This window comes from Rutidosis leptorrhynchoides, chromosome 2, assembly GCF_046630445.1.
Source record: "Rutidosis leptorrhynchoides isolate AG116_Rl617_1_P2 chromosome 2, CSIRO_AGI_Rlap_v1, whole genome shotgun sequence".
In the NCBI taxonomy this organism is placed as follows: Eukaryota; Viridiplantae; Streptophyta; class Magnoliopsida; order Asterales; family Asteraceae; genus Rutidosis; species Rutidosis leptorrhynchoides.
The window spans coordinates 1,078,480-1,150,568 of NC_092334.1; the positions used below are offsets into that span (position 1 = coordinate 1,078,480).

Genomic DNA, 72,089 nt, shown 5'->3' on the forward strand with positions numbered 1-72,089 from the left:
AAGTAAATATATTATTAAGTGTATTAACAATGAAATACATATGTAAAAATAAGACTACTAACTTAATGATTTCAAAACGAGACATATATGTAACGATTATCGTTGTAATGACATTTAACTGTATATATATCATACTTAGATATATTATATATCATAATATCATGATAATATAACAATTTAACATCTCATTTGTTATAATAAACAATGGGTTAACAACATTCAACAAGATCGTTAACCTAAAGGTTTCAAAACAACATTTACATGTAACGACTAACGATGACTTAACGACTCGGTTAAAATGTATATACATGTAGTGTTTTAATATGTATTCATACACTTTTGAAAGACTTTAAGACACTTATCAAAATACTTCTACTTAACAAAAATGCTTACAATTACATCCTCGTTCAGTTTCATCAACAATTCTACTCGTATGCACCCGTATTCGTACTCGTACAATACACAGCTTTTAGATGTATGTACTATTGGTATATACACTCTAATGATCAGCTATTAGCAGCCCATGTGAGTCACCTAACACATGTGGGAACCATCATTTGGCAACTAGCATGAAATATCTCATAAAATTACAAAAATATGAGTAATCATTCATGACTTATTTACATGAAAATAAAATTACATATCCTTTATATCTAATCCATACACCAACGACCAAAAACACCTACAAAAACTTTCATTCTTCAATTTTCTTCATCTAATTGATCTCTCTCAAGTTCTATCTTCAAGTTCTAAGTGTTCTTCATAAATTCCAAAAGTTCTAGTTTCATAAAATCAAGAATACTTCCAAGATTGCAAGTTTACTTCCAAGTTTTCTAAATCCATTCCAAGTAATCATCCAAGATCAAGAAACCTTTGTTACTTACAGTAGGTTATCTTTCTAATACAAGATAATAATCATATTCAAACTTTAATTCAATTTCTATAACTATAACAATCTTATTTCGAGTGGAAATCTTACTTGAAATTGTTTTCGTGTCATGATTCTGCTTCAAGAACTTTCAAGCCATCCAAGGATCCTTTGAAGCTAGATCTATTTTTCTTATTTCCAGTAGGTTTATCCAAGGAACTTGAGGTAGTAATTATGTTCATAACATCATTCAATTCATACATATAAAGCTATCTTATTCGAAGGTTTAAACTTGTAATCACTAGAACATAGTTTAGTTAATTCTAAACTTGTTCGCAAATAAAAGTTAATCCTTCTAACTTGACTTTTAAAATCAACGAAACACATATTATATATCTATATGATATGCTAACTTAATGATTTAAAACCTGGAAACACGAAAAACACCGTAAAATCGGATTTACGCCGTCGTAGTAACACCGCGGGCTGTTTTGGGTTAGTTAATTAAAAACTATGATAAACTTTGATTTAAAAGTTGTTATTCTGGGAAAATTATTTTTATTATGAACATGAAACTATATCCAAAAATTATGGTTAAACTCAAAGTGGAAGTATGTTTTCTAAAATGGTCATCTAGACGTCGTTCTTTCGACTGAAATGACTATCTTTACAAAAACGACTTGTAACTTATTTTTACGACTATAAACCTATACTTTTTCTGTTTAGATTCATAAAATAGAGTTCAATATGAAACCATAGCAATTTGATTCACTCAAAACGGATTTAAAATGAAGAAGTTATGGGTAAAACAAGATTGGATAATTTTTCTCATTTTAGCTACGTGAAAATTGGTAACAAATCTATTCCAACCATAACTTAATCAACTTGTATTGTATATTATGTAATCTTGAGATACCATAGACACATATACAATGTTTCGACCTATCATGTCGACACATCTATATATATTTCGGAACAACCACAGACACTCTATATGTGAATGTTGGAGTTAGCTATACAGGGTTGAGGTTGATTCCAAAATATATATAGTTTGAGTTGTGATCAATACTGAGATATGTATACACTGGGTCGTGGATTGATTCAAGATAATATTTGTCGATTTATTTCTGTACATCTAACTGTGGACAACTAGTTGTGGGTTACTAACGAGGACAGCTGACTTAATAAACTTAAAACATCAAAATATATTAAAAGTGTTGTAAATATATTTTGAACATACTTTGATATATATGTATATATTGTTATAGGTTCGTGAATCAACCAGTGGCCAAGTCTTACTTCCCGACGAAGTAAAAATCTGTGAAAGTGAGTTATAGTCCCACTTTTAAAATCTAATATTTTTGGGATGAGAATACATGCAGGTTTTATAAATGATTTACAAAATAGACACAAGTACGTGAAACTACATTCTATGGTTGAATTATCGAAATTGAATATGCCCCTTTTTATTAAGTCTGGTAATCTAAGAATTAGGGAACAGACACCCTAATTGACGCGAATCCTAAAGATAGATCTATTGGGCCTAACAAACCCCATCCAAAGTACCGGATGCTTTAGTACTTCGAAATTTATATCATATCCGAAGGGTGTCCCGGAATGATGGGGATATTCTTATATATGCATCTTGTTAATGTCGGTTACCAGGTGTTCACCATATGAATGATTTTTATCTCTATGTATGGGATGTGTATTGAAATATGAAATCTTGTGGTCTATTGTTACGATTTGATATATATAGGTTAAACCTATAACTCACCAATATTTTTGTTGACGTTTAAAGCATGTTTATTCTCAGGTGAATACTAAGAGCTTTCGCTGTTGCATACTAAAATAAGGACAAGATTTGGAGTCCATGTTTGTATGATATTATGTAAAAACTGCATTCAAGAAACTGATTTCGATGTAACATATTTGTATTATAAACCATTATGTAATGGTCGTGTGTAAACAGGATATTTAAGATTATCATTATTTGATAATCTACGTAAAGCTTTTTAAACCTTTATTTATGAAATAAAGGTTATGGTTTGTTTTAAAAATGAATGCAGTCTTTGAAAAATGTCTCATATAGAGGTCAAAACCTCGCAACGAAATCAATTAATATGGAGCGTTTTTAATCAATAAGAACGGGACATTTCAGTTGGTATTAGAGCGTTGGTCTTAGAGAACCAGAAAATTTGCATTAGTGTGTCTTATCGAGTTTGTTAGGATGCATTAGTGAGTCTGGACTTCGACCGTGTTTTCTTTAAAAATGATTGCTTAACATTTTTGTTGGAAACTATATATTATTAACATGTATATATTATGTGATATATTAATCTCTTAACATGTTTGATATTGTGTGATAGATGTCTACCTCTAGCACAAATCCCCTTGACTCACCTAATAATAACGAAGAGTCGAATATATATTGGACTGATTCACAAGTTCCCAAAGAAGAACCGGAAGAAGAATCAGAACCGGAAGAGGAGGAACCGGAGGAGGAAATAGAACCGGTGGGGGAAATAATAAAACGGTTAAGTAAAAGAAAATCTTCAACCAACCGACCAAGGTTAATTATGGTCAATGGTGTTTCCGCCAAGGAAGCAAAATATTGGGAGGATTACCAATTCTCCGATGAATCGGATTCCAACGAGAATTCTGATGATGTTATAGAAATTACCCCAACTGAATTTAAAAAGGCAAAAGAAAATAATAAGGGAAAGGGCATAAAAATAGAGAAATCTAATTCCAACCCCGATGAACTTTATATGTATCGTCAACCCCCGAAGCCCTTAAGTTGTAACAATAACCAGGGAACCTCTAAACCACCAGGTTTTTCTAAACCGTTGTGGAAAACGATAGCTCGTATTAGGGGAACATCATATATCTCTAGAAACTTGGCAAAACGAACCAAAACCGAAGAAGAAGAAACGAGCGAGTCGGAATAAGATAGTTGTATTCGTGTTGTGTAATATATGTAATATAGTGTGCTTATGCTTTATGATATATGTAAAAATTGCTTGTATTAATAAGTATATTTTTTTTTTATGAATCTAACTCTTGTCTATTTTACAGTATAAAAACACAAAATGGATAGACAACCCGATATTTTAAGAGACCTACCCGGAGACGTGATTGATGAAATCTTGTCTAGAGTCGGTCAGAATTCTTCGGCACAACTATTTACGGCGAAATCAGTTTGTAAGACATTCGAAGAACGTTCCAAGAATGTCTTGGTTTATAAGAGACTTTCGTTTGAAAGATGGGGGATATCACATTGGGAAACCCATAAGTTACGATGTGTTTACTTTGACGCATATATTGCGGGGAACCCAAATGCTATTTTACGCAACGGGTTAAGAAATTATTTTGACTCAATGTATCCGAATATAGGACTTCATGATTTAGAAAAAGCGGCTAACATGCAACATAAAGAAGCATGCTATGCTTACGGGTTAGTAATGTTCGCTTCTCACCAAAGTGAGAAAAAGAACATCGGGTTACAACTATTAAACAAAACGTTCCCACAAGTGACGGAGTCGGTAATTGGGGTAAGAAATGAGGTTTTTAGGTTATTACGAGACTGTTGGTCATTACGTAACCCTCGTCCCTTTGACGACGTTACAACACGCTGTCTTATCAACGGCCATAACGGTTATGTTCCACAAGACCAAGGATTGGAAGTAGTCCTAGTAAAACCAGAATGAATGACTTGTTTCTGGACGTATGAATTACGTGTCTTTATTGCCTTTGCTGAACGACTTGTGTACTAGCTAGAATTATCTTCACAACTATCTTGTATCAAAGTTATTATGTGCTATATTTCATGCTTTATGTAAAATAAGCGGTATTGTAAGTTTGTAAAATATTGTATAAAAGTTTGAACGCGAAATATTATTATAATCAGTTTTTCATATAGAATTGTAGTAGTTGAATTGTATATTAGCTACTACGTATGAACTTAACGGGTATGTACTACCCGAATTTAAACTTATAAAACGCTAACATGAAGAAAAAGCTTTTATAAATGAGTTCATATTATGCTACGAAATACTATTAACTACTCTTAATATTCTGTATGATTAACTTGTTCCATTTGACTATTTTGAAGGAAATGGCACCGACTACTCGACACACCGTGAATATGAATGAAGAGGAATTCCGTACTTTTCTAGCTTCAAACATAGCCGCAGTACAGGCTGCGCTACATACCAACAATAACCTTGGATCTAGCAGTACAGGAAATCGTGTAGGATGCACCTACAAAGAATTCACTGCCTGCAAACCTTTGGAATTTGATGGAACCGAAGGACCGATCGGATTGAAACGGTGGACCGAGAAGGTCGAATCGGTGTTTTCCATAAGTAAGTGTACTGAAGAGGACAAAGTGAAGTACGCTACGCATACCTTCACAGGTTCTGCGTTAACATGGTGGAATACCTATCTAGAGCAAGTGGGACAAGATGATGCGTACGCACTACCGTGGTCAGCATTCAAGCACTTGATGAACGAGAAGTACCGTCCTAGAACCGAGGTCAATAAGCTCAAGACAGAACTTAGAGGGTTACGAACCCAAGGATTTGATATTACCACGTACGAAAGATGATTCACAGAATTGTGCCTATTGTGTCCGGGAGCGTTCGAAGATGAGGAAGAGAAGATCGACGCGTTTGTGAAAGGATTACCGGAAAGAATCCAAGAAGATATAAGTTCACATGAGCCCGCCTCCATACAACAGGCATGTGGAATGGCTCACAAACTAGTGAACCAGATTGAGGAAAGAATTAAAGAACAGATGGCTGAAGAGGCCAATGTGAAGCAAGTCAAAAGAAAGTGGGAGGAAAATGGTGATAAGAATCACCAATACAACAACAACAGCAATTACAATAATAATCGCAACAATTATCCCAATAATCGCAACATCAATCGCAACTACAACAAACGGCCCAACAACAACAACAACAACAACAGCAACAACAACAACAACAGCAACTACAACAATCATCCCAACAACAATAACAACCGCAACAACAACAACAATCAGAAGCAGCTATGCCAAAGGTGTGAAAAGTATCACTCGGGGTTCTGCACCAAATTTTGCAACAAGTGTAAAAGAAATGGTCATAGCGCGGCGAAGTGTGAGGTCTACGGACCAGGGGTTAACAGAACGAAAGGAACAAATGGTGTCGGAACGAGTAATGGCGGAGCAAGTAGTGTCGGAGCAAGTTATGCCAATGTAGTTTGTTATAAATGTGGAAAACCGGGCCACATTATTAGAAATTGCCCGAACCAGGAGAACACGAATGGATAAGGCCGCGGAAGAGTTTTCAATATTAATGCGGCAGAGGCACAGGAAGACCCGGAGCTTGTTACGGGTACGTTTCTTATTGACAATAAATCTGCTTACGTTTTATTTGATTCGGGTGCGGATAGAAGCTATATGAGTAGAGATTTTTGTGCTAAATTAAGTTGTCCATTGACGCCGTTAGATAGTAAATTTTTACTCGAATTAGCAAACGGTAAATTAATTTCAGCAGATAATATATGCCGGAATCGAGAAATTAAACTGGGTAGCGAAATATTTAAGATTGATTTGATACAAGTAGAGTTAGGGAGTTTTGATGTAATAGTTGGCATGGACTGGCTGAAGAAGGTGAAAGCAGAGATCGTATGTTATAAAAATGCAATTCGCATTGTACGAGAAGAAGGAGAACCCTTAATGGTGTACGGAGAAAAGGGCAACATGAAACTACATCTTATTAGTAATTTGAAGGCACAAAAACTAATAAGAAAAGGTTGCTATGCTGTTCTAGCACACGTCGAGAAAGTACAAACTGAAGAAAAGAGCATCAATGATGTTCCCGTCGCAAAAGAATTTCTCGATGTATTTCCGAAAGAATTACCGGGACTACCTCCACATCGATCTGTTGAATTTCAAATAGATCTTGTACCAGGAGCTGCACCAATAGCTTGTGCTCCTTATAGACTCGCACCCAGCGAGATGAAAGAACTGCAAAGCCAACTGCAAGAACTATTAGAACGTGGTTTCATTCGACCAAGCACATCACCATGGGGAGCTCCTGTTTTGTTTGTCAAGAAGAAGGATGGTAAATTTAGGTTGTGTATTGACTACAGAGAGTTGAACAAACTTACCATCAAAAATCGTTATCCACTGCCGAGAATTGACGACTTATTTGATCAACTACAAGGCTCGTCAGTTTATTCGAAGATTGATTTACGTTCTGGATATCATCAAATGTGAGTAAAAGAGGATGATATTCCAAAAACTGCTTTTAGGACGCGTTATGGTCATTACGAGTTTATGGTTATGCCGTTTGGATTGACTAACGCACCAGCTGTGTTCATGGACCTTATGAACCGAGTGTGTGGGCCATATCTTGAATAGTTTGTCATTGTTTTCATCGATGACATACTTATTTACTCAAAGAATGATCAAGAGCACGAAGAACATTTGAGAAAAGTGCTAGAAGTATTGAGGAAAGAAAAACTGTACGCTAAGTTTTCAAAGTGTGCATTTTGGTTGGAAGAAGTTCAATTCCTCGGTCACATAGTGAACAAAGAAGGTATCCAGGTGGACCCGGCAAAGATCAAAACCGTTGAAAAGTGGGAAACCCCAAAAACTCCGAAGCATATACGTCAATTTTTAGGATTGGCTAGTTACTACAGAATATTCATCCAAGATTTCTCCAAAATAGCAAAACCCTTGACTGCATTAACGCATAAATGGAAAAAATTTGAATGGAAGGATGAACAAGAGGAGGCGTTTCAATTATTGAAGAAAAAGATAACTACGGCACCTATATTGTCATTGCCTGAAGGGAATGATGATTTTGTGATTTATTGTGACGCATCAAAGCAAGGTCTCGGTTGTGTATTAATGCAACGAATGAAGGTGATTGCTTATGCGTCTAGACAATGGAAGATTCACGAGAAAAATTATACGACGCATGATTTGGAATTAGGCGCGGTTGTTTTTTCATTAAAGACTTGGAGGCACTACTTATATGGGGTCAAAAGTATTATATATACCGACCACAAAAGTCTTCAACACATATTTAATCAGAAACAACTGAATATGAGGCAGCGTAGGTGGATTGAATTGTTGAATGATTAAGACTTTGAGATTCGTTACCACCCGGGGAAGGCAAATGTGGTAGCCGACGCCTTGAGCAGAAAGGACAGAGAACCCATTCGAGTAAAATCTATGAATATAATGATTCACACTAACCTTACTACTCAAATAAAGGAGGCGCAACAAAGAGTTTTAAAAGAGGGAAATTTAAAGGATGAAATACCCAAAGGATCGGAGAAGCATCTTAATATTCGGGAAGACGGAACCCGGTATAGGGCTGAAAGAATTTGGGTACCAAAATTTGGAGATATGAGAGAAATGGTACTTAGAGAAGCTCATAAAACCAGATACTCAATACATCCTGGAACGGGGAAGATGTACAAGGATCTTAAGAAATATTTTTGGTGGCCAGGTATGAAAGCCAATATTGCTAAATATGTAGGAGAATGTTTGACTTGTTCTAAGGTCAAAGCTGAACATCAGAAACCATCAGGTCTACTACAACAACCTGAAATCCCGGAATGGAAATGGGAAAACATTACCATGGATTTCATTACTAAATTGTCAAGGACTGCAAGTGGTTATGATACTATTTGGGTAATAGTTGATCGTCTCACCAAGTCAGCATACTTCCTGCCAATAAGAGAAGATGACAAGATGGAGAAGTTAGCACGACTGTATTTGAAGAAAGTCGTCTCCAGACATGGAATACCAATCTCTATTATCTCTGATAGGGATGGCAGATTTATTTCAAGATTCTGGCAGACATTACAGCAAGCATTGGGAACTCGTCTAGACATGAGTACTGCCTATCATCCACAAACTGATGGGCAGAGCGAAAGGACGATACAAACGCTTGAAGACATGCTACGAGCTTGTGTTATTGATTTCGGAAACAGTTGGGATCGACATCTACCGTTAGCAGAATTTTCCTACAACAACAGCTACCATTCAAGCATTGAGATGGCGCCATTTAAAGCACTTTATGGTAGAAAGTGCAGGTCTCCGATTTGTTGGAGTGAAGTGGGGGATAGACAGATTACGGGTCCGGAGATAATACAAGAAACTACCGAGAAAATCATCCAAATTCAACAAAGATTGAAACCGCCCAGAGTCGACAAAAGAGCTACGCGGACAGTAAAAGAAAAGATATAGAGTTTGAAATTGGAGAAATGGTCATGCTTAAGGTTTCACCTTGGAAAGGCGTTGTTCGATTTGGTAAACGGGGGAAACTAAATCCAAGGTACATTGGACCATTCAAGATTATAGATCGTGTCGGACCAGTAGCTTACCAACTGGAGCTACCTCAACAACTCGCGGCTGTACATAACACTTTCCACATCTCAAATTTGAAGAAATGTTTTGCTAAAGAAGATCTCACTATTCCGTTGGACGAAATCCAAATCAATGAAAAACTTCAATTCATTGAAGAACCCGTCGAAACAATGGATCGTGAGGTTAAGAGACTTAAACAAAACAAGATACCGATTGTTAAGGTTCGATGGAATGCTCGTAGAGGACCCGAGTTCACCTGGGAGCATGAAGATCAGATGAAGAAGAAATACCCGCATTTATTTCCAGAAGATACGTCAACACCTCCAACTGCTTAAAATTTCGGGACGAAATTTATTTAACGGGTAGGTACTGTAGTGACCCGAACTTTTCCATGTTTATATATATATTAAATGAAATTGTTATTTACATAATTAAGTGTTTCCAACATGTTAAGAAATCAAACTTGTTAAGACTTGATTAATTGAAATAGGTTTCATATAGACAATTGACCACCCAAGTTGACCGGTGATTCACGAACGTTAAAACTTGTAAAAACTATACGATGACATATATATGGTTATATATATAGTTAACATGATTTTATTATAAGTATGTATCTCATTAGGTATTTTAACAATGAGTTATATACATAAAAATGAGACTATTAATTTAAGAAACTCGAAAACGATATATATAACGATTATCGTTATAACAACGTCTTACTAGGTACATATGAATCATATTAAGATATTCATACACTTGGTTAATTATGTTAAATGATAAGAAAATATATTATTAAGTGTATTAACAATGAAATACATATGTAAAAATAAGACTACTAACTTAATGATTTCGAAACGAGACATATATGTAACGATTATCGTTGTAACGACATTTAACTGTATATATATCATACTTAGATATATTATATATCATAATATCATGATAATATAACAATATAACATATCATTTGTTATAATAAACAATGGATTAACAACATTCAACAAGATCGTTAACCTAAAGGTTTCAAAACAACATTTACATGTAATGACTAACGATGACTTAATGACTCAGTTAAAATGTATATACATGTAGTGTTTTAATATGTATTCATACACTTTTGAAAGACATCAAGACACTTATCAAAATACTTCTACTTAACAAAAATGCTTACAATTACATCCTCGTTCAGTTTCATCAACAATTCTACTCGTATGCACCCGTATTCGTACTCGTACAATACACAGCTTTTAGATGTATGTACTATTGGTATATACACTCTAATGATCAGCTCTTAGTAGCCCATGTGAGTCACCTAACACATGTGGGAACCATCATTTGGCAACTAGCATGAAATATCTCATAAAATTACAAAAATATGAGTAATCATTCATGACTTATTTACATGAAAATAAAATTACATATCCTTTATATCTAATCCATACACCAACGACCAAAAACACCTACAAACACTTTCATTCTTCAATTTTATTCATCTAATTGATCTCTCTCAAGTTCTATCTTCAAGTTCTAAGTGTTCTTCATAAATTCCAAAAGTTCTAGTTTCATAAAATCAAGAATACTTCCAAGATTGCAAGTTTACTTCCAAGTTTTCTAAATCCATTCCAAGTAATCATCCAAGATCAAGAAACCTTTGTTACTTACAGTAGGTTATCTTTCTAATACAAGGTAATAATCATATTCAAACTTTAATTCAATTTCTATAACTATAACAATCTTATTTCGAGTGAAAATCTTACTTGAAATTGTTTTCGTGTCATGATTCTGCTTCAAGAACTTTCAAGCTATCCAAGGATCCTTTGAAGCTAGATCTATTTTTCTCATTTCCAGTAGGTTTATCCAAGGAAATTGAGGTAGTAATAATGTTCATAACATCATTCGATTCATACATATAAATCTATCTTATTCGAAGGTTTAAACTTGTAATCACTAGAACATAGTTTAGTTAATTCTAAACTTGTTCGCAAATAAAAGTTAATCCTTCTAACTTGACTTTTAAAATCAACTAAACACATGTTATATATCTATATGAAATGCTAACTTAATGATTTAAAACCTGGAAACACGAAAAACACCGTAAAATCGGATTTACGCCGTCGTAGTAACACCGCGGGCTGTTTTGGGTTAGTTAATTAAAAACTATGATAAACTTTGATTTAAAAGTTGTTATTCTGGGAAAATGATTTTTATTATGAACATGAAACTGTATCCAAAAATTATGGTTAAACTCAAAGTGGAAGTATGTTTTCTAAAATGGTCATCTAGACGTCGTTCTTTCGACTGAAATGACTACCTTTACAAAAACGACTTGTAACTTATTTTTATGACTATAAACCTATACTTTTTCTGTTTAGATTCATAAAATAGAGTTCAATATGAAACCATAGCAATTTGATTCACTCAAAACGGATTTAAAATGAAGAAGTTATGGGTAAAACAAGATTGAATAATTTTTCTCATTTTAGCTACGTAAAAATTGGTAACAAATCTATTCCAACCATAACTTAATCAACTTGTATTGTATATTATGTAATCTTAAGATAACATAGACACGTATACAATGTTTCGACCTATCATGTCGACACATCTATATATATTTCGGAACAACCATAGACACTCTATATGTGAATGTTGGAGTTAGCTATACAGGGTTGAGGTTGATTCCAAAATATATATAGTTTGAGTTGTGATCAATACTGAGATACGTATACACTGGGTCGTGGATTGATTCAAGATAATATTTATTGATTTATTTCTGTACATCTAACTGTGGACAACTAGTTGTAGGTTACTAACGAGGACAGCTGACTTAATAAACTTAAAACATCAAAATATATTAAAAGTGTTGTAAATATATTTTGAACATACTTTGATATATATGTATATATTGTTATAGGTTCGTGAATCAACCAGTGGCCAAGTCTTACTTCCCGATGAAGTAAAAATCTGTGAAAGTGAGTTATAGTCCCACTTTTAAAATCTAATATTTTTGGGATGAGAATACATGCAGGTTTTATAAATGATTTACAAAATAGACACAAGTACGTGAAACTACATTCTATGGTTAAATTATCGAAATCGAATATGCCCCTTTTTATTAAGTCTGGTAATCTAAGAATTAGGGAACAGACACCCTAATTGACGCGAATCCTAAAGATAGATCTATTGGGCCTAACAAACCCCATCCAAAGTACCGGATACTTTAGTACTTCGAAATTTATATCATATCCGAAGGGTGTCCCGGAATGATGGGGATATTCTTATATATGCATCTTGTTAATGTCAGTTACCAGGTGTTCACCATATGAATGATTTTTATCTCTATGTATGGGATGTGTATTGAAATATGAAATCTTGTGGTCTATTGTTACGATTTGATATATATAGGTTAAACCTATAACTCACCAACATTTTTGTTGACGTTTAAAGCATGTTTATTCTCAGGTGAATACTAAGAGCTTCCGCTGTTGCATACTAAAATAAGGACAAGATTTGGAGTCCATGTTTGTATGATATTGTGTAAAAACTGCATTCAAGAAACTGATTTCGATGTAACATATTTGTATTGTAAACCATTATGTAATGGTCGTGTGTAAACAGGATATTTTAGATTATCATTATTTGATAATCTACGTAAAGCTTTTTAAACCTTTATTTATGAAATAAAGGTTATGGTTTGTTTTAAAAATGAATGCAGTCTTTGAAAAATGTCTCATATAGAGGTCAAAACCTCGCAATGAAATCAATTAATATGGAACGTTTTTAATCAATAAGAACGGGACATTTCACTATCTCTCCTCATAGGGATAGTGTACGCACCCGCCCACCTCACCCAAACTATATGCATGTCACCGATACACTACCATTACTCTATATATACTCTAAAAAACGGAAATCCTATATCTTAATAGGTCACTTGAATCTATTTCATGTGTTAATGTTTGTTTATGTACAAGGATCCCTCACTTCGTCCAAGATACGGTGAAAAGACAACAAAGGGTGTTGAACATAATTACCTTATCCTTATTATCAGGACAAATGTAATGTGCACAACAACCTTACCCTAAAACTCTGGTGTCTTGCCCACCTTGCCTCTTTTAACCCGAAGTGAATTTGTTAGGGCTTGATACTTGCACCATACCGCTAGTCATACATCAGACTACGCTATGGATGATACATTTCTTTTACCCTTTTTCATGTGTATTACTCATCTTGCTCTTAACCCGTAGTGATTTTATTAGAACTTGATAGTTGCATCGTATTGCAATCTTTAAACTTAGGATTCGTTGTGGATGACACATTTCAATACCTCAACTCATATTAGACTATATCCACGAACCCCATACACTTGTCATCATATTCTAGATCATAAGAATAGCCGGCATCATAAGAACAGTCGGCGTCAGAACATGTGAATGTTGTGACGCTTTTCTAAAACACAAGGAATAAGTGTGATTTGAGTATATTCATTCTATTGTAATTACACAAAATATAATTTTCAGTTATTGTAATTTTATTCTTTGTAATTTTATCAACTCATGTACATAATATATTAAGTTTCACAAAAAAACATCATTAGGGAAGAAAAATGATATAATTGATACTTACTCAAGAGAAGATTCTATAAAGATGGCAAAGTTGACGAATTTCAAGCTCGGACTTCAAACGAAAAGAATTTATAATCAAATCAAAGTTGTGCAACATGATCATCAAAGTTTTGCAACCTTATCTACATCTGCGTCACCAAAGTTTTGAACTGATATGAACAAGACAACCAAATATCTTCAACAAATCACAAGATCTTAAACAAGACAATACCTTCACTAAAGTAAATCACATCTTCAAAGTAAACCAAGAACTTAGAGATTCAAATTCATAATCTTGTTTTGAAGATTTAAGACTTAAAGATTCTTGAGCAATTTTAGTTCAAGACTCGTATTTCAACGACAAAGGATCTTGAACAAAGTCTTTCGCTGTGATAAATATGAAATTCAAGAATTCTTTCAAAGGAAGATTATTTTTTTAAGGGGAGTAAAAAATTCTATATTTGAGAGGACACCAAAGATGTCAAGGCCTCTCAAAGTCCCAATTATTTTTCTCTCATGTCAGACAATTCAAGAAATGATCAAGAGATCTAGAATCTTCAAAGAAGAAGATAGATAGGCTCATCTGCAATAGTTCAAAATCAACAACGACACATGCTTAATCAAGACTAAGGAAAAGGTTGTTGGAATTATCAATTTCATTAGTTTAGATTTTGTATGCAATTAGAAAGGAATCTACTTTAGCAAACAATTGACGCAAATGGGAGATTGTTAGAACCTGAAAGTGAGTAGATTGTGTCGTTAGCCTTAATTGTAAGGGAATATTATTGAAGGCTAGAAGTATCCCCATGGCTTCCTTAGTGAGTAACCCTTCACACAATAGCCAAAGAAATCTAATGAAATCAAGAGAGTCGTGAAATTGAAAATTTTGACTAATTGACTTTTTCTCTCTAGACCTTCATTCAAACCTCATACACATCCATCCACATCCATAAATATTCTTTATATTTAGGGCCAACACAAGATATTAGATACAAGTTTCCATCTTTACAAGTTCATCATTATATCTAACCTCAGACCCATAAACCTTAACTTTACAATTTGAGTTAAGGTTTGAATAAAGCTAAAAGCTCCAATTAAACACTAACATAACCATATTAACATAAAATTTCCGATTTAAAGATACAGTAGCTCATACCTTAAATTTGAGGTTTATAAAAACCCTTAAAATCTCCAACTGAAGATGGTTGGTGAAGAATCTATGGTTCTAAGTGATCTAGCAAGTATTAAGGATGCTGGTTACACTCTCATAACTACATGCATGTGAAAAAAAATTAAATATTCTTGATTCTTCTTCTCCAAATCGACACACACTCGATATTTCATGCTTTAAATGAAGGAAATGAAGGTTTTGAACATATTTGACTTATTTATATTTAGTCAATATTATAATTTTTCACCCTGAACCACTTAATACTTTGCACACAAGGTCCTCATTTTACTACAAAACAAATCCTTATTAACCCAATCCATTAACTAACATTAACAGTTATATAAAAATAATTCAAAACTGGGGTGTTACATTCTAATGAATTGGTAGTGCCATAAGAGAACTCGGTGCCCGTCGTTATTTTGCACCGTCCCCTTAAATCAACGCCGAGATCGATCGTCGACCGAAAACGAACCGGCGTCAAACTCGTCATCGGTTGCCGAAGTCAAGCCACAGACGATGGATAAAATGATAGTTTGAAGTTTGATTTTAAATATTGAGCCGTTGGTAACGAATAATTTCCCTTTTTTTTTATTTACCTTATATATACAACCATATATTTACATCTTTATTTCATATATCCAACATCCCAACTATTTTCTCTTATTGATTTCAATCTCATTTTATCATTAGCCATTTTAATCATAAATTTAAACTCAAACAATCCAAAACATCTCAATTACATAAACAACGACACCAACGCTTTCAGTCACAATTGGAATTAGTTTCAAATTAACGATACATATCCAGTTCCAAATCATCCAACTACGCCTACTTCATTTGGTGTCCCGCCACCACAAACTTAGGTACCACAAACTCAAATCCACCTGAAGAGTGCTCAAATTACATGGCTATGAGGAGTATGCAATCAAATACCAATCAACCAAACGCTCCATCAAATGATCAATCATACACTCACTTGGTTGAAGACGAAGTCTCTACACCAACTTACGCTAGGGCTAGTGCAAAAGGAAAAGGTAAACAAGTTGGAGAAGGCGGGTCTAACCGAAACACACCGACAAATATTGTGTGAAACTAGTGGAACGAATGGGACGAGTTATGATTGGCGGAAAGTTGGATTATGATTTCGAAAGATTCGGTGGACGGAAATGCAAGGACGAGTATATATATATGTGTGTGTGTATATATATATATATATATATATATATATATATATATATATATATATATATAGTAGAGGGATCAAATGAGAACTTTTTAACCCTGAGAACTTTGAGAACTCAAAAATACACTGAATTCCGAACACAAAAGGGAAATTCGAACAAGAAAGTGGGCGGGCGAACAAAAAATGTGATATTCGAAAAAAAAAGGCGGGCGAACAAAAATGTGAAATTCGAACAGATTTGTGTTCTATATTTTTGAAATTCGAACAAAAAAATGTAGAACACGTTGATAGTCGAACAAAAAACATGATATTCGAACAAAAATGTGTTCTACATTTTTGAAATTCGAACAAAAAAAACAAATTTTTTTTCGTCTGTGTTTATTTTTTTTGCTCGAATTTCTTGTTTTTTGCTCGCTCGCCACTTTTTTTGCTCGAAATTCAGTGTGTTTTTGAGTTCCTAGAGTTCTCACACTAAAAAACTAAAAACGTTCTCACTGGATCCTCTACATATATCTATGTATACATATAAATCAGTAAGCTTGTGTCCAAATGTCATCAAACCCGTCAATTTCGGTCCATGTAGGAGAGAAGTTTGTCTCACAAAAAACCTATACATATACACCATTTGTTGCTATATTTTTTTTACCTCACACCAAACCTATACATACAATACATACACCACTTCATCATCCTACATGGCATCCGAATTTCTTATCAGTTTTATTTCAAAAATACCTTTTTATATAGAAAGTGGTGTCAAGGTTGTTTTTTTTCAAAAATAAACTCAAGTGCACACACTTACCAACATAACTCTACTTCACACCTCTTTCACACAATTAACCCGCCCATTATACTATTATTTTCAAAATCATCTTTGCTAATTTGAATTCAAATTCTTTCTCGGTTGCCAAACGAAAAATTTCCAGGTTTAATTTTTACATTCAACTTCCATAATCTTGATGTTTTTTGAATGATTTTTTTCTAACTTATGTTTCTTTTCATTATAGTTTTAAATAATGGCCACATCCAAGAACATAATTCGGGTTTCAGAGATTGACGGACGAAAAGTTAATTTTACCATAAAAATTCAAGTCGTCCGTCTCCTTCAAAAGCTTGGATATGGTTACGATGAAGGCAAGCCAACTATGGAGCTAATCATTTCGGATGAGGAGGTTTGTGTTCATATTTTTATATATATAGATTTCTTAATTCTCTTTTCATTTTAGAGTTTGTTTAAATATTCTTTTCTATGTTTAAATTCTCCATATTAGGGCGCTAAGATTGTCATCAACATCCGTAACTCCCTTAAGGACAAATTTGATAACCTCATTAGGCAATGGGGCTTCTTTTGTATTTCTAATGCTGCTGTAGTTGATAGTCCGCTACAATTCCGGACCAAACATATCCAACATGAGTACAAACTCATGTTTACTAAGAAAACAACTGTTGTGCCATTCCCACCAATCGAATGGAGAGGAACTAATGGTTTTAGTTTCATCCCTTTCGATGTTTTGAGATCTAAAGGCCTTAAAGTTGGAGTTTCAGAAGGTTAATAAATGTTTATTATATCAATTTTTTTGAATTTTTTTTAAAGTATTTATTTTCCTTTGACTTAGAACACTTTATATTGTCACACAATCTTCATTAGTTTTTTGGTTCCTATAGATGTTATTGTGTAGTGACCCGTCCAAATTCATCCGGACGAAGTCTTCAACATTTGGTACCATTGCAAGGTACTGAACCCTATATGCCATGAATGACTCCAAATAATATCTCTAAAATGAGCAAATACACAGCGAAAGATTTCTTTCATACCTGAGAATAAACATGCTTTCAAGTGTCAACCAAAATGTTGGTGAGTTCATAGGTTTATCGTAAACAATAAAATTCATCATTTTGATAGACCACAAGATTTTAAATACAGTACACCTATCTCGTGTACGAAACCATTTTTCATAATGCTTAGCAGAGTAGATTCGTATCTTTTTCTCCCCCGTAGGTTGCCTCGCGATTTTTAAATAACCGTATACATATCTCTTGCACAAAAATAACATACACATAACCTGTGTATAAAATCATTCTCTTGATACATAACATTCACTTTACATTCATTGCTTGGCTTGGTAACCGACCTTAACATATAATGCGCATCAATAAAATCCCCAAAAAAGAACATCTCGTCTGTATAAATATATAAACTACGAAGTACTAAACACCACGCCCACTAGCCCTTCCGTCTAGTGAACATTCTGGGTGGGGGTGTTAAACCCGGTAGCTACCTTTAAGATTCGCGTGAATTAGGGTCATACCCGATTCTAATTCTTAGGTTACCAAGCAATAATAATCAGGGGAAAATATTCACAACAATTAGTGGCAATTATAACGTCCAACTAATTCAATAATAATCCACAGAACTTCTGTCTGCATAATAATTCATTCGAGGAATGTTTTGCTTGTGTCTATCTCGTCAAACATTTATAAAAGCATTTCAGTCCAAAAATATAGATTTCAAAGGCATTTAATAAAGCAGTTGTAAAAACAGCGCATGTATTCCCAGTCCCAAAAATGTAAAGAGTAAAAGGGAATCAAATGAACTCTCTATACGATATTTTATAGTAAAAATATGCATACGACGGCACTGAACAAGTGCAGGGTTGGCCTCGGATTCACGAACCTATACCAAGTATGTATATTAACACATATAATAATATTCAAATAAATATATATTTTGATATTAGTAATATACTTGTGATATTAAATTTAATAATAATAGTAAAAATAAAAATAATAATAATAATAATAATAATAATAATAATAATAAGTATACTACCTTAAAGAATAGTTTCCTAAAAAGATGTCAGAGCCTGGGCTCGAACCCGAGACCACTCGCTCAAACAAAACACTCCTAACCACTGATCCAATAATGTTTTTCTGTTTATAACTCGCTCAATTATATGTATAACACATATGAAATCCGTTATATCTTCTATCATCATTATCAGATTCGTACTCGTATATCATCATTATTCAGTTGTGGGTTTCTGGTAGCCCAACAATGAGCCTAACGCCATTTAATCAACCCAATAAACTTCACGGCCCAAGTAATTACTAACAGCCCAAGTTGTAACCGATGGCACATGCACAGCCCAATTAAATTAGTTGTTGTATTGTGTTTTGGAATCTGCCACGACAGTCGACAGGAGCTTTAGAAAAAAAAAATTCAATCGTTCCCCACTAGCCTAAAGTGATGTTACATGTTGGCCACCTTCTTTTGGTTGGGATGAATCTCTTTTAAAAACTAAACCTCACCTTTACAATCTTTAATCAATTTGCATCATTATCACTAAGCTTTATCATCACCAAATCTTGCCTATATTATCATTACTCTATCTCTAATCCTCATCATCTTTTAACTGTTACCCTTTGTGGATATGAATTCGTTACTAGTATTACCATCAGTTCAAAGATACATCGGCCCAATTACTAAATTGAAGTTCACGGCCCAATGGAGCAAAGGATTGGACAGCCCAACATGTGATGTCTTTATTTTTTAAACGGGAACCAGGAAGAAGCTCAAGGAAGGAAGGTTTAAGTGTATAATATCCTATAATAATTATGTCCACTTGGAAACTTTTGTATGAAGCTACAAATGGACCCTTTGACCAATCGATCCCCCACCATTTCAATCAAGTGGTTCGGTTTTAAAAAAAAAAGATATAGAGAATTTTCAAGATGTCTGCCATTATGATCAAGTTTGTTCCACTCCTCATGTAATCTTGTTGGAAAAAAAATATTGATTGTTTAAGCCTAGTATAATGCGTCATCAAGTACAACGAATAATATATAGCGAGTATCATATGCTTTCATACCTTATGTGTTAGTGGATGTCCACGTTACAAAGTAAAAGGGAAAAGAGAATTTGGTGCTTCCTTGATTACACAACCAATGTGTCGACCATGGATAACCTCCTGGTCCCAGCTGATAATTTTTATATAGCTCTATTAATATCCTATCTAAGTTGATAAATAAAGGTATTATATAACCTCCATTCGCTGGTTGGCTTAGTAGAAGTAAATGAAATAGCAGGAGAGATGGATAATCGTTTGTAACAGAAACTAAAAAAAATGGCTATTGTTGCAGCCTTTATGTCGTGAAAGGGAATAATATATTGGTGGTTTGTGATAATCTTTTTATGCTTGACAAGTGAGTCTCGATAGTGTTCAAAGGTGATGGTTGTCGAAGGTGGTTATTATGGCTTGAAGTGGTGGTGAGGGTTCTTGACGTTTTAACAATAAATTGAATTTGTTATGGTGGTGGTGGATCATGATCATAATTGAACGAGACAGTGGTGGTGTTCATTGAAGGTTGTATGGTGATAATAGTTAATGGTGATGATTGTAGGTGGTTCTCGGGCAGGGATCAAATAAAGAAAATTGAAGGTGTTCGGTTCTAGTTGCAACAGAAAGAACAGTGAACCATAGTGATGATGAATGTAAGTCTATAACTCTCTCTCCCTCTCCGCTTTGTATTTGTAATTATCTATATATATTGTGAGTGATATAGCAATAATAATTGATCACATTTTGTTTTGCAGGGTTGATGGTGGTCGACAGAAATATTCGAGCCAGGAAGAAAATAACAAAGTAAAATAAAAGCAGAAAGAGACTTGCAACTGAATTTGTTTGTATCGTTGATTGGATTCAATTTGTAATCAGATAAGAATCAATTGAAGTTGTTTTGTAGCTAGATTGGGTCGACAGGGAATCTCAAGCAGGAGAAGAGTTCATGAAAAAGAGAAATAAAAGAAAGTAAAATTAGAAGTCGATTGGTAACTGATTTTGTTTGTATTAAATTTGGATTCGACATAATCACAATCAGAGGAAAAGTAGATAGTGAATGAAACTGAGATTGTAATTTATTTTGTTTGATTCTTCTTATCGAATTGTATCAGATGAATTAAATGGCTAACATAATTTGTTTTTTTTTACTCGATTGTCTTATTGAAGTGAAGATTCGATGGGTAACAAATTGCAGATATGTAGAATAAAATAAAAAGAAAAGTGATGTTGATTTCTATCAGTCCATATACATTTTATGTATATTTTTTATATAAGTTTAATAATTATTAATAAATATAAATATTAAATAATAATAATACAGTTAATAATATTATAAATAATAAAAATACTAATAATAAAAATAATAGAAATAATAACATTAATAATCAAAATAATACTCATAATAAGAGTGATATTCATATTAATGATATTAAATAATAATAATAATAATAATAACAACTAAAATTAAAATTTTACTTTTAATTAAAATATTAATAATGATAATAATAATATTATTAATTATAATAATTTAAATATATTAAATTTCATATTATATATAGTAATATTAATTGTGTACAGAATTCATATATATATATATATATATATATATATATATATATATATATATATATATATATATATATATATATATATATATATATATATACATAATTGTTCATGAATCGTCGGAGATAGTCGAAGGGTAATTGTATATATGAAAATAGTTCAAAATTTTTTGAGACTCAACCTAACAGACTTTGCTTATTGTGTCAAAAATATTAAATCGTATCGAGATTTGAATTTAAAATTAGTCGAAATTTTCCGGGTCGTCACATATTGGACGTGTAGCAAATTATTCTGAAGTACATGATTTTCGAAACACTGGTGAACTCAAGTCCAAGTACATCAATCTTCAGCTCATTGATTTATAGTAATATTTAACAACTTTTTAGTTTAAACCATTTTCAGAATAAATTGTGTACACATGTTCTTAAAACCATAACACACTTATACATGACCTATTTTTATTTTTTTTAAATAGTGGCTTGCAATTGGATGCAACTTTGTGGGGTCAATTTTCCTTGGATTTCAAAAACCATATGAAAGTTTTGGATGATGATGCTTCCGTAATCTTATTGATTCACTTTGGAGTCACCAAACTGCACCAAAGTTTTTCCTTTAAACCAATAAATATATGGTTTTTTTTATATATGATGATCTTACTTTCAATTATTAACTTTTATGTAATCTTATTGATTGTGTATACTAAGTTCTTTTGTGTTTAAATGTTACAGATAAACTGGCAGTTTCTACCGACTGGAAAAACACGAACGTTTTGATAGACACTGATCATCCGTAAATCATTGAGTTCAGACAACGGTACATTATTACCAAAAAAATTAATTTCATAATATTAATCAATACTTTATCTATGTTAAATTTATCATATTTCAAAGTTGGCTTGTCTTCATCGTAACCATATCCAAGCTTTTGAAGGAGACGGACGACTTTAATTTTTATGGTAAAATTAAATTTAAGTCCGTCAATCTCTGAAATCCGAATTATGTTCTTGGATATGGCCATTATTTAAAACTATAATGAAAAGAAACATAAGTTATAAAAAAATCATTCAAAAAACATCAAGACAAATCTTATTTTCTGTATTTATTTTTAGTTGAACCATTTTCATAAAAAATAAGACAAATTTAGTAGATACTCAATCATTCAAGTAATAAATTGAAACATACATGTTGAAAGTCTTCATTTACTTATCTTACAAAGTAAATGAATAAATTTAGAAACCATTATAAGATAAATAATCATTCTATTAGTACTCATTAAATGTTATTATTGATAAATGATCTAAAGGTAAATAATTCACTTTGTTGTACATTCAACTTTTTTATTCATAATAATAACATTTAATGAAACATAGTAGTTCCCAAAACAACTAAATCAATTTCCATTAAATGCTCAATCATTTGTTCACTCCATAAATGAGTTCATCAATTGTGCATTTAAAACAAATATTCTATAACTTACTAGTAAATTTGTATTTGCATTCATCTATTGAACATTGTTTGATACTTCAAACACAATAACTAACTTGCTTATTGTTATCATAGCCTCACCCAAATCCAAACTCCTTTTTTTAAAAAGGCTCAGTATGTTGGTTTAGATCGCTTGAACCCGTCCATGGTAATCATTTGAATGAATTTTTGTGAACCCATATTTAACCAAACATATATCCAATTTTCAACTTTGTTGTTAAAATTATTGTAGGAAGGCATTTATATTATTCAGGCCACAATCAATACCATTCTTCCCGATGACACTTGGTACTACATTGCCTGCAAGAAGTGTAACAAGAGTACTAAACCTGTTATCCTCAACTGTGATCTTACCTTGGACGTTGATCAACTTTTAAACTTGGAACGAAAGTGTTACGGTTGTATCAAGAAGTCGGACGTGGTAGTGAGGTGAATTACAAAACATTCTAAATAGATTTACAAAATATTAGTTTATCTCTCTAATCATACTTTGTCTGTCTTTAAATTTTTACATAACAGGTTTAAAGTGCCGATTCGTGTAGAAAATCAAACCGGCACAGCGTCTTTCACTGTTTTCGAATCTGTGGTGAAGAAGTTCCTTACCCAATCGTCTTATGAGTTAATGAAGACGTTGTCTGAAGATGATGATTATCCTGAAGAGCTGGAACTTCTTTTACAAATGACCCTTTTGTTTAAGATAGATGTGGGTGCTTATAACAAAGAACGTGGAATTCAAAACTACACTGTTAAAGATGCGACCGATGACCCAACATTTTTCGAACTCTATGAGAGTTTCAAGGTAACATCTAATACTGTTACATGATTTTGTAACTTTATTCAATATATAAGTTGTTTTATACGCACTCATTGTCTTTTCTTTTTTGGTATTGTTATTCATTTTAACTTGCTATTTATGTGATATCTAAGATATCAATAGTTTGTTAACCTATCTTTAATATCACTAAGGTCGATCAACACGTGGTTTTTGAAGATGTTGAGATTGAAGAATCATCTGAGAAACTTACTTCAGTTGGGAATGTATGAATACATTATATAATACTCAGTTCTAAATTTTTTTCATATCACGGTCATTTTTAATAATTATTATTTTGATAACAACTTATAATTTACTTTTGTAGTGTGCCTCAAATGCTTTAGGAAGTCAGACCGTTGATCTCAGTCATGATACCTGTTTCAGCCCACCTCTCAAAAAAATCAAACAAGAAGGAATAAAATCTCCACCATCTGTTAAGTCTTCAACAACCAAGGTTAAATTCTCTGATCGTCCGAAACGTTTACGCTCATCCGATTCATGATTTAAACAACATACTTTTGTTAACAGTTATTTTTGGGTTTCTTCTATGGAATTCCAGTGGCATGTAAACTATATAATTATGTTATCTCTGCACTATTTCTCCTCCATATCCACCATGATATGGATAACAATCTAATTTATGTTCTTTAAATTTTATTGTGTTTTGTGTTGATGTTTTTTGTTTTGAGGTTTTTATTAGGATTTACCTCTTTTTATAAACGTAACACACTACCATTTTAATTAAAATGTGACTTTCCATTTTCCTTTATAAAATTAAATTTAGAAGGAAATTAAAGTAATTAATTATTGAGCATTTATTGTTGTACATACGTATTAACCTACCAACTCGATTCAGTAGCCCCCAAAATCTACTTTAAACCCTTACTTGTCAGAAAGCAACTTGCATCTTTCAAATACGTAAACATCAACTTCATTTTTCATCCTTTTTTTACTTTTTTCCAATAATACAAAAATGGATCAACTTTCAAAGAATATTCCAGATGTTCTTCCTAATGACATACTTGGTGAAATATTGTCAAGAGTCGGTCAACAATCATCAGTTCACTTGTCTGTGGCCAGATTGGTTTGCAAAGACTTTCTTAAGCAATCCGAACATTATTTGGTTTATCGAAGGCTCTCCTTAGATCGATGGCCTATCTTAGCTTAGGGTATCCTGGAAATGGTCTATCTTCTCCATTGGTGTGTGATAAATAAAAACCCTAATGCTATTTTTCGATTGGGTTTGATAAGTTATTTCGAAGGAGTAAACACAGACTTAGGGCTTCGTTATTTAGAAGAAGCTTCAAACAATGGGCTGAATTAGGTAGTTTATGTTTATGGTTTTATCATGTTTTCATCTCATGATTTGGAGGAAAAACATAAGGGTTTAAAAATACTTAATGCAAGATTTCCACCACTGCCGGATTTGGTGGTTTATGTCAGAATGGATGTTTATGGTTTGTTACAGCAATTATGGCGAAGGAACCTCCATCCTTTTGCTGACTTGGCAACCACTTGCCCTATATTCGGTCACGTAGGTTATTTCCCATATGTTCATGGCTTTGAACTCACCATACCCGAGTGTATGTCATGTTTTTGGACTTATAAGTTAGGTTTGATTATAAATCGATTTAGGTATAATTAAATTTATGTTATTATTATGTGAAAAATCTTTTGTTATTTTGTATCAAAATTACTCATCTATTATTATTATAAATTTTCAGAAGGATATTAGTATAAATGTTTCATTTTTCCTTCAAATTTGGTATCAATTAAACTGTTATAATATGTTTAATTGATATTAGTATAAATGTTCCATCTAAAATAATTAATTGTTAAATAATGAAATATATAATATGTTTAGAAAATAGGACCTTTTTTGAGTCTTAATTCCTAAAATGTCTCTTTATATAAAATTATTATATGATATTTTACAACTATATGTTTTTTTTTTAATTTTATCATCATACCATTGGACAAGTGTTGACATACCATGTCAATTTATTAGCTCAAAAACTACTTTAAACCCATCATTTTCATACTAAAACTTGCATCATTTTCAACTACTTTCATGTTCTACAATACCTAATAAGTGTCTACTTTACACAAAGATATCTATTTAAAAACAAAAAAATTTAATTCTTTTTGTAAATAATACAACAAATATATGTAATTCAAAAGAATATTCTAGAATCCATTTCTCCAACTATGTTAAGTCAAATCTTTTCTAAAAGTGTTAAATATTCGAATTTCCTTTTTTATTCAATTTTAAAATCAAACTAAAAACTTATGTAAAAAATGTTTGATTTTCAAATAAAAAAATAAAATTACAAATATACTTTCCATATTGGGGTTTTTTTTTATAAAAGTATTTGAAAGATGTTTGAGGAAGTAACCATATAATCATTTAACTGCACACGTGTTCCCATATCACGTCGCATCATTAACCCCAAAAAACAACTTTCAAGGCTTACTTTTCAGGCGGCTAAAATATCATCATTCTGATAATACTTTCTGCTTCTACAGAAGGTCAAGGTCTCAAGTACACACCATTCAAAAAAACTTCAACTTTATTTTCCAGATTTTATATTTTTTAAAAAATAATGAAAAAAATTAAAATGAATAAGATCAACAATATTGTCGATCTTCTTCCTTATGATTTGCTTGGTGAAATATTATCAAGAGTCGGACAAAATTCTTCGACTCAGTTGGGTGTTGCTCGATTGGTTTGCAAAGCCTTTTATAAGCAAGCCCAGCATCCATTGGTTTATCAAAGGCTTTCCTTTGATCGTTTACCTGTAGGATCTTGGGGTATCCCTCAAATGATTTATCTTTACCATCGTTGTTTGGTAAATAAAAACCCTAATGCGATTTTTCGCAGGGGGTTTGTCATTTTATTTTGATGGAAAATACACCCAAGATGGCCTCCGTTATTTAAAACAAGCATCAAACTGCCAATTAGTAGAGGCTGTTTATGTTTATGGTTTTGTTATGTTTGCTTCTCACGATGTAAATGAAAAGGAAATCGGTTTAAAAATTCTTAATCAGACATTCCCACCGATACCGGATGATGTGGTTGCTGTGAGAACAAAGGTTTATGACTTTATACATCAAACCTGGAGAATGAACCACCATCCTTTTGCGGATGGGGAAACGAGGTGACCTATATCCGGCCACAATGGTTATTTACCAAAAAGAAATGGGTTTCAACTAAAGAAACCAGAATGCATGTCGTGCTTTTGGGCTTATGAGTTGAGGCTTTTTGTAAATCAATATGGTTTTAATTAGATTTGTGTTCTTTTTTCCCCTAAAATTACATTTATGTTAGTATTATGGGAAAATAATTTTTTTGTAACAACTATGAAAATTACTCCTATAATATTAATATAAATGCCTCTTTATATTATGATATCAGTGTTGACACATTTCTTCTTCTTAATTTTTTGTCTTTTCAATTACTGTATTACTAACAGCACTATAGTTACTAACCAATTGACTTAAGTAATGTATAATAAACTACTAAACACTAATAAAAATAGTTATCACTTTATTAGAAATTGTGATTACTTTCAAACCAAATATACCATATTCTAATCCCTACACATTATGGATATAAATTCCTGTTACCAATAAAGTCAAGTACAACACAAAACATTTCTTTATCTGTTGGTATTTAGTCAATAACCATAATCTCATTTTCAAATTTGAAATTTGAAATTGTGCATCATAACAAACATAATCCTTGATTATCTTCAAAAACCTAAGTTAACAGATAATTTTGGTCAAACTATATTGTCATGAATAATAACTTCAGAAGATCTTCACGTTTAAATAAATCAAATAAAAATGAGACAAATATTTCGGAACCAATTACAAATAAATGAAAACAACCTACAAGGATGAAGGATTCCTTTGATGTTAATGCATCAAATCCAGGTACTACTTACTCTTTTTGTTAATCTGAATTTTATAGAAAGTTACTCTTGGCATATATTTTGAGATTTTAGTATTTAGTCATATTCACTATACATCAAATCTAAATACTAATACGTGTCTATTATTTTTAGAAATTTCTTCCACGGCAAAGACAACCGTTGGTAATATTATGATGAAACATAAAAAACAAAGTACAACAGCAGCAATTGGACAACTATCCTCGCCATCGTGTTCAATTCTAACAGGTGTTTCATTTTATTACAACAAAAGTTTTGTAATCTATGGTGCATATATGAAAATAATATTTATTCTGAATTTCTAAATTCAAATCTTATAAATTGTTTATTCAGATATAACCAACACAACTCGATCAAAAGTGGTGACTTCATCTACAACCCAATATACATCAAGTATGATGAAAGAAAATATATTTCAACATACGACGAATACAACGGGTGAATGTTCATATAACATTGCAACTCCGGCACCGTTAACACCATCTCTTAGAATATCGAAGGAATCACTTAATAATACTGACAAATGTTACACTTCATCATACAGTGTATCCAAAGGTAATTATTTATGACATATATAATATTCAAACCTGTGTTATTTTCAAAATCTACATACTTACTTTTTTAAGTCAGATTTTTACAAGTACGTTCAAAGCGGAATCAAAACAACAAGCATTGGAAGGAAAATATTACACCGATACCTTTTGACCTTGACTAAGCAAACAATGATGATCTTCAAAATAAATCATTCAAAGGAACTTCAAAGGGTTGTTCTTATAACTTTTTTTAATTTGTTCAACTATGTTATATTTTATAAATTAAACCAATAAATTGTTATTTTTGGCAGACTATGTTGATTACGGCAATCTTAGTTATATATGTTCCACTTGTGGTGCTAAATTATGGCATAAAGAGACGAAAGTAGGAAAAATAAATACGGTTTCTCCCAGGCATTCTCACTTTGTTGTTTGAGAGGTAAAATAACGCTGCCCGAATTTAACAAACCTCCTCCTAAACTAATTTGGGATCTATATACTAACAATCATCCCAAGAGTCAACATTTCATTGAGAATGTTTGACAGTACTGTAGTGACCCGAACTTTTCCATGTTTATATATATTAATTGAGATTGATGTTTACATGATTAAATGTTTCCAACATGTTAAGCAATCAAACTTGTTAAGACTTGATTAATTGAAATATGTTTCATATAGACAATTGACCACCCAAGTTGATCGGTGATTCACGAACGTTAAAACTTGTAAAAACTATATGATGACATATATATGGATATATATATATATAGTTAACATGATACTATGATAAGAAAACATATCATAAAGTATATTAACAATGAACTACATATGTAAAAACAAGACTACTAACTTAATGATTTTTAAACGAGACATATATGTAACGATTATCGTTGTAAAGACATTTAATGTATATATATCATATTAAGAGATATTCATACATGATAATATCATGATAATATAATAATTTAAAATCTCATTTGATATTATAAACATTGGGTTAACAACATTTAACAAGATCGTTAACCTAAAGGTTTCAAAACAACACTTACATGTAACGACTAACGATGACTTAACGACTCAGTTAAAATGTATATACATGTAGTGTTTTAATATGTATTTATACACTTTTGAAAGACTTCAATACACTTATCAAAATACTTCTACTTAACAAAAATGCTTACAATTACATCCTCGTTCAGTTTCATCAACAATTCTACTCGTATGCACCCGTATTCGTACTCGTACAATACACAGCTTTTAGATGTATGTACTATTGGTATATACACTCCAATGATCAGCTCTTAGCAGCCCATGTGAGTCACCTAACACATGTGGGAACCATCATTTGGCAACTAGCATGAAATATCTCATAAAATTACAAAAATATGAGTAATCATTCATGACTTATTTACATGAAAACAAAATTACATATCCTTTATATCTAATCCATACACCAACGACCAAAAACACCTACAAACACTTTCATTCTTCAATTTTCTTCATCTAATTGATCTCTCTCAAGTTCTATCTTCAAGTTCTAAGTGTTCTTCATAAATTCCAAAAGTTCTAGTTTCATAAAATCAAGAATACTTTCAAGTTTGCTAGCTCACTTCCAATCTTGTAAGGTGATCATCCAACCTCAAGAAATCTTTGTTTCTTATAGTAGGTTATCATTCTAATACAAGGTAATAATCATATTCAAACTTTGGTTCAATTTCTATAACTATAACAATCTTATTTCAAGTGATGATCTTACTTGAACTTGTTTTCGTGTCATGATTCTGCTTCAAGAACTTCGAGCCATCCAAGGATCCATTGAAGCTAGATCCATTTTTCTCTTTTCCAGTAGGTTTATCCAAGGAAATTAAGGTAGTAATAATGTTCATAACATCATTCGATTCATACATATAAAGCTATCTTATTCGAAGGTTTAAACTTGTAATCACTAGAACATAGTTTAGTTAATTCTAAACTTGTTCGCAAACAAAAGTTAATCCTTCTAACTTGACTTTTAAAATCAACTAAACACATGTTCTATATCTATATGATATTCTAACTTAATGACTTAAAACCTGGAAACACGAAAAACACCGTAAAACCGGATTTACGCCGTCGTAGTAACACCGCGGGCTGTTTTGGGTTAGTTAATTAAAAACTATGATAAACTTTTATTTAAAAGTTGTTATTCTGAGAAAATGATTTTTATTATGAACATGAAACTATATCCAAAAATTATGGTTAAACTCAAAGTGGAAGTATGTTTTCTAAAATGGTCATCTAGACGTCGTTCTTTCGACTGAAATGACTACCTTTACAAAAATGACTTGTAACTTATTTTTCCGACTATAAACCTATAATTTTTCTGTTTAGATTCATAAAATAGAGTTCAATATGAAACCATAGCAATTTGATTCACTCAAAACGGATTTAAAATGAAGAAGTTATGGGTAAAACAAGATTGGATAATTTTTCTCATTTTAGCTACGTGAAAATTGGTAACAAATCTATTCCAACCATAACTTAATCAACTTGTATTGTATATTATGTAATCTTGAGATACCATAGACATGTATACAATGTTTCGACCTATCATGTCGACACATCTATATATATTTCGGAACAACCATAGACACTCTATATGTGAATGTTGGAGTTAGCTATACAGGGTTGAGGTTGATTCCAAAATATATATAGTTTGAGTTGTGATCAATACTGAGATACGTATACACTGGGTCGTGGATTGATTCAAGATAATATTTATCGATTTATTTCTGTACATCTAACTGTGGACAACTAGTTGTAGGTTACTAACGAGGACAGCTGACTTAATAAACTTAAAACATCAAAATATATTAAAAGTGTTGTAAATATATTTTGAACATACTTTGATATATATGTATATATTGTTATAGGTTCGTGAATCAACCAGTGGCCATGTCTTACTTCCCGACGAAGTAAAAATCTGTGAAAGTGAGTTATAGTCCCACTTTTAAAATCTAATATTTTTGGGATGAGAATACATGCAGGTTTTATAAATGATTTACAAAATAGACACAAGTACGTGAAACTACATTCTATGGTTGAATTATCGAAATCGAATATGCCCCTTTTTATTAAGTCTGGTAATCTAAGAATTAGGGAACAGACACCCTAATTGACGCGAATCCTAAAGATAGATCTATTGGGCCTAACAAACCCCATCCAAAGTACCGAATGCTTTAGTACTTCGAAATTTATATCATATCCGAAGGGTGTCCCGGAATGATGGGGATATTCTTATATATGCATCTTGTTATTGTCGGTTACCAGGTGTTCACCATATGAATGATTTTTATCTCTATGTATGGGATGTGTATTGAAATATGAAATCTTGTGGTCTATTGTTACGATTTGATATATATAGGTTAAACCTATAACTCACCAACATTTTTGTTGACGTTTAAAGCATGTTTATTCTCAGGTGAATATTAAGAGCTTCCGCTGTTGCATACTAAAATAAGGACAAGATTTGGAGTCCATGTTTGTATGATATTGTGTAAAAACTGCATTCAAGAAACTGATTTCGATGTAACATATTTGTATTGTAAACCATTATGTAATGGTCGTGTGTAAACAGGATATTTTAGATTATCATTATTTGATAATCTACGTAAAGCTTATTAAACCTTTATTTATAAAATAAAGGTTATGGTTTGTTTTAAAAATGAATGCAGGCTTTGAAAAACGTCTCATATAGAGGTCAAAACCTCGCAACGAAATCAATTAATATGGAACGTTTTTAATCAATAAGAACGGGACATTTCAGTTGGTATCCGAGCGTTGGTCTTAGAGAACCAGAAAATTTGCATTAGTGTATCTTATCGAGTTTGTTAGGATGCATTAGTGAGTCTGGACTTCGACCGTGTTTTCTTTAAAAATGATTGCTTAACATTTTTGTTGGAAACTATATATTTTTAACATATGAATATTATGTGATATATTAATCTCTTAACGTGTTTGATATTATGTGATAGATGTCTACCTCTAGAACAAGTCCCATTGACTCACCTAATAATAATGAAGAGTCAAATGTAAATTGGAATGATTTGTGGACTGATTCACAAGTTCCCGAAGAGGAACCGGAAGAAGAGTCGGAACCGGAAGAAGAATCGGAACCGGAAGAAGAATCGGAACCGGATGAAGAAATAGAACCGGTGGGGGAAATAATAAAACGGTTAAGTAAAAGAAAATCCTCAACCAACCGACCAAAGTTAATTATGGTCAATGGTGTTTCCGCCAAGGAAGCAAAATATTGGGAGGATTACCAATTCTCCGATGAATCGGATTCCGACGAGAATTCCGATGATGTTATAGAAATTACCCCAACTGAATTTAAAAAGGCAAAAGAAAATAATAAGGGAAAGGGCATAAAAATAGAGAAATCTAATTCCAACCCCGATGAACTTTATATGTATCGTCAACCCCCGAAGTTCTTAAGTTGTAACAATGACCCGGGAACCTCTAAACCACCAGGTTTTTCTAAACCAATGTGGACAACGACGGCTCGTATTAGGGGAACATCATATATCCCTAGAAACTTGGCAAAACGAACCAAAACCGAAGAAGAAGAAACGAGCGAGTCGGAATAAGATAGTTGTATTCGTGTGGTGTAATATATGTAACATAGTGTTCTTATGCTTTATGATATATGTAAAAATTGCTTGTATTAATAAGTATTTTTTTTTATGAATCTAACTCTTGTCTATTTTACAGTTTAAAAACACAAAATGGATAGACAACCCAATATTTTAAGAGACCTACCCGGAGACATGATTGATGAAATCTTGTCTAGGGTCGGCCAGAATTCCTCGGCACAACTATTTAAGGCGAGATCAGTTTGTAAGACATTCGAAGAACGTTCCAAGAATGTCTTGGTTTATAAGAGACTTTCGTTTGAAAGATGGGGGATATCACATTGGGAAACCCATAAGTTACGATGTGTTTACTTTGACGCATATATTGCGGGGAACCCAAATGCTATTTTACGCAACGGGTTAAGAAATTATTTTGACTCAATATATCCGAATATTGGACTTCGTGATTTAGAAAAAGCGGCTAACATGCAACATAAAGAAGCATGTTATGCTTACGGATTAGTAATGTTCGCTTCTCACCAAAGTGAGAACAAGAACATCGGGCTACAACTATTAAACAAAACGTTTCCACAAGTGACGGAGTCGGTAATTGGGGTAAGAAATGAGGTTTTTAGATTATTACGGGACTGTTGGACATTACGTAACCCTCGTCCCTTTGATGACGTTACAACACGCTGTCTTATCAACGGCCATAACGGTTATGTTGCACAAGACCAAGGATGGGAAGTAGTCCTAGTAAAACCAGAATGCATGACTTGTTTCTGGACGTATGAATTACGTGTCTTTATTGCCTTTGCTGAACGACTTGTGTACTAGCTAGAATTGTCTTCACAACTATCTTGTATCAAAGTTATTGTGTGCTATATTTCATGCTTTATGTAAAATAAGCGGTATTGTAAGTTTGTAAAATATTGTATAAAAGTTTGAACGAGAAATATTATTATAATCAGTTTTTCATATAGAATTGTAGTAGTTGAATTGTATATTAGCTACTAAGTATGAACTTAACGGGTAGGTACTACCCGAATTTAAACTTATAAAACGCTAATATGAAGAAAAAGCTTTTATAAATGAGTTCATATTATGCTACGAAATACTATTAACTACTCTTAATATTCTGTATGATTAACTTGTTCCATTTAACTATTTTGAAGGAAATGGCACCGACTACTCGACACACTGTGAATATGAATGAAGAGGAATTCCGTACTTTTCTAGCTTCAAACATAGCCGCAGTACAGGCTGCGCTACATACCAACAATAACCTTGGATCTAGCAGTACAGGAAATCGTGTAGGATGCACCTACAAAGAATTCACTGCCTGCAAACCTTTGGAATTTGATGGAACCGAAGGACCGATCGGATTGAAACGGTGGACCGAGAAGGTTGAATCGGTGTTTGCCATAAGTAAGTGTACTGAAGAGTACAAAGTGAAGTACGCTACGCATACCTTCACAGGTTCTGCGTTAACATGGTGGAATACCTATCTAGAGCAAGTGGGACAAGATGATGCGTACGCACTACCGTGGTCAGCATTCAAGCACTTGATGAACGAGAAGTACCGTCCCAGAACCGAGGTCAATAAGCTCAAGACAGAACTTAGAGGGTTACGAACCCAAGGATTTGATATTACCACGTACGAAAGACGATTCACAGAATTGTGCCTATTGTGTCCGGGAGCATTCGAAGATGAGGAAGAGAAGATCGACGCGTTTGTGAAAGGATTACCGGAAAGAATCCAAGAAGATATAAGTTCACACGAGCCCGCCTCCATACAACAGGCATGTAGAATGGCTCACAAACTAGTGAACCAGATTGAAGAAAGAATTAAAGAACAGACTGCTGAAGAGGCCAATGTGAAGCAAGTCAAAAGAAAGTGGGAGGAAAACGGTGATAAGAATCACCAATACAACAACAACAGCAATTACAACAATAATCGCAACAATTATCCCAACAATCGCAACATCAATCGCAACTACAACAAACGGCCCAACAACAACAACAACAACAACAACAGCAACTACAACAATAATAACCGCAACAACAACAACAATCAGAAGCAACTATGCCAAAGGTGTGAAAAGAATCACTCGGGGTTCTGCACCAAATTTTGCAACAAGTGTAAAAGAAATGGTCATAGCGCGGCGAAGTGTGAGGTCTACGGACCAGGGGTTAATAGAACGAAAGGAACAAATGGTGTCGGAACGAGTAATGGCGGAGCAAGTAGTGTCGGAGCAAGTTATGCCAATGTAGTTTGTTATAAATGTGGAAAACCAGGCCACATTATTAGAAATTGCCCGAACCAGGAGAACACGAATGGACAAGGCCGTGGAAGAGTTTTCAATATTAATGCGGTAGAGGCACAGGAAGACCCGGAGCTTGTTACGGGTACGTTTCTTATTGACAATAAATCTGCTTACGTTTTATTTGATTCGGGTGCGGATAGAAGCTATATGAGTAGAGATTTTTGTGCTAAATTAAGTTGTCCATTGACGCCTTTGGATAGTAAATTTTTACTCGAATTAGCAAATGGTAAATTAATTTCAGCAGATAATATATGTCGGAATCGAGAAATTAAACTGGTTAGTGAAACATTTAAGATTGATTTGATACCAGTAGAGTTAGGGAGTTTTGATGTGATAATCGGTATGGACTGGTTGAAAGAAGTGAAAGCGGAGATCGTTTGTTACAAAAATGCAATTCGCATTATACGAGAAAAAGGAAAACCCTTAATGGTGTACGGAGAAAAGGGCAACACGAAGCTACATCTTATTAGTAATTTGAAGGCACAAAAACTAATAAGAAAAGGTTGCTATGCTGTTCTAGCACACGTCGAGAAAGTACAAACTGAAGAAAAGAGCATCAATGATGTTCCCATTGCAAAAGAATTTCCCGATGTATTTCCGAAAGAATTACCGGGATTACCCCCACATCGATCCGTTGAATTTCAAATAGATCTTGTACCAGGAGCTGCACCGATAGCTCGTGCTCCTTACAGACTCGCACCCAGCGAGATGAAAGAACTGCAAAGCCAATTACAAGAACTTTTAGAGCGTGGTTTCATTCGACCAAGCACATCACCGTGGGGAGCTCCTGTTTTGTTTGTCAAGAAGAAAGATGGTACATTCAGGTTGTGTATCGACTACCGAGAGTTGAACAAACTTACCATCAAGAACCGCTACCCACTACCGAGAATCGACGACTTATTTGATCAACTACAAGGCTCATCTGTTTATTCAAAGATTGACTTACGTTCCGGGTATCATCAAATGCGGGTGAAAGAAGATGATATTCCAAAGACTGCTTTCAGAACACGTTACGGTCATTACGAGTTTATGGTCATGCCGTTTGGTTTAACTAATGCACCAGCTGTGTTCATGGACCTTATGAACCGAGTGTGTGGACCATACCTTGACAAGTTTGTCATTGTTTTCATTGATGACATACTTATTTACTCAAAGAATGACCAAGAACACGGTGAACATTTGAGAAAGGTGTTAGAAGTATTGAGGAAGGAAGAATTGTACGCTAAGTTTTCAAAGTGTGCATTTTGGTTGGAAGAAGTTCAATTCCTCGGTCACATAGTGAACAAAGAAGGTATTAAGGTGGATCCGGCAAAGATAGAAACTGTTGAAAAGTGGGAAACCCCGAAAACTCCGAAACACATACGCCAGTTTTTAGGACTAGCTGGTTACTACAGAAGGTTCATCCAAGACTTTTCCAGAATAGCAAAACCCTTGACTGCATTAACGCATAAAGGGAAGAAATTTAAATGGAATGATGAACAAGAGAAAGCGTTTCAGTTATTGAAGAAAAAGCTAACTACGGCACCTATATTGTCATTGCCTGAAGGGAATAATGATTTTGTGATTTATTGTGACGCATCAAAGCAAGGTCTCGGTTGTGTATTAATGCAACGAACGAAGGTGATTGCTTATGCGTCTAGACAATTGAAGATTCACGAACAAAATTATACGACGCATGATTTGGAATTAGGCGCGGTTGTTTTTGCATTAAAGACTTGGAGGCACTACTTATATGGGGTCAAAAGTATTATATATACCGACCACAAAAGTCTTCAACACATATTTAATCAGAAACAACTGAATATGAGGCAGCGTAGGTGGATTGAATTATTGAATGATTACGATTTTGAGATTCGTTACCACCCGGGGAAGGCAAATGTGGTAGCCGATGCCTTGAGCAGGAAGGATAGAGAACCCATTCGAGTAAAATCTATGAATATAATGATTCATAATAACATTACTACTCAAATAAAGGAGGCGCAACAAGGAGTTTTAAAAGAGGGAAATTTAAAGGATGAAATACCCAAAGGATCGGAGAAGCATCTTAATATTCAGGAAGACGGAACCCGGTATAGGGCTGAAAGGATTTGGGTACCAAAATTTGGAGATATGAGAGAAATGGTACTTAGAGAAGCTCATAAAACCAGATACTCAATACATCCTGGAACGGGGAAGATGTACAAGGATCTCAAGAAACATTTTTGGTGGCCGGGTATGAAAGCCGATGTTGCTAAATACGTAGGAGAATGTTTGACGTGTTCTAAGGTCAAAGCTGAGCATCAGAAACCATCAGGTCTACTTCAACAACCCGAAATCCCGGAATGGAAATGGGAAAACATTACCATGGATTTCATCACTAAATTGCCAAGGACTGCAAGTGGTTTTGATACTATTTGGGTAATAGTTGATCGTCTCACCAAATCAGCACACTTCCTACCAATAAGAGAAGATGACAAGATGGAGAAGTTAGCACGACTGTATTTGAAGGAAGTCGTCTCCAGACATGGAATACCAATCTCTATTATCTCTGATAGGGATGGCAGATTTATTTCAAGATTCTGGCAGACATTACAGCAAGCATTAGGAACTCGTCTAGACATGAGTACTGCCTATCATCCACAAACTGATGGGCAGAGCGAAAGGACGATACAAACGCTTGAAGACATGCTACGAGCATGTGTTATTGATTTCGGAAACAGTTGGGATCGACATCTACCGTTAGCAGAATTTTCCTACAACAACAGCTACCATTCAAGCATTGAGATGGCGCCTTTTGAAGCACTTTATGGTAGAAAGTGCAGGTCTCCGATTTGTTGGAGTGAGGTGGGGGATAGACAGATTACGGGTCCGGAGATTATACAAGAAACTACCGAGAAGATCATCCAAATTCAACAACGGTTGAAAACCGCCCAAAGTCGACAAAAGAGCTACGCTGACATTAAAAGAAAAGATATAGAATTTGAAATTGGAGAGATGGTCATGCTTAAAGTTTCACCTTGGAAAGGCGTTGTTCGATTTGGTAAACGAGGGAAATTAAATCCAAGGTATATTGGACCATTCAAGATTATTGATCGTGTCGGACCAGTAGCTTACCGACTTGAGTTACCTCAACAACTCGCGGCTGTACATAACACTTTCCACGTCTCGAATTTGAAGAAATGTTTTGCTAAAGAAGATCTCACTATTCCGTTAGATGAAATCCAAATCAACGAAAAACTCCAATTCATCGAAGAACCCGTCGAAATAATGGATCGTGAGGTTAAAAGACTTAAGCAAAACAAGATACCAATTGTTAAGGTTCGATGGAATGCTCGTAGAGGACCCGAGTTCACCTGGGAGCGTGAAGATCAGATGAAGAAGAAATACCCGCATCTATTTCCAGAAGATTCGTCAACACCTTCAATAGCTTAAAATTTCGGGACGAAATTTATTTAACGGGTAGGTACTGTAGTGACCCGAACTTTTCCATGTTTATATATATTAATTGAGATTGATGTTTACATGATTAAATGTTTCCAACATGTTAAGCAATCAAACTTGTTAAGACTTGATTAATTGAAATATGTTTCATATAGACAATTGACCACCTAAGTTGATCGGTGATTCACGAACGTTAAAACTTGTAAAAACTATATGATGACATATATATGGATATATATATATATATAGTTAACATGATACTATGATAAGAAAACATATCATAAAGTATATTAACAATGAACTACATATGTAAAAACAAGACTACTAACTTAATGATTTTTAAACGGGACATATATGTAACGATTATTGTTGTAAAGACATTTAATGTATATATATCATATTAAGAGATATTCATACATGATAATATCATGATAATATAATAATTTAAAATCTCATTTGATATTATAAACATTGGGTTAACAACATTTAACAAGATCGTTAACCTAAAGGTTTCAAAACAACACTTACATGTAACGACTAACGATGACTTAACGACTCAGTTAAAATGTATATACATGTAGTGTTTTAATATGTATTTATACACTTTTGAAAGACTTCAATACACTTATCAAAATACTTCTACTTAACAAAAATGCTTACAATTACATCCTCGTTCAGTTTCATCAACAATTCTACTCGTATGCACCCGTATTCGTACTCGTACAATACACAGCTTTTAGATGTATGTACTATTGGTATATACACTCCAATGATCAGCTCTTAGCAGCCCATGTGAGTCACCTAACACATGTGGGAACCATCATTTGGCAACTAGCATGAAATATCTCATAAAATTACAAAAATATGAGTAATCATTCATGACTTATTTACATGAAAACAAAATTACATATCCTTTATATCTAATCCATACACCAACGACCAAAAACACCTACAAACACTTTCATTCTTCAATTTTCTTCATCTAATTGATCTCTCTCAAGTTCTATCTTCAAGTTCTAAGTGTTCTTCATAAATTCCAAAAGTTCTAGTTTCATAAAATCAAGAATACTTTCAAGTTTGCTAGCTCACTTCCAATCTTGTAAGGTGATCATCCAACCTCAAGAAATCTTTGTTTCTTACAGTAGTTTATCATTCTAATACAAGGTAATAATCATATTCAAACTTTGGTTCAATTTCTATAACTATAACAATCTTATTTCAAGTGATGATCTTACTTGAACTTGTTTTCGTGTCATGATTCTGCTTCAAGAACTTCGAGCCATCCAAGGATCCATTGAAGCTAGATCCATTTTTCTCTTTTCCAGTAGGTTTATCCAAGGAAATTAAGGTAGTAATAATGTTCATAACATCATTCGATTCATACATATAAAGCTATCTTATTCGAAGGTTTAAACTTGTAATCACTAGAACATAGTTTAGTTAATTCTAAACTTGTTCGCAAACAAAAGTTAATCCTTCTAACTTGACTTTTAAAATCAACTAAACACATGTTCTATATCTATATGATATGCTAACTTAATGACTTAAAACCTGGAAACACGAAAAACACCGTAAAACCGGATTTACGCCGTCGTAGTAACACCGCGGGCTGTTTTGGGTTAGTTAATTAAAAACTATGATAAACTTTTATTTAAAAGTTGTTATTCTGAGAAAATGATTTTTATTATGAACATGAAACTATATCCAAAAATTATGGTTAAACTCAAAGTGGAAGTATGTTTTCTAAAATGGTCATCTAGACGTCGTTCTTTCGACTGAAATGACTACCTTTACAAAAACGACTTGTAACTTATTTTTCCGACTATAAACCTATAATTTTTCTGTTTAGATTCATAAAATAGAGTTCAATATGAAACCATAGCAATTTGATTCACTCAAAACGGATTTAAAATGAAGAAGTTATGGGTAAAACAAGATTGGATAATTTTTCTCATTTTAGCTACGTGAAAATTGGTAACAAATCTATTCCAACCATAACTTAATCAACTTGTATTGTATATTATGTAATCTTGAGATACCATAGACACGTATACAATGTTTCGACCTATCATGTCGACACATCTATATATATTTCGGAACAACCATAGACACTCTATATGTGAATGTTGGAGTTAGCTATACAGGGTTGAGGTTGATTCCAAAATATATATAGTTTGAGTTGTGATCAATACTGAGATACGTATACACTGGGTCGTGGATTGATTCAAGATAATATTTATCGATTTATTTCTGTACATCTAACTGTGGACAACTAGTTGTAGGTTACTAACGAGGACAGCTGACTTAATAAACTTAAAACATCAAAATATATTAAAAGTGTTGTAAATATATTTTGAACATACTTTGATATATATGTATATATTGTTATAGGTTCGTGAATCAACCAGTGGCCAAGTCTTACTTCCCGACGAAGTAAAAATCTGTGAAAGTGAGTTATAGTCCCACTTTTAAAATCTAATATTTTTGGGATGAGAATACATGCAGGTTTTATAAATGATTTACAAAATAGACACAAGTACGTGAAACTACATTCTATGGTTGAATTATCGAAATCGAATATGCCCCTTTTTATTAAGTCTGGTAATCTAAGAATTAGGGAACAGACACCCTAATTGACGCGAATCCTAAAGATAGATCTATTGGGCCTAACAAACCCCATCCAAAGTACCGGATGCTTTAGTACTTCGAAATTTATATCATATCCGAAGGGTGTCCCGGAATGATGGGGATATTCTTATATATGCATCTTGTTATTGTCGGTTACCAGGTGTTCACCATATGAATGATTTTTATCTCTATGTATGGGATGTGTATTGAAATATGAAATCTTGTGGTCTATTGTTACGATTTGATATATATAGGTTAAACCTATAACTCACCAACATTTTTGTTGACGTTTAAAGCATGTTTATTCTCAGGTGAATATTAAGAGCTTCCGCTGTTGCATACTAAAATAAGGACAAGATTTGGAGTCCATGTTTGTATGATATTGTGTAAAAACTGCATTCAAGAAACTGATTTCGATGTAACATATTTGTATTGTAAACCATTATGTAATGGTCGTGTGTAAACAGGATATTTTAGATTATCATTATTTGATAATCTACGTAAAGCTTATTAAACCTTTATTTATAAAATAAAGGTTATGGTTTGTTTTAAAAATGAATGCAGGCTTTGAAAAACGTCTCATATAGAGGTCAAAACCTCGCAACGAAATCAATTAATATGGAACGTTTTTAATCAATAAGAACGGGACATTTCAAGTACAACATGATTTTTGCATTTACTTCGATGGGTGGCAAGGTGGACGATCGTGTAAATAAAGGTCGTGGCCCTTATACATTTTGTATTCGTGGTCAAAATTGTCACCAATATGGAGGTTTATTACAAACGGATGGTCGAAAACTAAGATTCGGACATTTATACATATATGATACTGTCAATGAAACAAATAACAGGAAAGAAGAAATCAGGTATGATTCGTGTAATTCATATAGCTTAACATCAAATAAACAATGTAGTAAATTAATATACGAGAATATTAACATTCATATTTATGATTTGTTGAATTCATAACAGTGGCAAAAACAAAACAAAGCCTTCGTCTTCACGCTATTCACTAGACGAGGATCTCATTCGTCAAATAATGGAAGTTCTCGATGAACATAATCCTCTTGTCAAGACATTTCGGATGGCTCATGACCGGTTTCTAGAAACACCTAATTTGCAGATGAAAATTAAGTTAATTGGTAGACGAACCAAAGATGGATGTAATTATAATATGCCAACGGTAGACGAAGTAGCAGCACTTATTGTAGGTGATATCAATGTTTCTTCGTATGACGAAAGGGATATTATAATAGACAGTCGTATTGAAGGGTTAAAAAGAATTTCTGAGCTTCACACCAAATATTTAGCCCTACAATATCCACTTCTGTTTATTTATACAGAAGATGTGTACAGGACAGACATTCTGCATCGTGATGTCGATGAGCATTCCACAAGATTGAAAAAGAGGGTTACTATACGTGAATTCTTTGCATAAAAACTTCAAGAACGTGCTGTTCCCACACTTGTGCACTTGGGTCGTAAGTTGTATCAACAATTTGTAGTTGATGCTTACACTATGATTGAGGCCGAAAGAATCTCATACATCAGGAAAAATCAGAATATTCTAAGAGCAGATACATTCACAAACTTATTGAATTCAGTGGCGTCAAGTACTTCAGAAAATAGTATGATGGGAAATAGGATAAAACTTCCTTCGTCATTCACAGGGAGAGTTAGATATATGATTGAGAATTATCGTGATGCTATGGCACTTTGTCGTGTATTTGGCTATCCTAACTTATTTTTAACTTTCACATGTAATCCAAAGTGGCCTCAACCAAAAGATGTAGATCAGAATATATGTGCTGAAATACCGGATGAAATCAAAGAATCAGAACTTTATCAACTTGTGTCAGATTTAATGATTCACGGTCCTCACGGTGAAAAGAATCCATCGTGCTAGTGCACTGATTCAGACAGAAAATGTACAAAAAGGTTTCCAAAACCTTTCTCAGATGTAACAAAACTGATGAAGACGGTTATCCAATTTACTGAAGAAGGGATGATGGAAGAACGGTAACAAAACAAGGTCATGAATTGGATAACAGAAGTGTGGTAGCTTATAATCCTTACCTCCTTAAAAGGTACCAAGCTCATCTAAATCTTGAGTGGTGTAACCAAGTTGCTTCAATTAGTTATTTGTTCAAATATATCAACAAAGGTAATGATAGGATTACAGCGCATCTATGTAATTCAGAAACTGATGAAATTCAAGAATACTACGGTTGTCGATATGTTTCATCGTGTGAAGCCGTTTGGAGGATTATGAAGTTCGATATACATCATCATTACCCCAGCATTATAAGACTACCGTTCCATTTGGAGGGACAACAGCAAATTATTTTTGATGAAGAGGAATTAAATGACGAGGTATTAGAGAAGCCATCAGTCAATACGTCAATGTTCATCGAATGGATGAATTGTAACGCTTCTAACCAAGAAGCACGCGAATTGACTTATGTTGAATTCCCGAAAAAGTTCATTTGGAACAAATATAATCGAAGTTAGATTAGGCGTAAAAGAAACACCGGTGCAATTGGTCGTATTCTTCATGTGGCACCAGCGTCTGGTGATCTTTTTTTTTTCTTAGAATACTTCTCAACAAGTTTAAAGGTCCAACTTCCTATGAAGATATCCGCACGGTAAATGGTCAGTATTTAATAGCTACAGAGACGCCTACTACGATTTAGGTTTATTGGATGATGATAAGGAGTATACAGAAGGTATACAAGAGGCGTTTTTCGGGGAGGGTGGTCATTTCGTCAGAAAATTATTTGCACAATTACTATTATCTAATACTATGAGTCGACCTGAAGTTGTATTTGAGAAAACATTTCGATTTTTGTCGGTGGATGTCGTTCATCCTTACAGAACAGGTAAGGAAATTTAAATTATATTATACTTCAATTGTCATAATGGAGTATATTATTAAATTAAATTTAATTGATTGCAAGGACACATATTGAGATTGAACTATTAAAAGATTTGACTTTACAAGAGATTGACAAACTACTTCAATGCAATAGTAGTTCATTGAGAAGTTTTAGTTCAATGCCATGCCCATCGAATCATACAAGAAATATTTCAGAAAACCATCTTATTATAGATGAGCTATCCTACTGTGACGATCGCTCCAAATCCATATGGACGAACACGTCATTCATCGATTTCATTGCGAGGTATTTGACCTCTATATGATACGTTTTGTAAACATTGCATTCTTTTGAAAAGGCACACCATAAATAAATATTTAAATCAAAGGTTTTCGACATCTGATGATATCTACATATAGACAATCACCGTAAATAATAGTTTACAATGGTACTTCCGTTGAAAATGCAGTCAAAATAAGATACATGGTGATGATTTGGTGAATGCAACGTTTTCTTGAAAAATATTCCATGTAAGACTCCATGCACATAGCTTATCTAACATATAAGCAAACAGCGAAAGACTTCTAGGGAACCTGAGAATAAACATGCTAACAAGTGTCAACACAAAGGTTGGTGAGTTCATATTTTTAATGTTTTGCATAATCTGTACATAAAGGTGGATCACAAGATTTCAGTTGTTTCATCCAGAAATGTTTATCAAAATATTCTACAAAAGTGAGCACCCTGGTAACTAAACTTAACGTATATATAATTCGTACCCTTTGTATAATCATCTTAATAATACACGCAAACCAACGTGTACGATTCTCAAATAGCATACGTCCGTTAAAAGGCTAGTGCTCTAGCTCGGACGGGGATATCAAGCCCTATGGATCCATATACTACTACTCGCGCCCACCAGTTCTTATAACTGGCAGTTACTAGTTACCAAAGCTAAGGGAGTTTTGGTTCAAACTCAGTGTAGAATTTAGTATGTACTTGTATCCATTGTGTTTAAAATAAAGTGCATGTATTCTCAGCCCAAAAATATAGATTGCAAAAGCAATTAAAAAGGGAGCAAATGAAACTCACCTTAGCAGCACATAAAGTTGTTCACCGAAATGTGATCGAAACTCGGAATACCAGATAACCATAGATCTCAACCTAGAGAATATATGTTGGTCAATAAATGTCTATCAAGCTAGGTCAGGTCATAGTGTATCATAATCTTAATGCTCGAGATTGACATACAAAAGTTATCCAAAGTCGTTTCAAAAAGTCAATTTTGACAATAGTTCAACAAAACGAGACGTGCCTTATATAAGGATTCATTTACTCGGTTGATAATATTTAAAAATCCATTTTATCAATCTCGTAGATAAGTTGTTTAAATCTTAATTGCATATTCAAAAGCAATTTCAATTAACATCAATCATAATTCAGTTGATCATATCTCTTAATCCGTTCATCGAAACTATTCGATATCTAAATGAAAAGTCATTGTTTTTTCGCCAGCTTTCCAAAAACATGCATATCATATACCTTTTACCAGTAACATATGTATTTAATTCGTGATTCATCATAAACTGTTTAACAACGAAATTTAGCATACAAGCATGTATAAATATATATATACTCGCGCACTAAACATGGATACACAATTAATATATAAAAGATAAAATATGAATGCTTACGTATCAATATTGTGATTTCGTATTGCAGGAAAGTACGTAGACGCAACGAAGATGATAAACACTAGGTTTGACTCACAAATATAACCCCGAACATTACCCATAACCTCCTTAGCAATAACCCATAATTTCCTTAGCTCTATCCCGCTCGAAAACCCATTTCAAAAGTGACCCGCTCTTGGCCTCGTCGTAGTATTTTATGTACTAATACTACTAATAATAATAGGATTAATAATAATATTAATCTTAATAATAATAATAATAATAATAATAATAATAATAATAATAATAATAATAATAATAAATTAAATAAAATAAATAATATACGGAGTAATGATGGTGTAACACTGAACCGAAATTCGATGCTTTTTATAGGATGTGGCCTGCAACAGTACCCCATGCGATCGCATGGGGTTTAGCCTCCTTGGCCATGCGATCGCATGGCTAGAGGATCCAGCTCACAAATTTTTGTCTCGTTGTTTGTCGACATATTATTTAATTATAAATATAATATAATTAATTATATATTATATTAAATTCACGTGCATAGTGGACTTGTAATTTTTGTTCCGATAAGTCGTACGTTGTCACTCGACTTATGTCCCGGTTCCGGTTTCTCGAACGCATTTTCGTACACTTAGAAAACTAATACTTTACGTTTCGTGACACGTACCTTTGTCAAAATATAGCCTTAAATTATCCATAAACTGTACCACTTAAAGTATATCTTAAACTTTCGAGTGTTTTGGTCATTTACTTCTATAAATCATTGTCTCGTAGTATATACATATACATATATACATTTTCATTTTAAAATAGTGTTTTACTGTAGCAAAGTTACTGTAGCAAAGTTTTTTACTGTAGCAAATAGTGATTTTTGAAAACACTGTAGCTTTTCGGGTACTGTAGCAATTCGAAAATACTGTAGCAAATTGGTGTTTTACTGTTCATATTAAACATTTTAGTTAACTTATCTAAATATCAATCAGATAATCAAACCAAAAAGGTTAATGCACAGTATCATTTTCATAACACTTTGTTACGTTTTCAAGTTATAGTATATATATGTATCTATTTACATATAATTGTTCGCGAATCGTTGAGAACAATCGAAGGGTATTTGAATAGTTCAAAATTTTGAGATTCAACTTCATAGACTTTGCTTATCGTGTTGAAAACGTTAAAAATTAAGTTTAAATTTGGTCAGAAATTTCCGGGTCATCACAAAAACACTCTCAGCTGCATTGCGCAGAAAAGGAGAAATTGTTTTAAATGTTGCGTCAAGTGGGATAGCAGCTTTGCTATTATCTGGAGGTCGGACGGCGCATTCACGTTTTCACATATCGCTTCATCCTACAGATGAGTCATTTTGTTCTATTTCTACAAGCAGCAAGTTGGGTGAGCTTATTCGGAGAACAAAACTGTTTATTTGGGATAAGGCCCCGATGGTTAACAAGATATGCGTTGAAGCACTGGATCGTTCTGTACGTGATATATGTCGTCAATCCAATCTTGACAGTATGGATACTCTATTTGGGGGGTAAAACAGTTGTGTTTGGTGGTGACTTTAGACAAATATTACCGGTTATTCAAAAAGGCAAAAGAGAAGATATAGTAGATGCACCTCTAAATTCTTACTATTTGTGGGATTATGTTACTGTTTTAAAGCTTACAGTTAACATGAGATTATGTGGTATTGAAACTGATGCAAATACTAGAAGTTTTGCTCAATGGATACTTGACATAGGCAACGGTGATGTCGGTGAATCTGAAGACGGAGTTTTTGATATTGAAATTCCAATAGATCTTTTGATAACAGATCTTGATGATCCAATTGGTTCGATCATCTCAACTATTTATCCAGATTATCTTTTTAATCTTGGCAATCCAGAATATTATCAGCAACGTGCAATTCATGCTCCAACTCATGAAGTAGTTAACATCATTAATTATAGAATGATGATGTGTTTGGACGGAGAAGAAAGGTCATATTTGAGCTCAGACAGTATATGTGCGTCACAGAGAGACGCTGACTTTAATAGTGAACTATACACTACCGATTTCCTAAATAACATTGAAGTTGGTGGTTTACTAAAGCACAATCTGAGGCTCAAAATTGGTGTACCAGTTATGTTACTTAGAAATATAGATCAGGCAGGAGGTTTGTGTAACGGTACACGTTTACAAATTGTGCACATAGGAGAAAAAATCATCAAAGCAAAAATTTTAACAGGCTCAAACGTGGGGAAGATTACAGCGTTATCACGTATGCTTATCGTACCGACGGACAAGAGAATACCTTTCAGATTCTAAAGAAGACAATATCCAATTTTGGTTTACTTTGCAATGACAATAAATAAAAGTCAAGGACAATCACTATCGCGTGTCGGTTTATTTCTTTCAAAACCGGTGTTTAGTCATGGACACCTATACGTTGCACTATCTCGGGTTACTAATCGCGAAGGAATCAAGATATTAATCTTAGACAAGGATAACAAAATTTCCAACACAACAAAAAATGTGGTATACAAAGAAGTTTTGCAACACTTATAGACTTAATTGAAGAAATGTTTTAAAAAAATTTCATTCGTATCATATCTTTGAACTATTATGTACGTATAATATTTTTTTTGGAAATATTTGAATTATGTTACATTATTATGATTTCCACCAAGTATAATTATATTTTTAAATATGTTTAATTCATATCAGATATGTGACAAAAATTTTATAAGTTTCCATGTGATGTTACTAATATTATAAGTACGGTATCTTAGAAATAATATGAATTCCAACGTGCAACGCACGGGTTCCAAAACCTAGTATATATATATATATATATATATATATATATATATATATATATATATATATATATATATATATATATATATATATATATATATATATATTATAAATCATTTATATTATATATATTATTGTTAGTATATATATATATATATATATATATATATATATATATATATATATATATATATATATTATAAATCATTTATATTATATATATTATTGTTAGTATATACCAACATTTTATAATTTTTCTAGGACAAACATTTTAGTAAATGGTGTTCGATGACTATCACAAGCGGAGCCCACTTTTTAAGCGACCAAAGGTTGCTTTATCATCTAAGTGATGAAAAGTTGAATGTTGATTGCAATAAATATAACGATGTTGTAAATCGTATAAAGAAGTATAAAGAATGAAAGAAGGAGTGGAGAGAATGATCTTGATTTTCATTATCGGTGTGACACAATGTTTCGGATTGAGGCTGGGAAAAATTTCACGAGTTATAGGGCGTGGAAAATATTGAAAAACAAGTCAAAATGGTTACATCCCGATCCAATTGTAATTGGTACGTGAAATAGGAGACGACAACCGGTTGTGAGTGTAGTGGAAAATCAATCCATTGACTTGAATGAGGATGATGTACAAAACCCAAACGAAGAAACGTGTGTTCGTGATCGTTTGGCCCGTCCACTGTGTAAGTCGAGAAAGCCAAGGAAAAATTGAGTGATTCTACACCATCGGCATTATCTCGTGAGTCGTTGTATTTATCCGTCAAGGAAAGCCATGATACCATAACCGAAGAGAAAAACAGTATTATCATTCAAAGAACGGTGAAGTTGAAATGAGGACCTTTTCGATTGATATGAATAAAGAGGAGAAGAAGATAATTGAGATGCGTAAGGCGAGGATCACAAGCGATGAAGAGATTTCAGAAGGTTCGAGGTTCGGAGTAATAGTATTTTTAATCGTATGTTTGTGTGTTTTTTTAAGTACTAGTTTTTAAAGTTTTTTTATTTAATTAAAGTTATTTATTTTATATATTTATTGTTATTAATTTTATAAATAATTAAAAAAGAAGTATTAAAAATAATAAAATAAAAAATGGACACCGTGAACAGCTTCACCAATGTAACTGAAAGTTAATTTCGAAGTCATTTTAGACATTGAAATAGACACTAAAAAATAGATTTGAACACCTAGTGCTCTATGTAGGTACGTATATACATAATTTTTTTTATTGGAATATGTGAAGAGGTGATCGAGTTGTAGACTTGTAGCCAAAGTTGCAAAATTCGCTATTCGGGGATTAATCGGTCGGGACTTTGAAAGGATTAATCGGCAATTCGGGGATTAATCGGATTGCAATGTATACATTTAAATATTAAATTTTGAAAATTATATGTGTAACTATAGAAAAAAAGATAAATATAAAAATAATTTTTAACGTAATTGTCTAAAATTGTTCATTTTGCTTTAAAACTATAAAATTCTAGTTTAAATTCATGTTAAAATGTTAGTCATTTTTGACTTTGACTGAATTTGATTATCAAATTCGTTTTTGATCCATCAATTGACGTTGACCGTTTAATTAAACGAATTTTTGGAAATCGGAACGGATTGCTCCTAAAAATAATTAATCGGAGATTAATCGGCGAGTAATCGGGTTTTTTATAACACTGCTTGTAGCGATGCTTGTATAAGCTAAACAAGAGCCGATGATGTACTTATCAAGTACATACCCATTAAAGGATCTGTATGAAATTGCACTAATGAAGCTTTAGCTTTGTACTTGTATCAAATATACACAGATAAAGCTGATTTTACCATAAGGAAATCGTCGTAGAACCTAAATTCTTACTGGAGATTTTTTTTAAAAGAAAAAAACAATCACAATAACACCAAAAACCATGGAAGCTTGGTTTGAGTGGTATAAGGATGAGATCCAACTTGGGGTACTACCAACCAAGGTTCGATTCTCACTCCAAGCAGAGAGTTTTTAACCTTTGATGGTACTGCCAACATCAATACGATTTGGGAAGGTCTCTGGGGGGGTTTTCTCAACCTTCGATGGTACTGCCAACAACGTCGTGAATTGAGTTTACTCCTAACACGTGTGTGTGTGTATGTGTGTGTGTGTGAAAAATGAGAGTAATCGATGTCGATATTACCGTTAAAAAAATCACAATAACACCAAAAAAAAAAATGAATTTAGCGAGTGATTGTAATTTATAGGTTGATTACTAAGAATTAGTCAATGATTAAATATCCAAGTTGATAACATAAAATCAACGGATCCTGAAGAGTAGGGACCTACAAAGTAATAATGAAATAGTTTTGTCTTCAGAGAGTAACAAATGAAAGAAACACTGGTCCTGCACTGTAATAGAATTTGTTTGTAAGCAACTATAACTTCCAAAATTTGCTGTCATAACCTTTTGTTTTCTACTTGCACCATTTGCCCCCACAAGTTACATAAATTATTGCTTATGCCTCACAGATTTTATAGGACGTATGATCCCTACCATTTCACTTATTGTATTGTAACAAGAAAGGTGGGGTTCGCGCGCTGCTGTTTGAAAAGTGCTAGCGATTTAACTAAAAAAAAGAAAATTAGAAAATATTATATATTTTAAACCGTGTAATATTGAGTGTATGTATTCATGTACCCGGGGAAAAAAAAATTAAAATGATGAATAGTGGGAAATAAAATAAAAAAAATCTCGTTGATGAATAGTGGTCGGCGAATATAGTATATATAAAGTGAAAGTGGAAAAAATAATGAATAGTGGCCGGCAACGATCGATAAATAGCGACCGACCAATAGGGGAGAACCATTCACTTTGCTTAGTAGTATATATAGTAATTCCATTACTTTTCCTTTTAATTTATTTGTTTGATATTATGGCACAAGAAATCACATTACTCCGTAAATGTTTTCACAATATATATTATATATATCTAGTTGATTTAATCACGAGTTGTATATATTTTTTTAACGGTCAAAGAATCAGTTAAAAAAAAATAGCAGACTATATATATATATATATATATATATATATATATATATATATATATATATATATATATATATATATATATATATATATATATATATATATATATATATATATATATATATATATATGTGACGGAGGGAGTACAAAAACTATAGATACACAAAATACGTAGTTTTATATATAATGATAAGATGACTAGTTAGTTGGATCACATCCAGATAACTAATTTACCGCATCAAATGCAAGCAGGGGCAGATCTAAATGGGCGTGACTAGCAGCACGTGCTACTAGTGAGATATAAGAAGACCATTTAGTGTAAAATGAAATAAAGAAAAATTGAAGCTCAAACTTCATGAAAAGTTACAACCTTACAAGGAGTTTTGCGTCTTTGGAGAAAAAAGTCGCTGGCCAAATAACTAGAAAAATACCGGCCCGCGCGATATGGCGGGGCCTTTCAGATTGCGTATTCATATTTAAAGATTGCATATTCCAGAGGCGAAGCCACTTGTTGGCTTGTGGTGGCAAATGCACCCACTCAACCCAACATTATTATAAGAAAATTGACTCCACAACCATGTAAATGTTTCATATTTTAGTTAGGTGACACCATCCATATTTACGGTGACACCAGTTACACTCCACTTGATTACCCATAAGCCCAGTTCACTTTAGTACTCATATGTATTTATTACTCTGAAGCCCAACCTAATCTTCTAAATCCAATTGGAATATATATCTTGAAGCCCAACAATTGACTAGAATATGTAACAAAACAATCTTTCATTTTTCTTTTGACTTTTAGGTATCTTTTATTATGTTATCCACAAACCAACAAGCTTAAATTTCTTATTAATTTCGACCAACCTTTTAAATCTCGTGCTTATTAGTTTCAATCATTCAAGTGGTCAAGGTAGTAATGTTTAAATTTCTTAGTTACTCTATTATTTTGAGCTACCTAGTATCTAGTATATTAATACGTATGGTTTATTAATTCTTTAAATTTTATGCTTAAATTAATTCAATATTTTACACTTTATAATGTTTTTTACTTGTAAATTATACTTAATTGTTATGCTATTGATATATAGCGGCTCAAGGCATACTAAAAAAAAAATTGTAAAAAAAGTATCATCGTAGTCTATTATCTTTGTGAAAAACATTACAAACAATCCATTTTAGAAGTTAAAGCGTAAAAACAAAAAACTACTGGATTCATATCATTATACAATCTACCGTAGACTTGTTTCATAATTCATAGGTTTTTCCTATGGCAAGTTCAAGTTTTAGATATGGTACCGTATGCCTGCAATTTAGTGACACCAGTGACGAAAAATCCTGGCTTCGCCACTGGTATTCATATTTAACGTAGCGTCATGTATTTGCAAAATTAAAAACATGTTACCGGTATGTTTAGAAACACGTGGTTAGTACCTAGTATACCTAAGGACTCTACGTTTTTAACGCAAGAAAATCGCATAAAAAAGGGAACAGAACCATCAATATGATGTGGTTAGTTTAAGTTGTTTATTATACGTGTACGTATATGTATGATAAAAATATCCCGAAATATTTAACGTTTTTAAAAACAGTCCATTTCGCGCATAGCTAGTTGCGTTGTGTTCGTAGAATTATTTCGATTTGAACGGTGAAGTCAGGAAAATTTAATTCTCGGCGAGCAGGGAGATATTACCCGTTGAAAATTTGGGTGGAGTTTATTTAATTTGTTTAATAAAGTAATGATTTTATGCTTTTTACCCCTGAAAAATTTGTAAATTCAACATAGTTCGGGGAGTTATTTAAAAATTGGTGGTGGCGTTTTTGTTTGATGGGACAACATTTTGCATTCCTGTAGTGTGTAGGATAAATAAATAAATTTTCAATCCTACCCCATATTTACTCTTTGCTACAACGCTGACCCTGTCACTTGTATTTTCTAGATACTATTTTCATTTCCGGCCCTTACTTTCAACTAGGAAGTGGCCGTTGGCCCACTTCGTTGGGTCAGAAAATTTGAGCCTACTAAACGAAGTTTGTTTAAAAAAAAAGTTTTACTGTAGCGGGTACTGTAGCAGGTACTGTTCATTCGTGCCGGCTGTTATATATATTGTAAAAAAAAACCCTCGCTTCGCGCCGAGGGTTCGATTTTTAATGTATTTTATTGTGTTTAGTTACGTAGCCTGCGAGTGAAAAATCAACATATATGAATAGTACCCTAAATATTTAGCGTTTTTTTAAAAGTGTCCGTTTTGCGTATAGTTAGTGACATTGTGTTCATAAAATTATTTCGAGTTTAAAGATGGTGTCGGAAAAATTTAACTCGTTGCGAGCGAGAAGATATGACCTGTTGAATATTTGAGTGGAGTTTATTTAAGATATTTTATGAAAATTTTGATTTGACGCGTTAACTCCCTGTGTTGGGGGTCGATTTTAATTTTTGGAAAAAGTGTGGGGGCTTGGGTGGTGTTACTTGAAAGAAAGAAGGGAAAAGGGAAAAAAAGTGAGAAGACGAAAATACCCCTGATACTATTTATAAGTTTTGTCTAATAGTTAATATGGTAATTTGTTAGTCACTACAATTTTAGTAAATTTTAAGAAAAAAAATTTAACGACTGCCTAATAGTTTGGACTATCAGTAATATGAATAAAATTCTTGTACGTATCGATTAGATATTTAACTTATAGTGAGCGTTATAATGTTATACTAACCTATTATTATTATTATTATTATTATTATTATTATTATTATTATTATTATTATTATTATTATTATTATTATTATTATTATTATTATTATTATTATTATTATTATTATATGTAAGATCTTAGTTCTGCCACCGAATGTAAGTGACCCTAACTAGTAGTGTCTGATGGAAAACCGTGTGTACTTATACCAATTTCAGATTAACGCAGCGGATAGTTAAAATAATAATCTTTTATTATTTCATAAAAACATTTACAAGATTATATATTCATATATTTAATGAAACATGCACACGATTAATTTATCCCAATGATCCAATTACACCACTAATAATTGTCAAAATATGTAATTCACAAAGTGAGTAAACGATATACCTTTCTTGAAGAAACTGATTAAAGGAGAGAAATCTACGATCAAAAATATGACCGTCTCTTAGGATAGTCCACACTACACTTCAAACGACCTTCAATGGATGCTAGTCCAAACTCAAATATCGTATTAATATAATCCAATTATATTAATACATTAATCGATAATATTCTGTATGTTGAGATTTATCAAAGGAAAGCAAAACAAATATGTTATTTTTTTCTCTCTTCTCTCTTACTGATCTCATAACTCAACGATCATATATATATATATATATATATATATATATATATATATATATATATATATATATATATATATATATATATATATATATATATATATATATATACTCTGTTTGTTTGGTAGCAAAAAGCAAATCAAAAGAATATATTGTTTTCGATTTCTTTGTCTATAATATCATTGATTTGGTTTTAAAAAGTCGTATTTCTCAAATACTTTAAGGGTCTGTTATGTAACTTATAATTAATAATTTCTATCAAGTCTCTTTCATGTTAATAGTAAATTAATTAATTTCATTTCATTTACTATTCATATAAATAGTAAATGAATTAATTTCGATTTACTATACGTCTCGGTGTATTTGTGTGTGACTCCGAAGCCTCAAATGAAGTTGGCCATATAGTTATATGTTGTACCTTGCACATTAATCCTACAGTGCATGGCACAACACCAAGTAACTATACAAACAATGGTAAGCGTCTAGCAACACGTCATTGTCCCCAGATTCATGTGAGGGTAGTTTCTCGAAACTGTTTATGGTAAGTTTTAAATGTCATTCGTCATTTTGTTTCAGATACTTTAGTTAAACTTGAGATATGGATCATCGGTCATTCTCATTTGTTTAACAATTTTGTTTCTCGATCTTAGAACTGAATTAGATCACCAAATTAATTAAGTATCATCTTAATTACATCTGGGTGCGGCCACACAAATATCTTATTCATTCATCGAGGAGCTCAAAAAGTATCTAACTCCAAACATTTTAGAGGAACAAATCCTATATTGCATACACGTGTCTATCACGAGCTTTACATTATACCCAATAATGGCCTTTATAACAGCCTTATTCAGGACAACGTTTAACCATATCAAAGTACAATGCTACACTCATCAAGACGGGCGTGCATCTCAAGTTTAAGGACACAAAGACATAATCACTAAAAGATTCACTACTGACTACGATCCATGTAGTGACATCTCATGGTTGGGTCATTCCAATATTCATCATCAATGAATACATATGAATTTTGGTCTCAACAAGTTAACTATTCATCATCAATGAATATAACCAAAATTTCACATTAATCTTAATTCATGTTATTCCCATAACATGACCGATTATGGAGATTTTGAATAATCAACAATTATTCATGGATTAAACATGCTAATATAGAACACATTGATATAAATGAAAACGATCATACCAACTATATATCAATTCATTAATATAAAACTGCTTAATGTGAAATGTCCCGTTCTTATTGATTAAAAACGTTCCATATTAATTGATTTCGTTGCGAGGTTTTGACCTCTATATGAGACGTTTTTCAAAGACTGCATTCATTTTAAAACAAACCATAACCTTTATTTCATCAATAAAGGTTTAAAAAGCTTTACGTAGATTATCAAATAATGATAATCTAAAATATCCTGTTTACACACGACCATTACATAATGTTTTACAATACAAATATGTTACAACAAAATAAGTTTCTTGAATGCAGTTTTTACACAATATCATACAAGCATGGACTCCAAATCTCGTCCTTATTTAAGTATGCGACAGCGGAAGCTCTTAATAATCACCTGAGAATAAACATGCTTAAAACGTCAACAAAAATCTTGGTGAGTTATAGGTTTAACCTATATATATCAAATCATAATAATAGACCACAAGATTTCATATTTCAATACACATCCCATACATAGAGATAAAAATCATTCATATGGTGAACACCTGGTAACCGACATTAACAAGATGCATATATAAGAATATCCCCATCATTCCGGGACACCCTTCGGATATGATATAAATTTCGAAGTACTAAAGCATCCGGTACTTTGGATGGGGTTTGTTAGGCCCAATAGATCTATCTTTAGGATTCGCGTCAATTAGGGTGTATGTTCCCTAATTCTTAGATTACCAGACTTAATAAAAAGGGGCATATTCGATTTTGATAATTCAACCATAGAATGTAGTTTCACGTACTTGTGTCTATTTTGTAAATCATTTATAAAACCTGCATGTATTCTCATCCCAAAAATATTAAATTTTAAAAGTGGGACTATAACTCACTTTCACAGATTTTTACTTCGTCGGGAAGTAAGACTTGGCCACTGGTTGATTCACGAACCTATAATAATATATACATATATATCAAAGTATGTTCAAAATATATTTACAACACTTTTAATATATTTTGATGTTTTAAGTTTATTAAGTCAGCTGTCCTCGTTAGTAACCTACAACTAGTTGTCCACAGTTAGATGTACAGAAATAAATCGATAAATATTATCTTGAATCAATCCACGACCCAGTGTATACGTATCTCAGTATTGATCACAACTCAAACTATATATATTTTAGAATTAACCTCAACCCTGTATAGCTAACTCCAACATTCACATATAGAGTGTCTATGGTTGTTCCGAAATATATATAGATGTGTCGACATGATAGGTCGAAACATTGTATACGTGTCTATGGTATCTCAAGATTACATAATATACAATACAAGTTGATTAAGTTATGGTTGGAATAGATTTGTTACCAATTTTCACGTAGCTAAAATGAGAAAAATTATCCAATCTTGTTTTACCCATAACTTCTTCATTTTAAATCCGTTTTGAGTGAATCAAATTGCTATAGTTTCATATTGAACTCTATATTATGAATCTAAACAGAAAAAGTATAGGTTTATAGTCGGAAAAATAAGTTACAAGTCGTTTTTGTAAAGGTAGTCATTTCAGTCGAAAGAACGACGTCTAGATGACCATTTTAGAAAACATACTTCCACTTTGAGTTTAACCATAATTTTTGGATATAGTTTCATGTTTATAATAAAAATCATTTTCTCAGAATAACAACTTTTAAATCAAAGTTTATCATAGTTTTTAATTAACTAACCCAAAACAGCCTGCGGTGTTACTACGACGGCGTAAATCCGGTTTTACGGTGTTTTTCGTATTTCCAGGTTTAAATCATTAAGTTAGCATATCATATAGATATATAACATGTGTTTAGTTTATTTTAAAAATCAAGTTAGAAGGATTAACTTTTGTTTGCGAACAAGTTTAGAATTAACTAAACTATGTTCTAGTGATTACAAGTTTAAACCTTCGAATAAGATAGCTTTATATGTATGAATCGAATGATGTTATGAACATCATTACTACCTTAAGTTCTTTGGATAAACATATTGGAAAAGAGAAAAATGGATCTAGCTTCAACGGATCCTTGGATGGCTCGAAGTTCTTGAAGCAGAATCATGACACGAAAACAAGTTCAAATAAGATCATCACTTGAAATAAGATTGTTATAGTTATAGAAATTGAATCAAAGTTTGAATATGATTATTACCTTGTATTAGAATGATAACCTACTGTAAGAAACAAAGATTTCTTGAGGTTGGATGATCACCTTACAAGATTGGAAGTGAGCTAGCAAACTTGAAAGTATTCTTGATTTTATGTAACTAGAACTTGTAGAATTTATGAAGAACACTTAGAACTTGAAGATAGAACTTGAGAGAGATCAATTAGATGAAGAAAATTGAATAATGAAAGTGTTTGTAGGTGTTTTTGGTCGTTGGTGTATGGATTAGATATAAAGGATATGTTATTTTGTTTTCATGTAAATAAGTCATGAATGATTACTCATATTTTTGTAATTTTATGAGATATTTCATGCTAGTTGCCAAATGATGGTTCCCACATGTGTTAGGTGACTCACATGGGCTTCTAAGAGCTGATCATTGGAGTGTATATACCAATAGCACATACATCTAAAAGCTGTGTATTGTACGAGTACAAATACGGGTGCATACGAGTAGAATTGTTGATGAAACTGAACGAGGATGTAATTGTAAGAATTTTTGTTAAGTAGAAGTATTTTGATAAGTGTATTGAAGTCTTTCAAAAGTGTATAAATACATATTAAAACACTACATGTATATACATTTTAACTGAGTCGTTAAGTCATCGTTAGTCGTTACGTGTTGTTTTGAAACCTTTAGGTTAACGATCTTGTTAAATGTTGTTAACCCAATGTTTATAATATCAAATGAGATTTTAAATTATTATATTATCATGATATTATCATGTAAGAATATCTCTTAATATGATATATATACATTAAATGTCTTTACAACGATAATCGTTACATATATGTCTCGTTTAAAAATCATTAAGTTAGTAGTCTTGTTTTTACATATGTAGTTCATTGTTAATATACTTAATGATATGTTTACTTATCATAGTATCATGTTAACTATATATATATATCCATATATATGTCATCATATAGTTTTTACAAGTTTTAACGTTCGTGAATTACTGGTCAACTTGGGTGGTCAATTGTCTATATGAAACATATTTCAATTAATCAAGTCTTAACAAGTTTGATTGCTTAACATGTTGGAAATATTTAAACATGTAAATATCAATCTCAATTAATATATATATACATGGAAAAGTTCTGGTCACTACAGTACCTACCCGTTAAATAAATTTCGTCCCGAAATTTTAAGCTGTTGAAGGTGTTGACGAATCTTCTGGAAATAGATGCGGGTATTTCTTCTTCATCTGATCTTCACGCTCCCAGGTGAACTCGGGTCCTCTACGAGCATTCCATCGAACCTTAACAATTGGTATCTTGTTTTGCTTAAGTCTTTTAACCTCACGATCCATTATTTCGACGGGTTCTTCGATGAATTGAAGTTTTTCGTTGATTTGGATTTCATCTAACGAAATAGTGAGATATTCTTTAGCAAAACATTTCTTCAAATTCGAGACGTGAAAAGTGTTATGTACAGCCGCGAGTTGTTGAGGTAACTCAAGTCGGTAAGCTACTGGTCCGACACGATCAATAATCTTGAATGGTCCAATATACCTTGGATTTAATTTCCCTCGTTTACCAAATCGAACAACGCCTTTCCAAGGTGCAACTTTAAGCATGACCATCTCTCCAATTTCAAATTCTATATCTTTTCTTTTAATGTCAGCGTAGCTCTTTTGTCGACTTTGGGCGGTTTTCAACCGTTGTTGAATTTGGATGATCTTCTCGGTAGTTTCTTATATAATCTCCGGACCCGTAATCTGTATATCCCCCACTTCACTCCAACAAATCGGAGACCTGCACTTTCTACCATAAAGTGCTTCAAACGGCGCCATCTCAATGCTTGAATGGTAGCTGTTGTTGTAGGAAAATTCTGCTAACGGTAGATGTCGATCCCAACTGTTTCCGAAATCAATAACACATGCTCGTAGCATGTCTTCAAGCGTTTGTATCGTCCTTTCGCTCTGCCCATCAGTTTGTGGATGATAGGCAGTACTCATGTCTAGACGAGTTCCTAATGCTTGCTGTAATGTCTGCCAGAATCTTGAAATAAATCTGCCATCCCTATCAGAGATAATAGAGATTGGTATTCCATGTCTGGAGACGACTTCCTTCAAATACAGTCGTGCTAACTTCTCCATCTTGTCATCTTCTCTTATTGGCAGGAAGTGTGCTGATTTGGTGAGACGATCAACTATTACCCAAATAGTATCAAAACCACTTGCAGTCCTTGGCAATTTAGTGATGAAATCCATGGTAATGTTTTCCCATTTCCATTCCGAGATTTCGGGTTGTTGAAGTAGACCTGATAGTTTCTGATGCTCAGCTTTGACCTTAGAACACGTCAAACATTCTCCTACGTATTTAGCAACATCGGCTTTCATACCCGGCCACCAAAAATGTTTCTTGAGATCCTTGTACATCTTCCCCGTTCCAGGCTGTATTGAGTATCTGGTTTTATGAGCTTCTCTAAGTACCATTTCTCTCATATCTCCAAATTTTGGTACCCAAATCCTTTCAGCCCTATACCGGGTTCCGTCTTCCCGAATATTAAGATGCTTCTCCGATCCTTTGGGTATTTCATCCTTTAAATTTCCCTCTTTTAAAACTCCTTGTTGCGCCTCCTTTATTTGAGTAGTAAGGTTATTATGAATCATTATATTCATAGATTTTACTCGAATGGGTTCTCTGTCCTTTCTGCTCAAGGCGTCGGCTACCACATTTGCCTTCCCCGGGTAGTAACGAATCTCAAAGTCATAATCATTCAACAATTCAATCCACCTACGCTGCCTCATATTCAGTTGTTTCTGATTAAATATGTGTTGAAGACTTTTGTAGTCGGTATATATAATACTTTTGACCCCATATAAGTAGTGCCTCCAAGTCTTTAATGCAAAAACAACCGCGCCTAATTCCAAATCACGCGTCGTATAATTTTGTTCGTGAATCTTCAATTGTCTAGACGCATAAGCAATCACCTTCGTTCGTTGCATTAATACACAACCGAGACCTTGCTTTGATGCATCACAATAAATCACAAAATCATCATTCCCTTCAGGCAATGACAATATAGGTGACGTAGTTAGCTTTTTCTTCAATAACTGAAACGCTTTCTCTTGTTCATCATTCCATTCAAATTTCTTCCCTTTATGCATTAATGCAGTCAAGGGTTTTGCTATTCTAGAAAAGTCTTGGATGAACCTTCTGTAGTAACCAGCTAGTCCTAAAAACTGGCGTATGTGTTTCGGAGTTTTCGGGGTTTCCCACTTTTCAACAGTTTCTATCTTTGCCGGATCCACCTTAATACCTTCTTTGTTCACTATGTGACCGAGGAATTGAACTTCTTCCAACCAAAATGCACAATTTGAAAACTTAGCGTACAATTCTTCCTTCCTCAATACTTCTAACACCTTTCTCAAATGTTCACCGTGTTCTTGGTCATTCTTTGAGTAAATAAGTATGTCATCAATGAAAACAATGACAAACTTGTCAAGGTATGGTCCACACACTCGGTTCATAAGGTCCATGAACACAGCTGGTGCATTAGTTAAACCAAACGGCATGACCATAAACACGTAATGACCGTAACGTGTTCTGAAAGCAGTCTTTGGAATATCATCTTCTTTCACCCGCATTTGATGATACCCGGAACGTAAGTCAATCTTTGAATAAATAGACGAGCCTTGTAGTTGATCAAATAAGTCGTAGATTCTCGGTAGTGGGTAGCGGTTCTTGATGGTAAGTTTGTTCAACTCTCGGTAGTCGATACACAACCTGAATGTACCATCTTTCTTCTTGACAAACAAAACAGGAGCTCTCCACGGTGATGTGCTTGGTCGAATGAAACCACGCTCTAAAAGTTCTTGTAATTGGCTTTACAGTTCTTTCATCTCGCTGGGTACGAGTCTGTAAGGAGCACGAGCTATTGGTGCAGCTCCTGGTACAAGATCTATTTAAAATTCAACGGATCGATGTGGGGGTAATCCTGGTAATTCTTTCGGAAATACATCGGGAAATTCTTTTGCAATGGGAACATCATTGATGCTCTTTTCTTCAGTTTGTACTTTCTCGACGTGTGCTAGAACAGCATAGCAACCTTTTCTTATTAGTTTTTGTGCCTTCAAATTACTAATAAGATGTAGCTTCGTGTTGCCCTTTTCTCCGTACACCATTAAGGGTTTTCCTTTTTCTCGTATAATGCGAATTGCATTTTTGTAACAAACGATCCCTGCTTTCACTTCTTTCAACCAGTCCATACCGATTATCACATCAAAACTCCCTAACTCTACTGGTATCAAATCAATCTTAAATGTTTCGCTAACCAGTTTAATTTCTCGATTCCGACATATATTATCTGCTGAAATTAATTTACCATTTGCTAATTCGAGTAAAAATTTACTATCCAAAGGCGTCAATGGACAACTTAATTTAGCACAAAAATCTCTACTCATATAGCTTCTATCCGCACCCGAATCAAATAAAACGTAAGCAGATTTATTGTCAATAAGAAACGTACCCGTAACAAGCTCCGGGTCTTCCTGTGCCTCTGTCGCATTAATATTGAAAACTCTTCCGCGGCCTTGTCCATTCGTGTTCTCCTGGTTCGGGCAATTTCTAATAATGTGGCCCGGTTTTCCACATTTATAACAAACTACATTGGCATAACTTGCTCCGACACTACTTGCTCCGCCATTACTCGTTCCGACACCATTTGTTCCTTTCGTTCTATTAACCCCTGGTCCGTAGACCTCACACTTCTCCGCGCTATGACCATTTCTTTTACACTTGTTGCAAAATTTGGTGCAGAACCGCGAGTGATACTTTTCACACCTTTGGCATAGCTGCTTCTGATTGTTGTTGTTGTTGCGGTTATTATTGTTGTTGGGATGATTGTTGTAGTTGTTGTTGTTGTTGTTGTTGTTGTTGTTGTTGTTGTTGTTGTTGTTGTTGTTGTTGTTGTTGTTGTTGTTGTTGTTGGGCCGTTTGTTGTAGTTGCGATTGATGTTGCGATTGTTGGGATAATTGTTGCGATTATTGTTGTAATTGCTGTTGTTGTTGTATTGGTGATTCTTATCACCATTTTCCTCCCACTTTCTTTTGACTTGCTTCACATTGGCCTCTTCAGCAGTCTGTTCTTTAATTCTTTCTTCAATCTGGTTCACTAGTTTGTGAGCCATTCTACATGCCTGTTGTATGGAGGCGGGCTCGTGTTGTAGTGACCCGAACTTTTCCATATTTATATATATTAATTGAGATTGATATTTACATGATTAAATGTTTCCAACATGTTAAGCAATCAAACTTGTTAAGACTTGATTAATTGAAATATGTTTCATATAGACAATTGACCACCCAAGTTGACCGGCGATTCACGAACGTTAAAACTTGTAAAAATGACATGACGATATATATATGGATATACATATGGTTAACATGAGATTATGATAAGTAAGTATCTCCATAAGTATATTAACAATGAGTTATATACATATAAACAAGACTACTAACTTAAGGATTTCGAAACAAGACATATATGTAACGATTATCGTTGTAACGAAATTTAAATGTATATATATCATATTAAGATATATTAATATATCATAATATCATGATAATATAATAATTTAACATCTCATTAGATATAATAAACAATGGGTTAACAACATTAATTGAGATCGTTAACTTAAAGGTTTCAAAACAACACTTATATGTAACGACTAACGATGACTTAACGACTCAGTTAAAATGTATATACATGTAGTGTATTTAGATGTATTAAAATAATTTTGGAAGACTTCAAGACATATATCAAAACACTCATACTTAACGAAAATGGTTACAGTTACTTTCCCATTCTTTTCTTTCATCAAGAATTCTAGTCGTATTTTTACCCGTATTATACACAGCTTCAAAACGTACTTACTATGGGTATATACCAATAGGAACTAGCATGGGATTCCACTCTTGATTATGTCATGTATGACTAATCAATTTTAACTTCTACCATGAGCTAGCCAACTAACTAGAACTCCTTTTAACCCCACTCACCACTCACCAATTACCACTCATCATTCACTCCATTTCACTTCCAATTCTCTTTCTAATTCTCTCTCAACACACACACACACACTATTATGAACGTATTTTTCCAGTAGTTAATCATCATCTTCATCAAAAATCACTTCAATAATCAAGCTATAATCATCATAGGAAGAACACTTCAAGAACACTTCAAAAATCCCTTCAAGTTTACTAATTTACTTCCAAGCTTTCTAATCCATTCCAAGTAATCATCTAAGATCAAGAAACCTTTGTTATATATAGTAGGTTATATTTCTTATTCAAGGTAATATTCATATACAAACTTTGATTCAATTTCTATAACTATAAACTATCTTAATTCGAGTAAAAATCTTACTTGAACTTGTTTTTGTGTCATGATCCTACTTCAAGAACTTTCAAGCCATCCAAGATCCTTTGAAGCTAGATCATTTCTTGTCACTTCCAGTAGGTTTACCTACTAAACTTGAGGTAGTAATGATGTTCATAACATCATTCGATTCATATATATAAAACTATCTTATTCGAAGGTTTAAACTCATAATTACTAGAACATAGTTTAGTTAATTCTAAACTTGTTCGCAAACAAAAGTTAATCCTTCTAACTTGACTTTTAAAATTAACTAAACACATGTTCTATATCTATATGATATGCTAACTTAATGATTTAAAACCTGAAAACATGAAAAACACCGTAAAACCGGATTTACGCCGTCGTAGTAACACCGCAGGCTGTTTTGGGTTAGTTAATTAAAAACTATGATAAACTTTGATTTAAAAGTTGTTATTCTGAGAAAATGATTTTTATTATGAACATGAAACTATATCCAAAAATTATGGTTAAACTCAAAGTGGAAGTATGTTTTCTAAAATGGTCATCTAGACGTCGTTCTTTCGACTGAAATGACTACCTTTACAAAAACGACTTGTAACTTATTTTTCCGACTATAAACCTATACTTTTTCTGTTTAGATTCATAAAATAGAGTTCAATATGAAACCATAGCAATTTGATTCACTCAAAACGGATTTAAAATGAAGAAGTTATGGGTAAAACAAGATTGGATAATTTTTCTCATTTTAGCTATGTGAAAATTGGTAACAAATATATTCCAACCATAACTTAATCAACTTGTATTATATATTATGTAATCTTGAGATACCATAGACACGTATACAATGTTTTGACCTATCTGTGACGACCCGGGAATTTTCGACCAAATTTAAACTTAAATCTAAATATGAACTCGATACGATAAGCAAAGTCTGTATTATTGAGTCTCAAAATTTATGAACTGCATACATGAAACCGTTTGACCTTTGACTGTTCTCGATGATTCACGAACTTTTAATTGTAAATAGAAATATATATATATAAATAGCAATACATGTAAATAATTATATATTAAATATATTAATAAACTATTATGTGAATATAAGTGAAAACTTAAACTTGTTATCTAAGACTGCTCATGTAAATATAGTGAGTAGATCGAATATACATAAATTGTCAATGTTAACAATGTATTAAATTTACTCTGAGATTATTTATTTCAGTATAGATAATATATTTATCTACTTGATAATAAAGATATAATTTTATATAGTAATTAGAATATATATATAATTTCTATACACAGTTAATTATATGAATATGGTATTATAAATGACTTATAAATATATTATGTAGAGATTTATAATACTTAATTACACGATTACAAGTTAAAATATAGCTGTTGTATCAACACTAATATTAATGTTACTACTTTATTATTATTATTAATATTAATATCAATTGCATTAATATTATTATCATTAATATTGATATAGTTATAAATATTAAAATGCTAATAATATTAAGATTTTGATTATCAAAAGGAAGATTTTAAATATAAATATTATTACAAGTATGATTAAAATTATAATTTAATTTTGAGTTAAATATTATTAGTTAGTATTAATAACAATTATCATTCTTATTTAAATTTTTTATCATTATAATTATATTAGTATTTTTATTACTAGTAATTATTTGAACTTAAAAGAACCTTATTACTATTATATTTATATATTGAAGATAGATATAAACAAAAATGACTAGAAATCAGAATCAAAAGTCGTACAAATTGGTTATATTTCCTTATCGACTTTATATTTTTTTTTTGTTTGATACTCATTGAATCGAATAAAGCTGCCAACTACTCCCACCTTACATATGTAAATCAATCAATTCATTGTGGTAGGGCAGTCATTCGAGTTTTCTTACACCATCAATATCCTTTACCAAATATACATAACTGTTATGAAAAAAAAAAAAGGAAAAAAAAAGAGGACGACTCTGTTCATGACCCAATTTTACAAATGCACGAATTCAAATGAAATCTCAAAATCCATAAATTCCATTGTGTTAGGAATCAATTATTCGATCTATCTGTAAGTTCTCAAGCTCAAATTCTTTATATTGAATTCAAATTTTATGAGTCAAAGATTAAATTCGAAAAGTCAAATATATGAACAAAGATCAAATTCGAGTTAACCGTCATGATTCAAGTTCAATTGGGGATTTCAGAAGTTTCTATGATTGATTTAATGCATCTTTTATGTAGAGTTCATAATCCAAAAATGTCTATACCTTTGAAACAAAAATTTAGTTCTTCGCATTTATATTTCTTTACAGCGAGTTATATATATATTTTTTTTATTTTTATTATTTTGGTGTCTGATTAATTTAATTCCCAATTAATGGATTACTTGTAATTAAATTAAAACACGTAATTCATTTAAACAAATGTTAGTATAGTGGTAAACTGGTTCATGGTCGATTTAATAGTTTTGGTGAAGAAGATGTATACGGAATAAGAGCTTAAAAGGAAATTTAATCAGTATTATTCCAGAAATGAAATGGCAGCTTGATGGTTTAAGGGTGTTTGGTCTAAGCTAGAGGTCGCAGGTTCAAGTCCCGGCCTGGGCAGTTTACTAATTTTTTTGGGCCTTTAAAGGTAATTTCTTTCTTATTATTATTATTAGTATCATTTTTATTAGTATTATTAACATATTTAAAATATGTAATATTATTATTATCATTATTATTATCACATGTATTACCATTAATATTATCATAACTATCATTTTAATCGATAAATAATGTGCATAGAATATACTTATTATATATGTTCTAACTATATAATCATATATCAAACATAATAACATTTTTATATAAATACTTATATATAACAAATTAGAAAATTGTAAATCTAATACTAAACATATAGATAAATATAGATATGGTAATATAATTAAATGTTTAAATAATAATTATTTTTATATATATACCAAATAAACAGATATAATATATATAAATAAAATATATTTTTAAATGGAATTTAGTACAAAGTTATATAACTACAAACACATAAATATTATATAATCCATAAATAAAATTATGAAGTTTCCATTATATATTTTAATAAATATACAATTGATATAGGTTCGTGAATTCGAGGCCAACCCTATAATTGTTCAATGTCGTCATATGTATTTTTACTACAAAATACATTAGGTGAGTTTCATTTGCCCTTTTTACTCTTTACGTTTTTGGGCTGAGAATACATGCAAATGCTTTATTAACTGTTTTACAATATTTATATGCGTGAGTTTCATTAATCCCTTTTTAAATGCTTTCGCAATATATATTTTTGGGACTGAGAATACATGCGCTGCTTTTATAACTGTTTTACGAAATAGACACAAGTAATCGAAATTACGTTCTATGGTTGAATTATCGAAATCGAATATGCCCCTTATTTAGTCTAGTAATCTAAGAATTAGGGAACAGACACCCTAATTGACGCGAACTCCAAAGATAGATCTATCGGGCCCAACAAGCCCCATCCAAAGTACCGGATGCTTTAGTAATTCGAAATTTAAATCATGTCCGAAGGAGGATCCCGAAATGATGGGGATATTCTTATATGCGTATTGTGAATGTCGGTTACCAGGTGTTCAATCCATATGAATGATATTTTTGTCTCTATGCATGGGACGTATGTTTATGAGAAATGGAAATATGAAATCTTGTGGTCTATTAAAATTATGAAATGATTATTTATGTTAAACTAATGAACTCACCAACCTTTTGGTTGACACTTGAAAGCATGTTTATTCTCAGGTACGAAAGAAATCTTCCGCTGTGCATTTGCTCATTTTAGAAATATTACTTGGAGTCATTCATGACATATTTCAAAAGACGTTGCATTCAAGTCATCGAGTTCATCAAGATTATTATTAAGTCAGTTATAGTTGGATATATTCTGAAATGGTATGCATGCCGTCAATTTTCGTTGTAAAGAAAGATTGTCTTTTAAAATTGAATGCAATGTTTGTAAAATGTATCATATAGAGGTCAAATACCTCGCGATGTAATCAACTGTTGTGAATCGTTTATAATCGATATGGATTTCGTCCGGATGGATTAGGACGGGTCTTCACAGTTGGTATCAGAGCGATGGTCTTAGCGAACCATGTCTGCATTAGTGTGTCTAACTGATAAGTCGTTAGGATGCATTAGTGAGTCTGGACTTCGACCGTGTCTGCATGTCAAAAGTTTTGCTTATCATTTTGTGTCAAAAATTACCTGCTTATCATTCTTAGAGAATCACTTACTTATCATTCTAAGTCTAGACACGTTGTACTGCATTGACTGCATGAATAGTGTATAGACAAAATTCATATCTTAGCGTATCTGCTACTTCATATCTTAGCGTATCTGTTACTGTAACTTTGCCTGACAACTTCCGTAGATTCCTCCATAACTTATGAGATTTTAGTATTATATATGCATATGTAAATTATGTATTGCAGGGTGCTAATCTACATCCTATAATCTATTTCTTATCGAAAATCCTTCATCTGATCGTACGAGATGAATCCTGCAACCAGTTCGAGTCCCTCAGATTCCAATAGCTATTCCGATAGTTATTCCGACAGCTATTCCGACATAGATGTTCACCTAAGCTCCGAAAACAGCGTCATCGGCATGAATCAACCAATCAGCCATTATCAATTCATCTGATGGGTTCGTAGTCGACTTAATTAATGGAAACACGCAGAAGGTAATCCCTTCCACCAACTAAATTCACCTCTTGGCAATGAACCTGAAGCGTTTACCGGCGAATCTGTTCGAGACACCATTTTCAGTCTCATTTCCAGGGTAACTCGACAAGATTATATTCTATCCACAATTCTGAACCTTATTCATCCGCTCATTCCGACCAACAATCATCCTGGAGTAATAAGTCAATGAACTTCACGCTCGAATAATCAATTCGAAGAATATGGTGCAAAATGTACCAGCTTCAGCAACATCACCGGCACCAACAGTACAATCAATAACAGCACCAGTACCATTAACAATCCATGCTTCAATATCATCATATGTACTTTGAGTATGATCTTCGTTCTATGTATCGTTCTACCTCATTTATCTTCGTTCGACATGGTGAATATGTAATCTCTAAAGTTTTAGAGATTATTTATTCTAGTTCCAACCGAAGAGCAAATGAGTTTAATATCATATTAACTCATTAAATCCATGAATACATCTGAAGAAAATATATATGTATATATGTTTTCATAAAGATTGTAATTAAAAATTCTCTTGTACAAACTGTTAATGGTGAAAATATTTTAACGGATAGGTAATACCCGAGGACTAGTTAAATTTCACATTAATAAGTTACATTGTACGTTCTTCGAATCTGTTTCAACAAGTCATATACAATCTTACGTACATCCACCGATATACAAATCTGTTCACCACAGAATAATCATATTCATCCAATTACATATTTAGATTTTGACCTATCAGAATCTAACAAGTGGCATAACGAAGGAATAATGGACACAATAAAAATTGATTAGAAACAGATTAATTAACAATACGAAATTCTATTAAGAATCCACGCTAACAAAATCCTAGCTAACTGTTCCTAGCTAACTGTTAATTCCGTATTACTAGTTATTTATCGCATTTTATTTATCGCAATTTATATTCTCGCAATTTTATTTATCGTCATTTAATTTCTGTTATTTACTTTACGCACTTTATTTATCGTCATTTAAATTGCTGTTATTTATTTTTACGCACTTTAAATATCGGGACACGTATACAAGGTTTTGACATATCATATCGACACATCTATATATATTATTTGGAATCACCATAGACACTCTATATGCAGTAATGATCGAGTTCTCTATACAGGGTTGAGGTTGATTCTCAAATAATATATATACTTTGAGTTGTGATCGAGTCTGAGACATGTACACGGGTCACGATATGAATTAATTAATTCGAATATTATATATTAAACTATGTATGAATTATTGGACTGTTAATTGAGGACTATCGACTGTGGACTGCCAACATTGGACAATTAAAATGAATTAAAATACTGATTATAACATATGAAACTAAACAATTCTTCAAGTTTACCACTTGATTTCATCTTAAACTTCATTTGTATCTTGACAATTCTAATCTGCGTTCAAACCTTTCATGATTCTTAAAAACACCTCAATCGATAGGATGAACGAACCGCACTTCATCTACGGAAGAAAAGATCAATGCATATTGTTATGCACCTGAAAACATTTGGAACTTGAGTAAACGTTTAACACGTATCTGTGCTAACTTCTTTGGCGTTGTTATTACCGAAAATAACTTTGCAACTCTTTTTCACAATAGTCAGTTTTGTCACAGCTCCAGCAAGTCAACTTCGACTTCTCGTTCGAAACAACCTTATTATAACCTTGATATATATGTTATCTTTTCGCCTTCGTTACCGGGGAACTGTTTAAATCCCACCACATTAACAATAAACGTACCAGCAACTTCACTACTCTTTGGCGAAAGTCCCTTCGATAAATCACTATATTTGTTCATTAATACCCTATCATATACTCATCCGCGTTCTGTAACGAGAACTGCCATACCAATTATCGGGAGTCAGCAATCAGTACTTTGAAAACGCACAGCATATCTACATCAACAGTTATATGTATAACATTTACCTTTTAGAATTATGGTCTTTTATTCTAAAATTCTGAACAACACTCAGTCTACAAATCAATACTCTGAATGTTGAAAAAGCTGAATGAAGCAGCAGAAACTATAGACAACCGTAAACGACCTTAATTGTCGGAAGTTTAATGATAAAGAATAGTATGTTAGAAAAGCTCAGAAAAGTTGGAACTGAAAAACGGATTGAGCTAACCACGAAGGAGACCAAGGAAAAATACAAGGACTAAACTCTGTATTTAAAGAATCTGATGATTCTGTTTCTGATAAAATCTTTAGCAAATACTTTGTTTCCGAATCTAAATCCTTACGGATAAATCTTCTTCGTCATCCATCGATATTAGAAATTCCAAGATATCATCGTATCTTTTATTATAAATATCCTCCATATTTCTGAAGATATTTTTATAACTATTCTTAACTGAATTCGTTAATCTCTTCGTACTATCAGTGTTACATCATATAGAAACTGTTAGTTTCTATATTCTATAAACTCTCGAGCTTAAAATATGAATGTTTTTGAAGTAGTGTT

At 32.7% G+C, this 72,089-nt stretch overlaps 3 protein-coding genes across 3 annotated transcripts; all 3 read left to right on the forward strand.

The window, feature by feature from the left end:
* Window positions 1-17,216: 17,216 nt before the first annotated feature.
* On the forward strand, window positions 17,217-24,405 carry LOC139894259 (uncharacterized). The gene is made up of 8 exons (XM_071877458.1): window positions 17,217-17,372; window positions 17,472-17,748; window positions 22,334-22,394; window positions 23,165-23,237; window positions 23,322-23,518; window positions 23,609-23,888; window positions 24,056-24,127; window positions 24,229-24,405. The coding sequence occupies exons 1-8, from the start codon at window positions 17,217-17,219 to the stop codon at window positions 24,403-24,405; spliced, it is 1,293 nt and encodes a 430-aa protein (XP_071733559.1).
* Window positions 24,406-42,061: 17,656 nt separating this feature from the next.
* Window positions 42,062-42,815, forward strand: LOC139894260 (uncharacterized). Its single transcript, XM_071877459.1, has 2 exons — window positions 42,062-42,243; window positions 42,350-42,815. Exons 1-2 carry the CDS (start codon window positions 42,062-42,064, stop codon window positions 42,813-42,815), a joined length of 648 nt encoding a protein of 215 aa, XP_071733560.1.
* Window positions 42,816-42,896: 81 nt separating this feature from the next.
* On the forward strand, window positions 42,897-48,257 carry LOC139894261 (uncharacterized). Its single transcript, XM_071877460.1, has 4 exons — window positions 42,897-43,276; window positions 43,378-43,883; window positions 44,035-44,256; window positions 47,464-48,257. Exons 1-4 carry the CDS (start codon window positions 42,897-42,899, stop codon window positions 48,255-48,257), a joined length of 1,902 nt encoding a protein of 633 aa, XP_071733561.1.
* Window positions 48,258-72,089: the final 23,832 nt, after the last annotated feature.

Bases quoted from the DNA above. Each gene is read 5' to 3' on its own strand.
- LOC139894259 (XM_071877458.1), top strand. From the start codon at position 17,217: ATGGCCACATCCAAGAACATAATTCGGGTTTCAGAGATTGACGGACGA. The intron at 22,395-23,164 runs GTAAATCATTGA...TTGTTATCATAG, and splicing joins TTGATAGACACTGATCATCC to CCTCACCCAAATCCAAACTC. The intron at 24,128-24,228 runs GTATGAATACAT...TTACTTTTGTAG, and splicing joins AACTTACTTCAGTTGGGAAT to TGTGCCTCAAATGCTTTAGG.
- LOC139894260 (XM_071877459.1), top strand. From the start codon at position 42,062: ATGGGTGGCAAGGTGGACGATCGTGTAAATAAAGGTCGTGGCCCTTAT. The intron at 42,244-42,349 runs GTATGATTCGTG...AATTCATAACAG, and splicing joins AACAGGAAAGAAGAAATCAG to TGGCAAAAACAAAACAAAGC.
- LOC139894261 (XM_071877460.1), top strand. From the start codon at position 42,897: ATGATTGAGGCCGAAAGAATCTCATACATCAGGAAAAATCAGAATATT. The intron at 43,884-44,034 runs GTTAGATTAGGC...GTAAATGGTCAG, and splicing joins TTGGAACAAATATAATCGAA to TATTTAATAGCTACAGAGAC. The intron at 44,257-47,463 runs GTAAGGAAATTT...CAATCTTGACAG, and splicing joins CGTTCATCCTTACAGAACAG to TATGGATACTCTATTTGGGG.